We start from the raw sequence: 64,181 nt of genomic DNA, 5'->3' as shown, positions 1-64,181 counted from the left end.
GCCGACTGAAGAGGAAAGCCGATACATTTCACGACTGGTCCTACCTTTCCGCACCTCCCGTTCTCTATGGATGACCTATCATTGCCTGGGGTCTAGGACGATTTGGCACCGGGACAACTGGACGCCACGGAATTCGAAAATAAATAGACGTTAGGTACTTATAGGTACTTTATTAAAAAAATATTTGATATTATTATTTATATTTAAATGATTATAAGTACTATGATTTAATAGTTGGTGAGAATGTAAATATGCAGACGTAAATAATGATTTAATCGTGCATATGTTTAAGTTCCAACGAAAAAAGAGTTTTTTTTTTATTTATATAAAGCTGAATTAAATTGATGAATTAAAACTACTAAGTAGTAGATAGAAACTGATTAAAATACCTCGTCTACGTTCGGCGACAGTGCGGCGTCCAATTGTCCGGAGTCCAGTTGTCCCATTCCCCATTGCCTGTCATGAAAAGTTATGATCAGGCTTTATTAATCTAAAGATGGCGGTGCTACTCATAATATACTGATGATTTTCCACGAAACGTACTTCCAAATACCGATGATATAGGTACGTGGAGGCCTGTGGCGTTGATGGGTTTAGAGGCTTCCTTTTGACAATAATTTTGTAGCGCGATAAACCGGCATTGATTATGACCGTGCCCGATTCTAAGATGATCATAATGAGCCTCCACAACAGAAACGATTAATAAATAGAATTCAGATAAGCTATACCCAATACACTACATCATGGCCTCCACATCCTGAAGCGGGCCCCCACGCCAAGATCTATGGCGGGCCCCCTACCTATCGCTTAGGTTTAAGGCAGTGTGATTTTCTATAATAGTATTCCCCAAGTGGTCTCCACGGAACCCCAGAGTTAAGAGTATTTCGTATATTTTTACGATTTTAGCGATTATTATATAAATATACGAATAGTATATTTTTAGCGATTTTTAAATAAATCCAGTTGATTTATTGAATTGTTAGCACTCAGCATAATATTATGAAACACTGCCTGCGACGTCCTTTTGTGGTACCTAACCAAGTCGCATGCAACCCTTCGCCATATTGGATAAAAACCAAGGCCTGAACAAAAACGATGCATGAGTGCGAGTGAGAAAGTATTCGGCACCCTTACAATCTCTGCGACACGCGCTAGAGTAAGACAAAAGGTCTACATAAATGTGTGAGCTAGTTTCCAAAAGTATCGACATCAGATCGGGGCGAAACGCTTCACATAGCGTCGATAACTTGCGAGCTCGTGTTGTTAAAATTGATACTTTTTGTGTTAAACATAAAGTCAATGGTAAATATTTTTAGTTAATTAAGTAGAAAAGATGGTTCTGTGTGTTGTCTCAAAATGTGATAGCCGTACTGATAAGCAAGAAGATGGTATTACGTTTCATAGGTAAGTTGATACGTCATGTTCGTGATAATTTATTTGTATTTTATTATATATTTTAATATCAGTGACCTAGTGTTTCTTTAAAATAACTTAAATTACGGATATCTTTACCTAATGGTTGCATTTTGACCGCTTAAAAATACTATATAACGTAAAAAAATAGAAAATTATATTTTAATTCTGAGCGTCTAGTGCGAGCACTTTGGGCGAGCACAAGCGAAATGGTCTATGGTCTCTAACATTTGTAGACGAATGCGTTCGCTCGCCCACAAACCAAACGCAAGGCACGCGGCTTCATTTAGCAATGCAACGGGTGGCGTCTAGATGTATCTATAGTCTAAGATAAAAACCCATTTTGTAAGTCAGGAAACACACACACACGCTTAAATTAAGTAATTATAAAATAAAATTCTACACGTGAAGTATCATTTAATTATATCAATAAATAACATATCACATCAAATTACATCACAGAGCCACATATTTTTTAAATGTTAATTCTGTCATCTAGGAAAATAACGCCGCAGGCGACTTTTTTACTATTAGAGAAAAATTATGGTGTGTGTTTTTTCACTAAACTGGTCCACCCACCACGCCAGGCCCCCTCTAAGCCCGGGCCCCCAGACTAGAGCCCTGTCAGCCCCCCTTTGTGGGGGCCATGCACTACAATATTGAATCAGGGTTTTGAATGAGTGAGTGTCATATACAAATTAACCACCCATTATAGATGTGCAATAGTGTGTATTGCAACCATAAAATACACCAATATAGAATGAGTGTCAGTGCATAAGTCGAGAGCAGGACAAGGTTAGAATAACGTATTGTTGACACGGCGTGTTTAAGTTTATTTCATTTATTCTTCTACACTCGAGATCGGTTGCCTGTTACCCCATACATGTTAGGTATTTCAGTTCCCATTAATTCTGTGTTCCCTGGCCTCCACAGAGTGAAAGTTTGTATTAACAGATTTTTGTTTTTCAAGAAATGGATGCTAACCACTTGCAGTCAACGTATTAACCACACATTGACTCAAAACATACATTGATAAACAATAATATTGTGTATTTTGGATTCGAACCTGGGACCCACGACATTATAAGCCGACGCGTTAGACGCTCGGTGATCGTGGACGTGAGTCATTGATTATAACTATACGAAAATAGGATAGGTTTCCAAGACTTTTTACGCTTCCATTATTCTTTTAACTAAGATGTCAGCGCTTTCTAACGAAGCAACCGCATAGAAAACTGCCACTGCATTCAAAAGCTGTAATATTCGTGACTGACGGGAATGGTGGATGAAAATAAATCGAGAAGATGGCGACTAGCTTTTTGCTGTAGTGCCAAATATTTTAAACAAATTTTATTGAACTGTGTAACCATGACGATTATTATACATAGATACGTACTTACATATTTCCGAGTTTATTTTGCAGAACGAAAAAACAATCTATGCATATTATATACCTACCTAACCAATATTATTTTTAATTTTTTACTTTCTCTGTTTCCGAATGTAAGTAATGTATGTAAGCGCTATAAAAGCAGGGCTATGAACCAGACCGGAACAGAACCCCGGAACCATGAGAGTCGGATAATAATTTTAAAATCGGAACCGGAACTGGACTCATTTTATTAGATTCTTTGTCGGTTTGTTCCAATGATTTTGATGCTGTACGAAAATATAATAACGCAAACATTGACCCCTACAACCCAACCGCCAAGCACCACATTCTGTTTTAATCGAGCGTATCACGAGGTGTGAAACAACGCAGTTGTTTACGCTTGGGAATGTCTCAGATATCCAAAACTGAGGTCGTCACGCACTCAAGTGTGTTTTGCAGGGAACTCAGAAATAATGGGAACTGAAATACATAACGGGTAAGGCGATAGCAGGTAATCGACTGGAGTAAGGAAGAATCCGGGTTAAACTTACACACGTGTCAAGAATACGTTTTACATCGAATACTGAAAACTGGTTGGTGTATTACACACACTATTGCACGTGCATAGTGCGTGATTCATTTTCGTAGAACACTCACAAATTCAAAAGCCTGAATCAACATGCGGCGTATTGAATATAGCCCGTCGATATTCTATTTATTATCTGTTCTGTGGTGTTTTGATTGAGTTTACAGAGACTTTCTAATAAAAAGTACTCATGGGAGAGTGGATCACGATGAGCTAACAAAAATAAATGATTCTAATTACTTAATAAAAATATAATATAGTAGGTACAAAAAACAAAGTTAAAACGGTACTTAACAGTGGCGAAGGGTGGAGGTTGGCTGTTAAGATCTACCATAAATAGTGCGCACTAAACTTTGTCAGTCATACATATTTGCAAATGGTATTGGTTAGTTTTTGAAATTCAATAAAATTAAGCCATAATAGATAATAGCAAAAAATATTAGTCTATCTATAAAATATCTAAAATTATATATTATATATTTTTTATCTATTATACTTAGTTTAACAATATCATCTGCAAAGCGCAGGTGACTGAGGTGCTCTCCATTAATTGGAACACCTTTTTCCTCCCAATCAAGTTTCCTAAATAAGTCCTCAAGAGTAGTGGTGAATAGTTTAGGTGAAATCGTATCACCTTGCCGGACACCTTTGTTAATGGGGAATTTACACGACCGTTTGTGGAGTTTCACGCATGCTGTGGCATCACTGTATATACTGTTCAATATGTTTATGTAGCGTCTGGAAATTCCTTGGTTGCTAAGGGCGCCTATAATTGTAAATTTTTGATGGAATCAAACGCCTTTTCATAGTCTATAAAACCACGATATAATGGCAGTTTGTATTCCTGATAGCGCTCTATGATTTCCCTGACGACCTGTATATGATCCATAGTACTGTAGCCTCTTCTGAATCCGGCTTGCTCTCTTGGTTGGTTCTCGTCTAAAACTGTTTCGAGACGGTTTGAGAGTATTTTAGTGAAAACCTTATACAGAATTGGCAGTAGATTGGCACATCGCTCGCCGAAAGGACGGCCGCTGGACAAATGCCGTCATCCAATGGTACCCAAGGGGTTCGAAACGGCCACAGGGTCGCCCTAAAAGCCGCTGGATTGACGAACTGGTAAAGTTCGGCGGAAATACGTGGCAACGAACGACACATGACCGAGAGAGTTGGAGAAAGCTTGGGGAGGCCTTCATCCAGCAGTGGATTGACCCCGGCTGATGATGATGATGATACTTAGTTTGGCTTAGGCAGGGCTTAATGATTTTTTTTAAATGAACCATATCCATTCTTAATTCAACGAAAACAAATAAGTATGAATGAAAAAGTGTGCACAATTTTGTTTTATCGCCCAAAGTATACCAAAACTATTATTGTTTAGTTCGGCAGAGTAGTTAAATTGATTTTTTTAAACTAACCAACACCATCTGTAAATTATTGTAGGTAGTCTTAGTTCAATAAAAACATAATACGAGGGTGGGTCAATAAGTCCTTAGAAAAGCCGACAGGTGGCGCGACTAGTACTGTAAGCGGTTTGTTTTCATGCAGCGGCACTACCGATTCAGTATGCTGCGAAGTTTCAATCAGATTGGTCGGGTTGTTGTTTTTTATTTTCGTACATTTAAAAAAAAAATTGCTTGTTTACAAAAATGGAGAAAATTGAGTTTAGAGCTGTTATTAAACATTTTAATATAAAAGGGTTAACAGCAAAGGAAATAAAAAATGAGTTGGATTTAGTTCACGGCATATCTGCTCCTTCACTTGCAACTATTTATAACTGGTTAAATGAATTTAAACGTGGTCGTACATCAACAAAGGATGAACCACGCTCAGGACGTCCTGTAGAGGTGACTACACCAGAAATGATCAATAAAATCCACGATATGGTGTTAAGTGACCGAAGATTAAAGTTGAGTGAGATAATTGAGGTTACAGGGATCTCAAAAGGTAGCGTCATTTCTATTTTACATGACAAATTGGGCATGAAAAAAGTTTCTGCAAGATGGGTGCCGCGTTTGCTCATAGTCGACAATAAACGCAATAGGGTGGTGGCCTCTAAAGCCCTGTTGTCGCTCATGCAACGCAATCCGGATGAATTTTTTCGTCGCTTTGTGACTGTAGATGAAACATGGATACACCACTATACTCCCGAGACGAAAGAACAGTCAAAGCAGTGGATTGCGAAAGGCGAACCATGTCCAAAGAAGGCGAAAACCGTAAAATCAGCTGGTAAGGTTATGGCTACTGTATTTTGGGATGCACGTGGAATTATTTTCGTTGACTATTTGGAAAAAGGAAAAACAATAACAGGGGATTATTATGCATTTTTATTGGACCAGCTAAAAAACGAAATTGAAGAAAAACGGCCTCATTTAAACAGGAAAAAAATCCTCTTTCATCAGGACAATGCCCGTGTTCACACATGTTTACGATCAATGGCTAAAATTGAAGAATTGAAGTTCGAATTGGTCGACCACCCACCGTATTCGCCAGATTTAGCCCCCAGTGACTTTTTCCTTTTCCCAAACTTAAAAAAATGGCTAAGTGGACAACATTTTATTTCAAATGAAGAATGAATGATCGGACAAATGCTTATTTTGAGGACCTTCCGAAAACTTATTTTTCTGACGGTTTAAAAAAATTGAGAAACGTCTAACCAAGTGTATTGAGCTCCAAGGAGATTATGTTGAGAAATAAAAAAAAATACAAAAATAAAAACTGTTTTTATGCTTTTTTCTAAGGAATTATTGACCCACCCTCGTACCTACCTACGTGTGACTAGCAAAGTTTAATGTACACTATTTATGGCGGATCTTAACAGCCTACCTCCACCCTTCGCTACTGGTACGTACCTACACGCAATACAGACAAATTGGGCAAATAATAATATATATTTTGAAATCATTGTTGTGTGTACCTTATCTGAAACGATAAAGATAAGATGCGGATAATGCAGCCAGGGCCGAATTTACGCTTCAGGTGGCCTCTGGGCTAATAATATCAAAAACATTTCCGTTTGTTGTTTAATTATTTCATTAAAAGCCATTTTTAACTCTACTATGCAAGGGAACTTGGTTAATTTTGACCAATGAATGGTGTTAAGTGCGTAAATAAATTATATTTCGTTATAATGTGGAAAATGGCCCTTCATATTGATAATATTAACAGTAGGTACTGAAGGTATGGGCAGTGCTCGAAATGGAAGATTTTACGAAGCCGAGCGCTAGATAATTGTTCATATTATGATAATGATGATAATGATAACAGCTGTAGGTATGTATTATATGGAAAGATACTTGCCAAGCTCAGATGGGGTAACTGTCTTTAAATTTGTGACATGCAAGCTAAGGGCATAATGTTGTCAGCGCCAGGACGTTTACGTCATGCCATAAATACATTTTTTTTTGCTTTTATTCCGACAAATTTCGTATCAACTTTAAGAAATATATTTTATATAAGTAAAGTAAATTAATTTTAATAATACGTTTTAATAATAAAATTCACGAACCAGAATGCAATATTTAATTTTTCCACGAGACGGAACGATAATGACAGGGATTTCACGAACAGGAGCTGCGCTCCGGTGCGTTCCAGTCCATTTCGAGCGCTGGGTATGAGTACTGAGAAAACATGATAAGTCTGGCCCTGCGTCACGTAAGGCCTGTGTCAGTGGAGGAACAGTGACACTTGTGAATAATTTATTGGTGCACCATATGGGGAATCCAATATTTTGTTTTAATATTCTGTCTAAAAGACAAAACAGGCGCGGATGACATAAAGGGGCACTGACGATTCTAATAATAATTATAATCGTTAGGCCACGCGCATTCGATTACCACTTGTGGACGCGCATCTCACAATAACTCGTATGCGAGTACGCGTAGTTATAGTTTGAGGTTAGGTATTCATCACTAGACTCAATGTGTGGGGTGTCTGCGTAGGTATGGGGAATGTACCCGGAAAATTGCATAAAAGTAAGCGATGAGAAGCTGTACAGCTAAGGTCAATGTCACCTGCTAGATTTTGTTGACACAGCTCTTTCCCACCATATAATACCTATCAATAATAAATTAGAATGAATTTTTTTTCGAAACCGAACCCCTCATGAAAATGTTCTGTGAGCGCGCCTGATTTGACATTTTAAAATCGTAGTCACAAGAAAAGCTTTGAGACCCTGATAGTAAAAAATCTCTTTGCAAAAAAGTTAAAATTTGGTCACGTAAGTACTTAAATTTTTTTGGTCGTGATCTATTGAATATTAAATCCAGCGTTTTACCACTATCCGACCCGAACGACCGAATCTGTGATCCGAGATATCTGATAATAATAATATATCAGTGGTTGCGAACCTATGGCACGATGATGATGACGGAGATGATTTTGCATGGCACGCATATTGACGAGAAAAAAATCTATAATAATAATAATTGCAAGATATAAAGAACTTTTTATATACAACGTTTTTAATTTTTCTGTTGAATTATCGTGCTCAATATGCTCAAACTTTTACTTGATATGAAGTAAGTAAGTAAATAAAAAAACAAACAAACAAACAAATAATATAGAATACTGAAATGTCATTTTGACATTTCATTTTGATTTCCATAGTAACGCACGTATATATTAATAATTTAGTTGCTAGGACCACCGCCTTAGCAACCAATAATAGTCTTTTACTTTTTACGGATTTTTCTGAAATAACTTTCCATACAAAACAGAATTAACTGAAAATGAATTAAATTCTGCTTAAAGATGGCTAAAAGTATTAAAAGAATGCATTGGCATCGTGTTCTGATATATTCTAAAAGTTTCAAATGTCTAACTAGTCGGGAAGTTAGTTAAAAATCGATTGCAAGATTTGTACCGGACAAACAACCACCGGACAAATAAGAATACGAGCTAATAAAAACGTTGTAATAATAAATGACAGATCGCATTGTATAAAAAATAGCAAGCAAATACTCTTCAAGAATAAGCAATACGTTTAATTAAAATATACATATAATTGTATAGGTCAGTCCTTAAACTTTATTCGTCACATACCTATATTATCATCGCACTAACCTCGTCAGGCGGCGGGGAATGCCGCACCGTGAACCTCTGATTTTGATCGATTTACAATGCTTGAGACCACTGTAGCGAGAGAACGCCTTATCTGATCGGAGCAATTCTGGTACCTACTTGTGCTTAAATAACCAAACTAATTAATACATTAACAATCAATTTCTTTTCTACCCACATAAATGAGTGCACCAAATAAGAAAGAAAAACTTGGTGAAGCTAGTAGTAATAATTCTGGCACAGTTTCATAATAATTGGTGGATTGAAATGTATGGCGTATTTAAAAAAAGCGATATGGCTATATATTATTATGTGCTATGTTCTGTGAGTGGTATCTAGAACGTCATCATTTTACAACGTTTTTATTAAGTCGTATTCGTATTTGTCCGGTGGTTGTTTATCCAGTACAAATCTTGCAATCGATCTTTAACTAACTTCCCGACTAGCTCGACATTTGAAACTTTTAGAATATATCAGAACACGATGCCAATGCATTCTTTTAATACTTTTAGCCATCTTTAAGTAGAATTGAATTCATTTTCAGTTAATTCTCTTTTGTATGAAAAGTTATTTTGGAAGAAATCCGTAATTCAATCTACTATTATTGGTTGCTAGGGGTCTGGGTTCCTAGCAACTAAATTATTAATATAAACGTGCGTTACTATGGAAATCAATATGAAATATCAATATGACATTTCAGTATTATTTCTATCAAGTACAATTTTTTTTGATCGTTTAAGCTAGCCAAGTCAAGTGTATATTATGATTCAACAGAAAATTTAAAAACGTTTTAATATACTTATAAAAAGTTCATTTTATCTTGTAATTATTTTAAATATAATTTAAAACTATTTTTCCCCATAACTGCTCGGCACGTCAGACAGTTGAAAAATGATATTTGGGAAATTTTGGCACGCGTACGTAAAATGGTTCGCAAACCCTGATATAGGTATATTATGTAAATCCGAGATAACGGTCCACTGTAGCAGCCAGGTAGCAGCCATATAATAATATACCAAGCTACGGGGCTTTTCCACTCATCGTCCGTCTTTCGAGATAGTTGTGTAGAAAACGTAATCTATTTATGAAGATTGGACCGTGGAAAAATGCCATTATGATTTATTTTTACCAGAACCGAATCGTTCATAAAATAAATGCAGTGGCTCCACAGCTCTGGTATTTAATAATAAACTACAAAAAATTACTCAATTTATTATTAATTCATTCCCTGCTGGCTGGAAAAGTCTAAAACTCAATTAATTTCGTATTCAAGCTGATTTAAAATAACCAACTTGGTTAACTTTCACAATATGGTTATTTTTATGTCAATTTCATATAGGCAATTATTTATTATTTCGTAATCGCTTTGGTTATTCAATCAAAATAAAATTAGTGCCTGTCAGTACATATCTCTTTCATATTTATTTGTTATTTACAAATGAAACAATATTACTGACATCTAGCCGAAGTTTTTTAAAGCTTTATTTTGTGGTTTAAGTATCAGCTAATTTTTAAAAATTAATATACTGTTACAAAAATTACTCGTTAGATGTCACAATGCTGTAAATACTTTTTTTTTATATTTCGATCAAAAATATAGTGAAAATAGGGAACAGAAAATAATGGGAAGTGGATTGCATCCTGGACAGTGACGTCCCGTGGGGGCAGACAGGTTATGCGATGCATAGGGATGGCACATTATAAAGGCGACGAATGAAGGGACGAATACCTACAATTTGTACTGTTCACCTAGGCTGGGAGTTATTGCGAGATGTCGCATCCACGCGTGGTTATCAAATGCACGTGACCTAGAGGTCATAATTATTATTAAGATCGTTTGTGTCCGTTTGTGTCGTGTTTGCCCTTTTGTCTTTTAAACATGCTGCATCAGAATACTGAAGCAAACATTAAATTTGATGACATATATTCATTATTCACGAGTGCCACAGATTTTCCAGTGACCACAGGCCTTGCGTGTCGTAGAATGCTGAGAAAGTGAGATCAACCCATTGAAAGGGCTGTTCGACAGCCAAATTATTCGAGCCATGATCCTCAGTCATGAGGTCCTGACCAAAAAGAAAAAAACAAGTACTTAGGTACCTAGTATACCTTGCACATTCAGATTCGTGGTAGGTATCACGACCGCCTTGCTTGAAGGTCTGGGGGCGGAGGTTGGTGCCGTTGGTGGTGTCTTATTATCGCCACCTTCAGATCTTGGATCCATGGACCGGTGCGCTCGAAGAGTTATTGTGCTCGATCTGGCGTACTATGAAACCGCGCTGCGTGCATGTTAGGGCCGATGGAACACTTCTTCCAAGGGCATACAAACGCAATTGTTTTTTTCCAAAAGTGGCGCATGGAGATAACCAGATTGACTCCAGACCATTGGATTTCTCAGTTCTTAACCCGAAGCGGTGGTTTTGCCTTCAAGCTCTGTCAGCTTGGCCTAATAGAATATCCGACTTGCATATGTGGCGAATTGCAGGATGCCGATCACATCCTCTGGGAGTGTCGGTGTCCCAATATGTCGGTTGAAAGGGAAAAGCTTCTCAAGTCGGTCCGACCTTCAGTTGACACGGTCGGCCATTGCGACTTGGTATCTACGAGGGAAATTTTCTCAGCCTTTAAAAAGTTTGCGGCATTTTACGGCGAACGAGAAGGTCGAAGTAGGAATCACGCACACTCTATAGTCTATATTCTAGTGGACGCCAAACAACATCTTGGGAGAAGAGCGCGTAACGTTCGTTACGCCACGGTATACGCCTTCATAACGGGTGTGGAGATGTGGCGGGTGGTGGAGAGAAACGTGTCCGGAAAGTTGTACGTATGCAGTTCGCCGTATCACACTTCACCGTGAAATGTTATATAGGAAATATATGGCCGTATATCAAAGACCGACCAACCTCTTTAGGTCGTATAGTACCTACTGACATAAAATTCATGTCTAAATAAAACACGGTGTTTGTCGGTTTACAGTTTACAAGAAGCCAGCAGCAAACAAATGGTAAGTACTAAAAGCAACAAAAAACTAGGTAAGTACTGGATTATTTGCTAGGATAGGTACGTTAGGTTTTCATTCTTGAATTTTGCCAAAATCAGTCATCTCTTTCCGATAAGAAAGCTCACGGCGAACTGTGCCACGGTGAAATGTTTTATGTACAATTTACATGTAACCGGCGAGGCTAGAAAAGAAAAGAAAGAAGATAAGAAAAGCTTAGAAAAGCAAATAGTACCTACATATTATATAATTTACCTAACTAACTTCCATTTTTCCTTTCCAGACTCGAAAACACCCCTTGTGTTCGCGCCTGCTGGCATAAATGAGTTTTTCGACATCTTTGACGAAAACAGTTGCAAACGCACAGAGTAGTTCAGTACTATACCTAAGTAGTTGATCATCTGTCAATGGCAATCTTGAGATACAGGTTTCAAAAATTATCTGATATCTAAAAAAACATCTCGAATGGGGCGAGACAGGAAACGGTGGGGTAAATTTAGCATATTGTATCCACTACACACAATTAATGGCTAAATACTGTCTAATTTTTATTTCAACCTGTTCCCGTCGCGAAATCATTAGGTGTTTTAATTTAAAATATTTTCAAAATCGCTGCATCTCAATTTTAAATATGTAATAATAATTATTGTCGTACCTACTCGCTGTAACACGCAGGGGCGGGGTCTAGGACAATTTGGCACCGGACAACTGGACGCCACGGAATTCGAAAATAAATAGACGTTAGGTACTTATAGGTACTTTAAAAATAAATATTCAATATTATTATTTATACTTCAATAATTATATTATGATTTAATAGTTGGTATGAATGTAAATATGCAGACGTAAACAATGATTTAATCGTGCATATGTTTAAGTTTCAACGAAAAAAGAGTTTTTTATGTAATATAAAGCCTTAGGCATGGTGATTCTCAATCCGCGATAAAGAATACATTATGTTAAGAGTAAAATGAATTCAAACTACTAAGTACTAGATAGAACCTGATTAAAATACCTCGTCTACACGTGTCTACGACAGTGCGGCGTCCAATTGTCCGGAGGCCAGTCGTCCCATTCCCCAGGGGCGGCTCTACCTTACGTGTTCGTAGGGACCATTCCTACATCGTTACCATGTCAAAAATACACATCCGATATTTTTATTATTGTCATAATTTACCTACTTAATTACATGATTTTGATTTAATTTGTCTTATCCATATAAACGAGTCGCAATTGTACACAAATAAATAAAGTAATGATTTTAAAGTATGTAATAAAATAATGATGATTACACAGTTTTAAAATAATCAATTTAATTAAATACGCCCTATTTCACGGTGATACCTATGTACAAATTAAGAAAGTTATCGCGTTTATTTTTCGCTAACCGGGGTCACTCAGTCCCATCCCGTCGCCACATACAAATCTCATTCTACAAAGGATGTGAATGCATTAGCGTTAGTATACGCATACTGGGAGCGAATCAAATAACCCCTATGTAGAGTTGGGTTTCGGGAATCTCCTGACGGGGATTCTCGAGAAATTTTCGAGATTTTCCATCCCGAATCTCAAGAATTGAAATTTTTAACATTTCGAAAAATCCCGGATCTCGAAAATCTTTTCTCGGGATTCGAGATTTTTTTACTATCAAATATAATTGAAAAAACGATTTTCTATATGAAATAAGTGGACAGAAAACATAAAACGTTCAATCACTGATCGGGGCATTTAACACAATTAAGCCAACGTCGACTCAAAATGAGCGCAATTTTTGCAACATTAGGGAATTTTGTGTCTCAAAAGCGTACGCGATTGTCAGACGCAGCGGTTGACAGTGTGTTTTTTGAAATTCTATTTTAACAAGTAGTGTTTTGAATTATTTTAGTTTTCACACTGATTTTAGGATTTTTACAGGTTTTTTTTAAATTACCCGATATCTCGAGAATTCTCGAGAATTCTTTTCTGGAAATCCCGAATCTCGAGATTGAGATTTTCTCGGGAAATACTCAACTCTACCCCTAGGTGAGTGAAAGTGTTCGCTATATGTTGTCAAAACTGATAATGGTAAGTCTATAATAATTTTAATGCGTGATTAAGTTACAACTTAGGTACATAATCATATTATTTATGCTGAAAAATTACTCATTTCCTCATTAATAAAATCATAGTAGGTATTATAAGTATCTTGCTACATAATGTATAATATGACAAAGTATGTAGGTATGTATATTTAATAATTAATGGCTAAACCCCACCATCTAGAAAGTCGTCGAGCCGCCACTGCTAACACGGTAATATTTGTCGTGTCGGGTCTTCAATAGATACAATGTGTCTCTCCAGAAGTTGGCGAAGGCAACACAATTTTCCTTGGCTTGTTGAATCTCGTCGAAATTACAGCTTACTGGGCAAGCCTTGATTGAAAATAGGTGTTCCATGCTTTGTTTCACCGCACGCGCAGGTTTAGTCACCGGAGAACCCCCACTTCACCATGTTGTCTCGGGTGCGCCCTGCCATGGTTCTCAGTCTGTTTAGGGCTTTCCATGTACGGCACCTGAGACTGGTTCCGGGTGGGAGATGCTCTGATGGCTTTATCCAATATTTAGGAAATATGCTGGCAAAAATGATATTATAATAAAATATCCCTCCTTTATTTGCAGTGCATGGTTTTTCTGCTCCCGTAAGACATCGCTGTTTTGTACAGACTCGTCTCAGTGAGATCTACAAGATAAATACCTAATATGGTAAGTTTAGGTCTAATAGGTTGTGATAAATAAGTTGTGTCAAAAAGTGATTTTATGTCCATTGTTTGAATATCTTTCGAAGCTTAAAATTGCTCTCTTGAACAATTTAGAAAAAAAGAACATATCGTGTTATATTATTTCAATGAAAACAAATACGTATGACTGACAAATATTAGTGGACATTATTTTTTATGGCTGATCTTAACAGCCTACCTCCACCCTTCGCCACTGACTTATTGTAACAATTAACCTCCTCGATACCAACGTTCCCTCTAAATTTTCTATTGTGTGTGCGGATCATCAACGCATCTGAGCCGTGGCGTAACTAGGGTTGGTGCAACCCGTCAGTGACCCCACAAACACACACACATACAAGTTTTAATTACAACTTATATTTTAAGGTATTTATTAATTTCAGCCTTCCGCCTTTCAAGGAGTCGAAGAATTGTGCATGTGATGGTTTCGTGCGTTCGAGCAAAACTAAAATCTGGCAAAGGAAACTTTCTTTTACAATATTTTTGTGTGAGGACTGTGCGGGGGATGAAAACATGACGTGTGCGGACACATTTTGGTAGGTGTGCGCGCGCACACGCGCACACCTTACAGAGAACTTTGCAGTCGATACATAAATATGATAAACTACTCTCGATAGCCGCTGATAACAGCCTTGTATATCGAATAAATGCACTGATAGATAAAATATATAAAAAATATATAGTTTTTAATTAAATCATCAATATTGATGACAAATATGTAAGAGACACTGAGTTAATAGGTTAATAAGAAAGAAATAGCTTGTACAAAAAACGGTCGTAATTTTGTGCGTTTAAAAAAGCCGTAAAGGCGAAAACACGTGTAAAGTAAATTACGCACGTGGAATGTAAACAAAAACCAGATGATGACGTTCAACGCTATTTCTCTTTGTTTTTATTTTTCGTTTTATTTTTTGGGGGAATTTTGATTTTACCTACTAGGTATGGTTGGGACAATATTATAATATAGATATTTTATAAAGGTCGAAATAAATGTTTGATTTCCTTTTTATACTTGGCTCCAACTTACATCTACGATCTACATAATATTATTGTAATACGTAAATACAAAGTATGTTTGTCCAAATTAAAATTGCCAATTCCCATTTTGAATTTTCGCGACACCTGATAAAGTTTGCATAATTCGATTTTAATTTCTTTTGCTTGGCTTGGCTGTCTGAATTATTTTCATTTTAACATATTATTGTATGGCTAGCAGTGGCGAAGGATGGAGGTAGGCTGTTAAGATCTGATATAAGTGGTGCACACTAAACTTTGTCAGTCAAACGTATTTTTGTTTTCATTGAACTAAGACTACAATCATGAGTAGATTGTGTCTGTCAGTTTTTTAAAATTCAATTAAAAATTAAACCATGCATAATCCAAGTCATAGTAGATAATAGCCAAAAACATTTTATATAATTTTATATAAGATTATTTTGCTTTTTATCAATTATGGTTTGGTTTAGGCAGGGCTTAATGAAATTATAAAAACTAACCAACACCATCTGTAATATGAACATATTATTAACTCAACGAAAACAAATAAGTATCACTGACAATTGGTAGTTATACTCAGAGGTACAATATTTTTGCCGGATCGCCCATAGCATACCCAAACTATTATGGTTTGGTTTAGGCAGGGTTTAATTGAATTTTAAAACTATCCAGCAACATTTGAAAATTGCATTCTTAGTTAAATGGAAAAAATAAGTATGGCTGACAAAGTTTAGTGTGCACTATTTATGTCGTATTTTAACAGTCTATCTCCACCTCTCGCCTCTGATGCCTAGACACCAGGCGCCCACACAAGGAGGGGTTTCGAGCCGTCTTTTTCTTTCTTCTACATTCTACTACTGTATTTTTTTTTCGACCATGTCCGATCTTAATAGGATCATATGGGCCTCCACAGAGTAAAGGTTTGTATTAACAGATTTTGTTTTTTTACGAGAAATGGATGTTAGCCACTTGCTCAACCTATTAGGTCCATACCCTGACTCACACACAAATTGAAAAACAATATGTGTACTTGCCAGACTCAGGATTCGAACCTGAGACCGACGGCATGATAGTCCAACGCTTAAGCCACGCGGTCACCGTGCCCCCATAAGCAAAAAGGCAGCTTTTTGCCAAAGTCACATTTTGAGATAATGAGACATTAACCTTTTTTCAACTTTTCTTAATAAATTTTTAAATAATGTGGATGAATTATTTGATATAAATGGTATAAGCAAAAACTAGTATGTTTTCAATCGATGCTGTGTTTTTGTTTAGAATAACTACCGTTTTTGTGGAAAAAAAACGAAAAACAATGTGTCGATTAAATACTGAAATATTTTTTTACCGCTTTTGACTTTTATGTCAAATTGTTTAGAATTTCACGTAGAGCATTATCTGTACACTAACTCAATTTGTGATTTTAGTAAAAAAGCTGCCTTTTTCCTTATGAGGGCAGAATACACCAAAGCATGAAGTCAGTATGTCAAGCATGGTCCCCACATCCTGAAGCGGGCCCAGGCTACGAAGTTGTAGCCCCATCCCCCCCAACCTATCGCAAAGGTTAAGGGCAGTGTAATGTTCTACAGTAGTGTTCCCCATATGGTATTCCGCGAAACTCCGTGTAAAATAATGTGTAATCTGTCTTTTTGGCAATTTTTGATATTTTTAAATAAATCTACTTGAATTGTCGGCACTGGGAATCATAAAGTATTTTTAATTTTTATTAATCGAGAAGCACACTAAAAATCATTATAAAATAAAATTATAAACGTGAATTAGCGTAAATTTGTGGCGTGTGTTTACCTCACTTAAATGGTTAACCTGCCACACTGGGCCCCCAGGCTAGAGCCCTGTCACCCTCCCCCTGTGGAGGCCATGATGTCGAGATACAACAAGCCTCTACGATGCTAGCTATTGAGGATTAAGACATGTGGTATGTATGTAGCTATCTCGGGCTGGACTGAAATATTTACAAAAACATTGTATCAATGAATGATACTATTGTGCAATATTTCCCTAAAAAAAATTCCAACAACTTTTAAAATGTATAGGTCATGCACTCATGTCATTTTTTCACGGTGTCTTGCGAGTATTTTTGACTGAAGTCAATATTACACGCTAAGGCACACGATTATAATATTTATTTGATTTTATTAATAATTGTCATTATCAGTCGGAGTCGATCCACACCTGGATGAAGGCCTCCCCTCTCCATTCTTCTTGTTCTTTAGTAGTTCGCTGCCACGTACATCCACCGAACTATATAAGTTCGTCCATCCAGCTTGTTTTAGGGCTTCCCTTAGAACGTTTAATATTTCTTGCCCTAGGGCCTAGGCAATCCATTCAATGAAATTATTTGTATTTTTTTGTCCCTAGAGGGAGGAGTCGAATCCGAAAACCCCCCTTGTATGCACACGTGATTTGCGGGGGCATTGGTCTCACCCTCTGACATTATAATTATAATAATATCATCATCATCATTAGCCTGAATCTATCCACTGCTGGATGAAGGCCTCTTCAAACTGCTTCCACTTCTCTCGGTCCTGTGCGTTGCGTTACCACGTACTTCCGCACAACTTTATCATTTCATCGATCCAATGGCCTCTAGGTCTACTTTGCGGACGTTTTGAACCTCTTGGATAACACTGGATGACTAAATTTGTCCAACGATTGTCTTTTCTTCGAGCTATGTGTCCAGCGCATCTCCATTTAAGGCTTTTAATGAACTTGATTGCTTTCTTATCCACTCATTCCTCTTTTTTTCCTTTCGCGTTACTATTTACTATTACTTTTGATTAGTTACCTACTTTGATTTAAGAAACGAAAATCGATTGCCAAAGTAGCTTGATTTGGAAGAGTATGTCACCTCGTAGCATAGTGGTAATGCGACGGATAGGGCGTAAGCCTGGGAGATACGGAGTTCGATTCCCCGTCGGGTTGACTTACTTTTTTTCAAAAAAGATTTTTCTATTGGTTATAATATATTCTCTCAGAAAGTGTTTTTCAAAATTATATATGTTCAATAATCAGAATGATATTATATTCTTAAATCTTGTGAATTATTCGTTGAATAAAAGAAATAGTTAATTATATAATATTGTTTTCCGAGATCCCTAGCCTCTTCTACCACATTCAATACAGTAAGCCAGGCCACATTATATTTTTGTTTCCTGCTATAACATTTTTTTTAAATATTCTGTTTTGATCAAGAGTCTTTTGGGCCCCCTAATACGTTTTAACCCGGAGCGGCTTCAAGACCTTGTATGCTGGTAAGACACCCTTTAGACTGGCGAGCGACAAGGATTTATGGAAGTGCTAAAAGGTGTCTAAATGATTGAAAGTACCTAGGAATCTAGTAAGAAATTAATAAAAACTGATAAATAATTCTAGTTAAAATTTGGTCGACTCATTCAATCGTGTAATACGGTCTTTTTAAGGAGTTTAGTGTCAGGTTACAAAATATTCTTAAGGGGCGTCAGATCAATTTCACAGTCAAATTATTTGAAACCTCTCCACTCTTGTTATTTTAATAATATATCTATTTCAAAATTATTATAAATTCATTCCGAAATAATCAGTAAGTTATAAATAGGCATTGATGTGTATTTTACATCAATGGTTATAGAACTTTAGGTATATGTACATAGAGATAGACTCAGTACCGAATACTCACAACTAGGGAATCCAATCCCGAGCCAAAATTCTGATCCCGGGATTTCGGGATTACAATTTGACAATCCCGGGATTGGCATTTTTTCCATTGTAATAAAAAAATATCATATTTACAAATAAAATTGATAAAATCGGTCAAAAATAAATCCAGTATAATTTATACTATTTAAGACATGTATTGTTAATATTGTATACGTTCAATCTTGGAAATACATAAGTTTAATGGAGTAAATAATATTGTAATATAAATAATAATATGAATTTAATATGAGATTGATGTTTCTGATAGTAAAGAATTAATGAATGGGTTAGCGAGATTTAAAATAGTAAAGCAAATCATGGTGTACTTATGGCCTTTCCGCTTCATAAATCTAATTAGTCAGCCAAATATGAAACTGCCGTAAAACGTATGAGATCATGGTGGAATTACTTTGTTAATAGTGCGAAGCATTGTTTTTTTCCAATCTTTCTCATTTTTATTAATGTATGTGAAAAAATAAAATGAATCGGCAACTTACACATGGGTATAAATCAAACTTCATTCAAACTCAGTTTATTTCTAATGTAGTTATTTGTTATTAAAAGTATTTTTTCTGTTATATTTTCGTTTTTATTTTATTTTCCATAAAAATCGATATAAAAAAATCAATCCCGAAAGTTTCGGGATTATGTTTATCAATCCCGGGATTCATAGGTATCGAAAATAGCTCGGGATCCCGGGATTGGAATCCCTACTCACAACTATGCGGTTATTTAACGTAATAGTTAAATAATTACAAATGTATTATGATTTATTTATTATTAAAATGCCAGATCGATCAAGAGACCAACGCCAGCTGTGAAAATCAGGTGTGCACACATTTTTTCGATTTTTGCACACAAAGCAAAGATATCTTCGGATTTCGTTCTGGTAGAATAAGTAAATTTACTTGCAATTTTATTTTCACAAAATCTAGCGTTTTTCCTGCCAAATAGCTTGTTTTCATACCCCGTCTGGCATGTTTTTGTCAACCACAGTTGGCAACACTGGATCATAATACCTAATATGTCCATCAGAACATTAACTTACTTATATTTATTGTGTTTTGTGAATGAAAATAAAATTACATCGATAAAAATCGACGTGTTGCAGTTGAAACAGGTTTCTATATGCGACCGGGTTAAATTAAAATAATTATGTTCCGGTCTTATGGTTTTTCCCACAGACCAAATTAATAAACAAGCTATTCCCCAATACACTACATTTTGACGCAGGGATTTGAATGTGTGAGTGTTCTATGAAAATGAACTACACATTATAGACGTGCAATAGTGTGTGTTGCAACCTTCAAATACACCAATTTTTAATGAGCGTCAGTGTATAAAACGAGAGCAGTAGTCAGAATGAACGATAAGCGTATTCTTTACACGTTTTTAAGTTTATCTCAAAGTCTTCCACACTCGAGATCGGTTACCTTGCTCTCCACATCCGTTAGGTAGGTATTTCAGTTCCCTAGTTTTGGCTGATTTTCCTTCATACAATAGTTTTATTGCAATATGTTACAATATATTTTTTTTTTCGACCATGTCCGATCTTAATAGGATCATATGGGCCTCCACAGAGTAGAGGTTTGTATTAACAGATTTTTGTTTTTTACGAGAAATGGATGTCAGCCACTTGCTCAACCTATTAGGTCCATACCCTGACAAATTGAATTGACAATATTGTGTACTTACCAGACCCAGGATTCGAACCTGGGACCCACGGCGTGATAGTCCAACGTTTAAGCCGCCCAGCCACCGTGGGTGTCACAATATTACACTACATTACAATATTATTATGTACATATTATGTATTTAATGAAGTGCGTTCGTGTTATTGTACTTATATAAACAAAAAAAAACTCAGCGCCGTAGGTAATTCAATACAGTCAATTAAATCTAAATTTACCACGAAAAACCTCTCTATCAAGTTCTGGTTACTGTTTTAACACCTAAAATATATGCATTATTTTAAGAATGTAATTTTACCTGGCCGGTGACGTATTACACACGTCAGCGTGGCCATAAATTTATTAAAAAAAAAAGAAGAATAACTAGATTTCACGGTTAGTTGGGGTGTCTATGGCATGCGCTAATTGGCTGGAACAATTCGTAAAACGCGCGCTCCAATTTCAAACGATGCAATAAAACAACGTGACTGACATTAGGAAACAGAAAATGTGAGGTTAATAATAATTATTATTGGTACATAAATATATAACTGATGGAACTAGTCTCCATATTCCAATTCTTAGTTCTTTACATGTTGCAGGTCAAGGTGGTTTCCTGACAAAGGTCTGTCAGTTATACCACACACGCAAATGACCTGGTGAGTTGCAGGATGCTTTGAGCCCATTCGTAAATAATAATAGTAAATTACCAAATATTAACTATTAAATATTAACGTCACACACGTCAATAAATCAATGTTGTTTTGGGGCTTCGTATTTACATGTCTTATTATGGCCTCCATATCTCGAAGCGGATCCCCAGACCAGGATCTTTGGCGGAGCTCCTACCTATCAATGTGACCAAACTCTCACTTGAATTATAATTTAATTATATCAATCACCATACCACATGAAATTGCATCGCAAAATTTTAACATGATGATATTCCTTAAGTAAAATAGCGTTGCAAATTTGTGATTCATGTTTATCTCACTTAGCTGATCAACTCGCCACGTTGGGTCCTCCCTATGCCCAGGCCCCCAGGCTAGAGCCCTGCCAGCTCCCATTTGTGGAAACCATGCGTCTCATGGATGAGTACATTATACATAAGGACGCGGCGGCCTTGAAAACTTACTGAAGTAAAATATCAACTTGCACCATAAACTTTAGATCTAGACGCCACCCGCTGCATTGCTAAATGAAGCCGCGTGCCGTGCGTTTGGCTTGTGGGCGAGCGAACGCATTCGTCTACAAATGTTCGAGACCATAGACCAGCGATACTCAACCTGCGACCCGCGGGCCACATGCGGCCCTTTAAGCTTTATGTGCGGCCCGAAACACATTTATTATGAAGAATTTCGTATATCTTGAGATTCGTTTCGACTTTGACGCACAGATAGTGACACCCGAAGAGGATTGTCATTATGGTCCACATCAGATCTGGTATAAGAGTGTTGCTATTGCACACGATTATTTAAAAAACACGCATAATTTTTTAAATCTCAAAAATGTTTTGTTAAAAAGGGGGGGTTTCATGATTTTTTTCGTCACACCAGTAGTGATGCGGCCCGCGTTACTTTACAATTATATCTATTTGGCCCGAAGAAAAAAAGGTTGAGTATCATTGCCATAGACCATTTCGCTAGTGCTCGCCCGAACTGCTCGCACTAGACGCTCAGAATTAAAATATAATTTTCTATATTTTTACGTTATATAGTATTTTTAAGCGGTCAAAATGCAACCATTGCATTAGATAAAGATATCCATAATTTAAGTTATTTTAAAGAAACACTAGGTCACTGATATTAAAATATATAATAATATACAAATAAATTATCACGAACATGTATCAACACTTACCTATGAAACGAAATACCATCTTCTTGCTTATCAGTACGGCTACCATATTTTAAGACAACACACAGAACCATCTTTTCTACTTAATTAACTAAAAATATTTACCATTGACTTTAAGTTTAACACAAAAAATAGCAATTTTAGCAATACGAGCTCGCAGGTTATCGACGCTAAGTGAAGCGATTCGCCACGATTTTCCGGCGACACTTTTGGAAACTAACTCACACATACGTAGACCTTTTATCTTACTCTATCGCGTGTCGCAGAGATTATAAGGGTGCCGAATACTTTCTCACTCGCACTCATGCATCGTTTTTGTTCAGGCCTTGGCTTGCACCTAAAAAAATTACGGATATATAATAATATGTATTACACACATAAACATGACTTGGTGGGTGGGGTCCACTTAAAAAAATACCCCCGCCAACTACACATAGCTTCTTGTAGCGTCAACCGCGGAATAGAGTACTTTTCCAGATATATTCCTTATACTTAGACACTTTGAGTCTAGTGATACTTGGCCTGCATGTATAACTAAGCGTATTCACCTATGAGTTATTGCTAGGTGTCGCATTCACAAGTGGTTACCGAATGCACGTGGTTTAGCGATCATAATAATTACCCACGGTGGCCGCCCGGCTTAAGCGTCGGCCTATAGCATCGTGGGTCCCAGGTTCGAATCCTGGGTTTGGCAAATACACATATTGTTTTTCAATTTGTAGTCAATTTGAGTCAGAGTATGGACCTAATAGGTTGAGCAAGTGGCTGACATCCATTTCTCGTAAAAACAAAAATCTGTTGATACAAACATCCACTCCGTGGAGGCCTATATGATCCTATTAGGATCGGACATGGTCGGAGAGAGTATAATTATTTGGAGCATTGGTGTCCATTTGTGTCCATTTGTGTCTTCTATTTTAGACAAATTACGTGGCGCAGATAGTTTCTCAAATTTGTAAGTGGCACAAGGCTTTTAGTGATCAATGGTCTTGCGTGTCGTAGATTACGGTGAGGAGTGGGCCCAATCTGTTCAGAAGACTCTTCGACAGCCAAATCATCAAAGTTACGATCCTCAGATCAGATCCTGACAAAGAATAAAACGAAATAATATTCTATATTTTATACCCCCTCCACCCTTGTATGCGCGCTTGTTTCTATAACAATATAAAAATAAGTATTGTAAACAGATAGTTATTAAAATTAATTTTCTATCCAACCTGTAATAGAGTAAATAAATTTCCCGTCACGAACATAAATAAAAAAGAAAAATAATGATTCGATTATCTGCAGTGGATACATTTTACTACCGATTGCTACTTGCCAGAACACTGCGCCGACTAAACAGGGCTGGCACGACTATTTTAATAATTAAATTTTTGCGTATTTGTTTTTTCTTGTAATTCTTCTTTGATAATATCCGCTCCTCAGTTAAAGCATAATATGGACCTTTGTCCGGAAAATCATGCGTATGCAGTTCGCCGTATCGCAGTTAAAGCATTGAGCATTCGTGGAGCATTTCACATGACTCACTACCGTAAAGCAGCACTGATAGAGTGCAAGTGGCGAATAGATGGCATTTAGTTTTAACCATGTACAGTCGTCCCAGACATTCCGTGTTGGGTTGTCTATGTAGTCATCTAAATAAAAATTATACCTATATTTTTTGGCTGGTAAGGCTTTTTTATAATCTCAGTGTTGCCCTGGTAAATAAATGTATGACAAAGACATATCGGTATTTTTTTTTTAGTTTTTCTAAGCTGCCAATGGAAAGTGTCCCTATCACAACCATCTGCATATATTAATATTTAAGGGGTATCTATTGAAGAAAAGGCAGCTTTCTACCAAATCAGTGTATTGGAGAAAAAGCTAAAAAACTAATTTAAGGCCGATAAGTTTAATGCAGAACTTTTTATTTTTTTTTTCAATGTAGAAATAAAGTTAAAAAGATAATCTGTATAATAAAAATTAGTAATTTCGCTACACTTATTATGATATTTTAATTATAAAAGTCAATATTGCTACGTTTGCTTCCAAATTTATAAGAATGCTGGTTTTGCATCTAACTAATTGAAAGTTTGCAGTGTTTGCTCCCAAATTGTACCGGACGGCCTTTTTGTCACGTGACTTTTTGTATGGGAATAATATTGAATATAGAAGAATGCCTATGATTTCTTTTATTTTTTCAACTGTCAATTCATGGTGGAACTGCATTATATTGTTGTTTAATTTAATAAAACGCATTTTTTGTAGTACTTATTACACTTTTAATAATAAATTAGGACCGGTTTCGTCCGCCTCAGAGGGATATTTTCAACGTTGAAATGTTTTATTGTTTATTACTTATTATTTACTAATTTATTGATTAAAAGTGGAATAAGTAAATTAAACAACAATAGAATGCCTTTGATTCTAATGTGAGATTTTAAAGTGATTTTTGTATGAAAGAATGCTGGTTTGCGCCTCAAATATTGTTTTACCATGAGCAGCTCTATATTTCTGCATTCGTAGGATATTTTGCTAATTTATCCAAGATTGCTTCCATTGTTTCTATACCCCTCATTTGTTATATTGCCAACCCTGCTCAAGGTAAACGGAGCGCACTTGTATAATAATATCCAAAATTAGCACCGGCGTGAGCTTCTAACGTAAACTAAAGCGATTTTTATCTCCTTTCTTCCGAATTGACTGCTCAGCTAGCCGGAAAGACGCCCGCAACACGGGCAATCTGGTTTTCTTCTACCTATGTATTTACGCGCACTTGTACGGTGTCCACATGGTTAATACGAAATGTAAAAATGTTTTGAAAACATCTAGATATTACAGGGTTCCATGACAAAACAGAACACGACAAACCAGAACAACGATAAATATAACTATGACCTTTCAGGAAAAATATAAATTTAATATTGAAATTGTCCTATCTCTATTATATTAATAGATTTTTAATAGCACAGGTTTTCAATACGCCATAATAAATCAAATTATATACCTAATTTCTGCATTCCTAATCGCTAGAAAGATTCAAATAAACGGGACTTTGTCAGCAAGCTTAGGATATCTCATCTTAATCAATATAATATGATCAAAATTATTCGGTGACTAGGTACAACGAAATAATGACCTAACCTAACGTAAGCTAAATAGATTCCACAAAAATTAATGCTTCATTTTTCCCCTGGCTGTTCTGTTTTGTCCGGTTACCGTTAATAAATTAATGAGAGCTTCTATGTATAAAACTTTTTTTTTCTAACTTGAATTTGTGGGCCCCGAATTTTTTACCGCTAAGGGCCTCCACTTGACTTGATCCGCCCCTGAGTTAACCGGACAAAACAGAACATGAATAAACGGGACACGAAGAAACAGAACGGTGAAAAATCAGACCAATGATATTAAATTTCAAGAAAAATTTCATTGAAAGCCTCAATTAAACGGGACTCAACTTGGTGTTTCCGGCAAGCTGAGGTATATCTCGTATTTATAGGTATGGTTACATGTAAATTGTACGTAAAACATTTCGTCGTGGCACAGTTCGTCGTGAGCTTTATATCGGAAAGAGATGAGCGTATACTATACGGTCTGCAATTTTATTAAATTTATCGATTTTCATAGCTGGTTTTGGCAAAATTCATGAATTCAAGAATGAAAACCTAACCTAACTAATAATCCAGTATATCGGCTATTTTCAAAATTTGTTTGCTGCTGGCTTCCTGTAAAGTGTAAACATACAAGAACCGTGTTTTATTAATTTAGACATGAATTTTATGTCAGTACTAAGTATACGACCTAAAGAGGTTGGACGGTCTTTAATACACGGCCATATATTTCCGATACAATATTTCACGGTGAAGTGTGATACGGCGAACTGCATACGTACAAGTTTCCGGACACGTATAGGTATATACCTATCATTCTAGTAGAAATATTATAACATATTTTACGTATTAATAAGATATGATATAACATTCTGTAATAAGTTTTACGATAGTGGCATTACCAGGGAACACAGAATAATAATTAATGGGAACTGAAATACATACCTAACTGTTGTGGAGTAACAGGCAACCGGTCTCGAGTGTGGAAGAATATGGGATAAACTTAAACACGTGTCAATATTACGCCATTCCTTTGTTCTGACAACTGCTCTCGTTTTATGCACTGACGCTTATTCAATATGTGTGTATTTGAAAGTTGCAACACATACTATTACACGTCTATAATGTGTGTTTCATTTTCGTAGGACACTCACACATTCAAAACCCTGCTTCAAAATGTAGTGTATTGGTGTATAGCCTATCTAAATTCTATTTATTAATCTGTTCTATGATCTCCACAGAGTGAAGGTTTGTATTAACAGATTTTTGTTTTTCGATAAATGGATGTTAGCCACTTGCTCAACTTATTAACCACACATTGACTCCAAACACAACTTGATAAACAATATATTGTGTATTTGCCAGACCGAGGATCTAGTGGCAAAGGGTGGAAGTAGGCTATTAAAAATTAACAGAAATAGTGCACACGAAACTTTGTCAGTCAAACGTATATTTAGTTTAAATTAACTAAGACTACTACGTGTAGAGCGTCTGTTAGTTTTATTCAATTAAACCTTGCTTAATCTAAGCCATAATACCTATCTATGCAGTATGCAGTAGATAATATACAAATATCCTTTATCTATATCACATCTAAAACTATACCATTGAATCATACCTACATAATTTTAATATCTCATAGATAGAAGAATATTTGTTTATCGATTATGGTTTGGCATAAACAGGGCTTAATGAATTAAAAAAAAACTAACCCACACCATCTGTAATAAATAGTATGTATGTATTAATTCAACGAAAACAAATGAGTATGACTGAAAAAGTGTGCCTAAACTATTATGACTTGGTTTAGGCAGGGTTTAATTGAATTTAATAAACTAACCGGCACCATCTACAAATTGGATTCTTAGTTCAATGAAAACAAATAAGTATGACAGACAAACTTTAATGTGTGCTATTTATGTCTAATATTAACAGTCTCCCTCCCACCCCTCACCATCGCTATCATCATCATCATCATCGATACTTGAAAAACCCTAGTTGAATTAAGAATACACAATGCATGTGGTGTCGGTTAGTTTTTTAAAATTCATTAGGCCCTGCCTAACCAAATCATAAACAATAAAATATATTCTTCTATCTATAAAACATTTAAATTATGACGTATGATTAATGGCATAATTTTAGATATTTTATAGATAAACGAATATTTGTTGACAATTTTGTGTACTATAGCTTGGATTAGGCAGGGTTTAGTTGAATTTTTAAATTTACAAACACTATCTACATTCTACACAATGTATTCTTAGTTCAATGAAAATAAATACGTTTGACTGACAAAGTTTAGTGTACAATATTTATGTCGGATCTAGCCTATCTCCACCCTTCGCCACTTACCCCTCCCCCGCATTGCTGTATCTTACGAAATGTATTTTTGCAACTGCCAACTGGTATATAAGTACTGTGTTTTTATGTTTTGGAATGTGACATAATGCATAGATTTTTGCAGACAATTATTGTGAATCCGATACCCTGAAACAGACGCTTCCTTCTGCCTAGGGATACTCAGTATTAGTATTTCTGGCATTTTCTTAGAGCGGAATGCACAATCTAAGATTTCGTTCCTAAGGATAAGTCGCCGAAAAGCATGACTTAAGTATAGACAATCCTGAGTATAGAGTTAAGGAATCCTTAACCATAGACTACTTTTGTTATGAACACGCCCCCTTCTGTATTACCATTTACCACTGACAGCTGCTGTCAAAATAAATTCGCATGTCTATAAAACAGTCCATACACTCAAATTCATTTAACAATGTATCTCAATACGGATATTGATAGTGTTAATTCGTTTGGCATGTACTTGCACAATATTATTTTACTTTTATACGCCAGCCCGCAGAAATACAAAATGCCAGGTGAAGAATGACACTTGACGCTAGTGTTACCATGTTAAAAAAATATCTTGCGATGCCTGTAGAATCGCGTATAATGACTTATAACGGAAACATAAGAGTATTATAATTAAATATTAATGTGTATTTATAGTTATTGCATTTATAAAATGCAGTTTTCATATTTTTGTCATCGTTTAACGATTATAAAATAATTTACCCAAACTATAGGAAAGAGAATTTTTAAATATGGTATTATTTTCAATAGAAATGATCTTAACTAAGGACAATGTTTCTGCATAGTGTTTTCTGCTAAGGAAATTTTAGTTATGACAAATATTTCTGCATTCCGCTCTTATTTAATATATTGTGTCATCGTGTTGTAAAACCTTCAAAAATAATAATCAAAGTTTTCAGGTAAAATAACAATAAAAAACAAAAAAAAATCGAATTATTCGTTTATTTATACAGGAAATATTTTTTGCAATACTTGGAACGTAGGTATCTACTTACATAAAATAGGAAATTTTAATTTATCTCTTAATAATTAATTTATATCTACATAATAGTATTATTATAATTTTATTGTAGCGAGTCGAGAGTTAGGACGGTAAAATTCACGACGTATGTAGCGAGTCGGGAAAATTTAATTTTCACATCAGCCACTCTCACATCTAAGCTCGCCTTGTCTGCCGCACTGCCATAAATCAAACCTACTAGAAACATCGTTTCGATGTTGCATATGAAGACAGTCGTGCGCAACCTCTCGAAACGTTTATATTATTATATTTGAATACGGCGACCGGCGAACCCGTATAGGAATGAACAATTCGTAGTGTACGTCCGCGTGGCAGCGTTCAGCGCAACGCTCAACGCTGCGCCGAACGCTGGCACTGAGGCCTCACACGTAGGTGTGAGTATGCGTTCTGGCGTCTTCGACTAGCTGCCCGAGAAGCATGCGATTTGTTGATGGCAGCACTAGATTTTTTTTTTCAAACTAAAAAGTCGCAGCTACCAATCTGCGGAGCTTCATTTGGCAACGTGTGTTTTGTGAATAACGATGACGTCAGATCGATGCACTTGACACGTTGCAGACGAGACGAGTCTTCACGATTGAAACTTCAAACGACTTGGTGACCATTGTGTAAATTTCTTCATTCGCAATCTCAATGGCTTACGGTCGAAATCCTCAATTCGCTACATAACTAGGATTAACTTACAAATATCAATATTTTTGGTTTATTAGCTAGATATTGTGTATTTACATTTTATTTTTCAATAACTTTACAAATTAACTTTTGACTAACTAGTAAGCAAGAGCAAACAATACGGTTTCTTGGTAGCTAAATGCTTCACTGTTCACAGATTCTGCTCTTGTTTCAGTTCTAGTGCCCACACGTGCTGGGGCCAACCAGTCCGGCCCTTGCTTCTTTTGGACTCTTGCAGTACAGGCGATGAGGAGCGAACCTGTAACGAAAAGAAAAATAACATTTCAATAACTAATAAAGCTAAATATTTCGCTCCACAATTCAATTTTCAATTCAAATCAGTTTATTTTTTAACATATTGTGGACTTTACTAATTATAAGTTTAAGACGTTCACAACATGACATGAAACATTATTATAAAGAAGAAATACAATTATACATCAGAAGTTCAAAAAAGTACACCGAGTTTGCTAAGGAGACCCTATTTTATTAATTTATAAAATAGCGTCCACCTAAACTCACCCTCACACAAGTGGAATATATCAACACCCGAAGTTATTTGGTTGAACATAGTCATCGCCCTACCAATTGGCATTACCAGTGGCAGGTTGGTTCTGCACCTTGGGAGAATAAACAACTGATGCTCTCTAGTTCTAAAATAGTTATCAGGGACAATCATCTCTCTGCATATTACTGTGGCGTAACGAATGAGAAACGGCCTTAAAATTTGAACCATAGCATCTTCCCAATACCGTCGTTGTAAATGGCATGCACTAGAGCAGCGTTCTCCAATTAATTTTAGTCACAAAACCATTTCAAACGTTGGTATTACTTTAAAAATCGATTGTAAATTCTGCATAACTATTTTTAGTATTCTGTAAATGAGAGATAGAGAGAGAGAAACGTTTACGAACACGAATTGACAATGCCTTGAATTGTTAGATGCAATGGATATAGGGCCATCCACGTCCTAAAGCGGACCCCCCAACCTATCGCTAAGGTTAAGGGCATTGTAATGCTTTACAACACATACTCCAGGGCTCTTTGTATTTTTCGAAATTCTTGGCATTTTTAAATAAATCCATTTGATTTGTCGGCATTCGGTATCATATTATAAAGAACTGATCGCGACCCCCTTTTGTGATAGCTTAGTAACTTCTTTACCATATCGGCTAAATATTAAGTCAGCGAACACACTAAAAATGATTATAAAATAAAATTCTACACGTGAAATAGTACCACAGGCGACTTTTTTTTAACTATTAGAACAAATTTGTGGAGGGTGTGGTCGACATACCACGCCGGGACCCTACTAAGCCTGGGCCGACAGGCTAGAGCCCTGTCAGCCCCCCTTGTGAGGGCCATCCCCTGTAGGCACTCGATCCTGGGCCGCCCAGGAGGAGATGGGCTGATAACGTCAAGGTGGACATAGAGAGGCTAAGTGTGACCGACTGGAGAGAGGAATAGAGATTATTGTACGACAGTTATGAAGTCGGCCATGGCTGTAATCAGTTAACTCTGAAATAATGGAAATTGAAATACCTTTATTTCAGCAGGCAACCGATCGCCAGTGCGGAAGAATACTCGATAAACTTAAACACGTGTCGAGAATACGTCATACGTCGAATACTGACAACTGCTCACGGTTTATACAATGACGTTCATTTTATTGATTGTTGCAACACTCTACTATTGCACGTCTTTAATGCCTGGTTCATTTTTGTAGGACACCACACATTCAAAACCCTGCATCAAAGTGTACTGTATTGGGATATAGCCTATCAGAATTCTATTTGTTAATCTGTTATATGGGTGTAATAAGCTGCATCTGCAAGGTACATAAATGAAATAATGTTCGTCATTGAGCATTCTTAAGCCTATACCTCAGCTGAGGCATGGTCTAAAAAGATCGTGACTAGGCGATGCGCGGATTGCGGGTCGCGGGTGCAAATGACGCGATCCGAACGAAATATAATTTGTCATAAAAATTCAACATGCGTCCTTTTTATGTTGTGTGTATTATTATATTCGTAATAATAATAGTATATTCATTGACATGTTTTATTTTTCAAGTACATACGGAACGTTTTTAAGTCATCTTTACACGATTTAAGAATATGTTCATCCGACTCCATCACAAAAGAAATTGACGTGCGAACAGGTCGACTATCACTCTCCGAATGGCAACGCGCCTCAATACAAAATTTCGTTCCACATAGTGTTGAAAATTATTTGCCGTTTCACTTATGTACGCTCTTAATGTTTAAAAACAAAAATTGTATTTAACCAAATTAATAAAAAGAATATACCTAAGTACCAACTTAAATGTCAATTGTACTTATTTAATCCGCAGCCATCCGTGTATTTTGTATTATATATTATGAATAATAATATATCTCAAGTGACTTTAAAAGTACTGGGTGATAATAATAATATAATGGTACCTATATATTAATTTGTTTCGTTGTAAAGAATTTTTTTATCCGCCAAACAACGTTGAAGTAATTTCAAAGATATTGTTGCGATATGATATGACTAACTTAGTGTTTCAAGTATCCATTAGTCTTAAATAGAATACGGAATTACTTAACACGCTCTCGACCAGTGACAAAGGGTGACTTTTGGAAAAGGGTAGGCTGTGGAGATCGGGGAAAAAGAACATACTTGTCAGATATACTTACGGGAAATAAGAAGATAATCCGATAATAGTGCATATATAAATGTGACATAAATAGTGCACACTAAACTTTGTCAGTCATACTTATTTGTTTTTATTGAACTAAGACTACAAAATACAGACAGTGAAAATTCAAGCCGTAATAGATAATAGTCAAAAAACTATTCATCTATCTATAAAATATCTAAAACTATGCCATTAAATCATATCTATATAATTTTAGGTATTTCATAAATTATGATTTGTTTTATCCAGGGCTTAATGAATTAAAAATAAAACTAACCAACAAAATCGCTGATAATATTATGCAAATTGCTTGATTCAACGACAATAAATAAGTATGACTGAAAAAGTGTGCACTATTTTTTGTCGGATCGCTCATAGCATACCACGACTATTATGGTTTGGTAAGGCAGGGTTTAAATTGATTTTTAAAAACTAAACAATACTGTCGTCAACATTGTAGTCATAGTTCAATGAAAACAAATACATAATATGGGTTATGCCTGATCTTCATGGCTCCCACATAGGGGGGGCTGACCGGGCACTATCCTGGGGCCCCGGGCTCAGGAAGGGTCTGGCGTGGCGATTCGACCAGATAAGTGATATAAACACACATCAAAAATTCTCTCTAATAGTAAAAAAAGGTCTTATTTTACTTCGGTAATGTTGTTATTTAAAATTATGTGGTTGTACGATACAATTTTTAATTGTGTATAGATACTCGACAACTCCATAATTATTCAAATGGAAGTATTAAACTATACAAAAAAAACACTAAATATACACATTAATTTCACCGCGTACAGCATTTGGAAAACTCTACTGTAGAGCGCCACACTACCTTTAGGGATATGTAGGGGGGCACGCCAATAATCCAAGCCTGGAGGCCCGCTTCAGGATGTGGGGGCCATGCTGATCTTAACAGCGTACCTCCACCCTTCGCCACCGAATTATGCATAATATTTAACAGACATTTAGAGGCCAGCCATGGACTGAAACCGTATGCGGTTTAGATCCGTGTGCCATACTAAACTTATGATTTTTGTTCATGAAAATATATTTTCACTAAATTTGTAAGTGTAAGTGTATGGTATAAACGAATACGATCAGATGCTTATAATAATCTTTGTGGAAATATTATTTCCATGACCAGAAAAGATAAGCTTAGTATAGCACACGGTTTGAAACCGCATACGGTTTCAATCCATGGATGGCCTATTAGATATTCTTTTGTAGATCGTTGGCTGGGCTTTCTATAAAATATGATTGGTTTTATTTAATTTATACATGTAGCTACAATAATATTATTATATTCAACGACTGGTAGAGAATGTGTTTTCTCTTTTCATGGGAAATTAAAAACGTTCGATTTCAAGTGTTCGGCTTTTTGAGTGCAAACATAATCTTGATATTTTAACCCTTCACATTCATGCGGTAGAAATGTAAAAAAATAATATAATATAATTTTGTAAGTTTCTGATAAGAGGAAGTGACATTTTCTCTAAGCTAAGTTAGGCAGTGGGGGTAGGCAGGCCATGCGTTACGCAGGGGCGACGAATGAAGAAACGAATACAAATAATAGTGGCAGTTTTCCTCCCTGAAAACCTGCAACCCCTATAAAATAATAGAACCCTAAGGAATCGTGACAGCATAACTATAATTATTGTTGTATTGTAATACCCTTTGAAATACATATTGCTATGGCGGTCTATCGCATGGGACTTTTCACAAGGGTGCCTCAAAACAACTACTATTTTAGAGTAGGTTGGGTGGAAATGCCACAGATCCTGCATGCCTCTGAATCAGTGACGTCACTCAATGACAATATTAATGGACGACGCACCAATACAGTAGCTAGCAAGTAAATTCGCGCATTCGCATGTATAGGTAGACGTCACACAATTTCCATTATGCGATATCACGTATCAGGAATTTATAGCAATATGACCTTTATTGTAATGGCGTTAGATCAGTGTTTCTAATGTCAATGTTCATTTGAGCGAACCCGTTCGAACCGAACCATTCGGCAGACCCAACAAAAAGCATCAGCAATTTATAGCAATATCACCTTTATTGTAATGGCGTTAGAACAGATTATGCCATTCGGCAGACCCGACAATAAAGTGAGTGTCATTTTCTTTTCCATATGATTCGTATATATATATATTAATGTCATTGACGTCACTAGACAAAATTCTGCCCCTAGGCAGCGCCAAAATGCCGCCCATTTTTATTATTATTACAACGTTTTTCTTAGCTGGTATTCTTATTTGTCCGGTAGTTGTTTGTCCGGAAAAAATCTTGCAATCGATTTTTAACTAACTTTCCGACTAGCTAGACATGTGAAACTTTTAGAATATATCAGAACACGATGTCAATGCATTCTTTTAATACTTTTAGCCATCTTTAAGTAAAATTGAATTCATTTTCAGTTAATTCTGTTTTGTATGAAAAGTTATTTCGGAAGAAATCCGTAATCCAATCCACTATTATTGGTTGCTAAGGGGGTGGTCCTAGCAACTAAATTATTAATATATACGTGCGTTACTATGAAAATCAAAATTACATTTCAGTATTCTATATTTGTTTGTTTGTTTGTTTGTTTTTTATTTACTACATATCAAGTACAAGTTTGAGCATATTGAGTTTAATAATTTAACAGAAAATTTAAAAACGTTTATATAAAAAGTTCTTTTTATCTTGTAATTATTTAGAGTAGGTTTCGTGGAAATGACACAGATCCTGCATGCCTCTTAATGCTTATAGCGATGGAACCACGCCGTGCTTTTCCCTCCACCACCCGCAACGTCTCCACACCCTACCCAATGCAGGCGTATACACTGGCGTAACGATCGTTCAAAGTTGTGCTGAGAGTGACCCAGTAACAACTTCACAAGATCTTGGCTGGCGAGCACTAGAGTGTGCATGATTCCTACTTTTGGAGAAAGCTATCGGACAGCCAGATTACCCAGGTCACAATCCTCAGTCAAATATGTGAGATGATTATGGATAGCAGTGGCGAAGACTCCATACTAGGCGATTATTAAAAGCTTTTTAAGAAAAATATTTTTAATTGTATTTTACATAAGTAAGTATTTAAATAATAACTTTATTATTTTATGCTCTACAAAAATATTTAATTTGCCAATGACAACTGTTGTATATAATGTAAGAATGTATTATAAATATATACAGACCCACCTGTCAAAGGTGAAAAAAATATGTGCATAGCACTATCTTTATTCAACAATTAATTGTATGTATCGGATTATTGAGCGATGAATGTTAGGTTTTATGTATGGACATCTTACGTGACCTCAGTCCCGTCTACCGTTATGTATGTAATACGGTATGCTCGAAAGGCGAAGCCTGAAACCATTGCACATACTATTATAATTGTCCATGATTGCAGCTTTGTCCAATATAATCAATAATAAGATAATTAAAAAAATCTATGGCATTAAATCACAATATATAAATCGGTGGCGTTTGGGCATAACCTGATAACTGCTTTTTTGGTCATTTTATGTTATGAATAAAAATTGGGTCACTATAGTATTATCTTACATTTGGTAATAACCCGATATCTATATTTCACTTAAAATGCTCGAAACGCTATTGTAATAATATGATGATATATGAACAAACACAGCGGTTAGTTTGGTCAAAACATGACCAAAGACCTTAGAATAGTTTGATCACTGATAAGTGACCTTATTTTCCTAATTATTTAAATAATTGACAATCTAAGTATTGTCATATTCTTCTTCAGTTATTTATTTTAAAATGTTTTTTTCAATTTAATCAAAAAAATTAACTGAAATTTATTTGGGCAATTCAATACTTAAAATGGCTCTCCTGTAAATTCAACATTGCAGTTAACAGGTTATGCCCAAACGACACCGAAATATAGATTCTTTTTAAAAATAAACTCTATACATTGTAGTCTTAGTTCAATGAAAACAAATACGTTTGACTGACAAACTTTATTATGCACTATTTAGATAATAATTATGTCGGATCTTAACAGCCTACATCCACCCTTCGCCACTGATGGATAGACCATCAAAATTAATAATACGAAAACGTGTTATTAAACATTGTAACATAAAAGGTGGTAAAAAAACATCACCTCAATTTGTCGCTCAATTTTGTCGACAAATTGGTGATTTATTTAATGCTCGAATTTTATTTTATGTTTCAACATTCACTTTGCTTTGAGTAAAACAGATGTTCGGTCACGACACTAAAAATGAAATCGTTTAGTTTATCGTTCCATACAAAATATATAAAATATTAAAGAGTTTAAAAACATCTAAATTAAACAGTAGGTAACTATTTGGGTTACGTGTAAATTGTACGTATAACATTTCACCGTAGCACAGTTCGCCGTGAACTTTCTTATCGGAACCTATTGCACCGAAATGAAAAAATTACGCGTTGCTCTGTTTTACCACGTTTTTCTTAGGTCGTATTCTTGTTTGTCCGGTGGTTGTTTAACCAGTACAAATCTTGCAATCGATTTTTAATTAACTTCCCGACTGGCTAGACATTTGAAACTTTTAGAATATATCAGAACACGATGCCAATGCATTCCTTTAATACTTTTAGCCATCTTTAAGCAGAATTGAATTCATTTTCAGCTAATTCTGTTTTGTGTGAAAAGTTATTTCGGAAGAAATCCGTAATCCAATCCGCTATTATTGGTTGCTAAGAGGTGGTCCAAGCAACTAAACTATTAATATATACGTGCGTTACTATGAAAATCAAAATGACATTTCAGTATTCTATATTTATTTTGTTTGTTTGTTGCAAAAAAATGATTTGTTGACAATTGTCTTATTTTTTGTCCTAAATTATTAATACATAGAATTGTCAAGTTTATATGATTCAACAGAAAATTTAAAAATGTGGTAAGTATATAAAAAGTTCTTTTTGTCTTGTAATTATCTAATTTAATTACATACCTATTTTCGACTGTCTTTCCCTTGTTTTTCGTTAGTTTTTATTTCGTATTATGTAAGTGTTATAGGTATAAGTCGATTTACAGTAAGCCAGGCGGGAACCGCGCCAATTTTCATAGCCAATTTTTGCAAAATTCATGATGATGGCCGTATATGAAAGACCGTCCAACCTCTTTGGATCGTATAGTACCGATATAAAATTCATGTATAAATAAAACACGGTTCTTGTCGGTTTACACTTTACAGGAAGCCAGCAACAAACAAATTTTGAAAATAGCCGATATAAAGGATTATTTGTTAGGTTAGGTTAGGTTACAAGAAATGAAAATATAATTAATATTAAATTCTACAGGTTTTTAAAAGGTTTTGTCGATAACTATTTCGGTTGTAACACCATTATCAAGACTCTGTCTATATTATCAAGATAATCTTGATAATGGTGTTACAACCGAAATACCTGAAATGTAGTAATGTTAAAAAATGAGTAAATGTTAACTCAATTGATAGGTTAGGTTAGGTTTTCGTTATTGAATATTCATAAATTTTGCCAAAATCGGCTGTGAAAATTAAATTAATGTTCATATTAAATCTAATAAAATTGGAAACCGTATAGCAGGGATGGCCAGTGCGTCGATCGCGAAGGTATTTTTGGTCAATCGTGGACATAATAATTATATTTTAGGTAGGTAGGTATCATGAGTTTTTATTCGATTGGTTTTTGAAGATATGTCTGCTTCAGAAGAATTATTAACAGTTTTACCAATGGAGGAACGATCCAAAAGAGACGATATAATATTTAATGCATTAAGTCGTATATTAATCATACTCGATTTCCTATTCATAAACTAGTATCGGTAACGACTGGTGGAGCTCCTGCTATGGTTGGGAATCATATTGGGTTTATTATTTTATGTAATAATGATTAGGCAACCCACTTTATCAGTTATCATACAGGGCTCGAAATGGACCGGAACGCACCGGAGCCTGCCGAACATTTCCTGTTTGTGAAATCGGTAAAATTGTCGCTCCGTCTCGTGGAATAAATAATTTGACCGTCTGATCTGGATAGGCCATATAATAGAAAATCTAACACATTTATTTTTATGAAAAAAAAACATATACTTTGATAACTTTACTATGTAAAAATCTTCAGAAAACTGTCGAGTGCTTTGGTTCGTAAATTTATCCATTTCGAGCGCTGATTATACACCTGCAGGCGTTATGTTCAAAAGTGTTAAGCCTGAATCACGTGATGGATGTTACTTTTAAAATTGTGAATTCAATAATTTATGGTAAAGCTTTACAAAGAAGGCAATTTCGATCATTATTAGAAGAAAGTGAATCGGAAAATGGCTGGGCTAAGTTTTTGAAAACATTAAAATATATTTTACCTGAAATTAAACAGTATTTGACAAATAAGGGAACAGAATATCATCAGTCGATCGCCATTAATAATTTTATCAACTAGTCGATGCTAGAAAAAAAAGTGTGGTCACCCCTGCCTTATATTATAATATGGTCATCTCTTTTCGATAGAAAGCTCACGGCGAACTGTGCTACGGTGAAAATATATTTTACATAAATACAATTTACATGTAACCTCTACTCCACGGGATGTCACCGTTTTCAATGTGTGAAATTCTTTCCTGCGCGCCCGATGCAAAACATCAAACACACGAAAGACGCCGTTTATCAAAAAACACTTAATCTAATTAGATTGTAGCGTAACCGTTCGCACGCCCCTCGTACTAAGTTAATATAAATTTAATTTGTCTAAATGCGGCTAGGCGTCGATTCGTATCAGACGCGAGGGCCATGTGGTCGGTTCGGCGGTCGATCTTTCACTTCTGTTTATTTGTTTCCTTAATAATATTGCATGGGTGCTGTTTTCTCCTCTGATGTCTGTATTTATAATAGCACTGAATTGCTTGTTTTAGATGTTATAAATTATATTATGAGAGAAGGTATATTAAAAATATGTTAATTCTCAAAATAATTCAAAACGATTGGAAACAACGTTACGTTAAATATTGTTTTAGACTTTCTCAGTATTTTAAAGCGTGTACACTAGAGGTGGGAAAACTGGTTGATTTTGAAGACTAAGTATACTTACTGTCAGTATAAAAAAATACTTAATATCGAAACTTGTTCCAAAATACTACAAATAGTATTTGAAATATCGGCTTTAATAGAATCGCTAAAAATACACTGAGCCGATACCATCGCTTTTCAAAATGTCCCATTTAGTCCCAGTTGTTTTTATGTTAGGTTATAATATTCTTGTTAACATAAAATGAATATACTTACAATGATTTTTTTTAAATTTAAAACATGTTTTGAGCTGTCATAACAAGCCTCTGCTGTCACCCGAGGCAATGTGCTGCCAATTACACAAAAATTATTACCTATTTTTTTCATACATTAGATTATGTCATTCGAGTGCATAGACTAATAAATTAAAATATACTTGAAAGTCTACCAAATAGCGAGCGACTAGCATGATCTCATCGTATGCGTTCGAACAAGTTTATTGGGCCACACGTACTGAGTATGGGTAGTTTGCATCTGAGACTTGAGTACACAAACTGGTGACAGTATTTCCAACTCATCTCTAGTGTACACAATGAAGTGTACACTAGGTCTACAACTAACAGGCCTGGTCAAACTACGGCCCGTCAAGTACCTACGTCTGTGGGGCCCGCGAGCTTTAATCGTATTTCTGTTTATTAATCATTTTTAACACCTGGTAATTTCTCAGGAGCAGATACCCTAGACTGAGGTCGCCACGCTCTCAAGTGAGCTTTGACTGAGTTTATCTACTGATTGAAGTAATTTAATAAAAAAAGTCCCATGGGAGATAAAATCACGGAAAATTAACATAAAATAAATTATTTATGGTATTCAGTAGCGAAGAGCAGAGGTAGGCTGTTAAGATCCGCCATAAATAGTGCACATAAAATTTTGTTAGTCATACGTATTTGTATGTATTGACCTAAGACCACAATTTACAGATGGTGTTGGTTAGTTTTTAAAAATCAATTAAACAATGTCAATATATATGGCTTGGTTTCGCAGGGTTTAATTGAATTTTAAAAACTAACTAACACTATCTGTAATAATTTTAGTCTTATTTATTGAAAACAAATACGTATGACTGACAAAGTTTAGTATGCACTGTTTATGGCGGTTCTTAACAGCCTACCTCCACCTTTCGCCACAGTGGTATATAATATTATTTTGCGACAATACGACATAATAACAATTGCCACTATTACACAATATGTCAACGATTTTATAAGATTTCTCATACATATTTGCATTATAACCACATTGGTACTTAGGGACTTTTTATCAGATCTCTATTTCATCGGGGTATTCCCATGAGATAATTATAATAGCGCACTTATCAGATTAGGGAAACACCCCTTTTATAATGTCATATTTATCGCCATAATACACCGCTAACGCCCCCGTAGCTCAGCGGTAGTGTTGCCTCTTATATTAACCATTGCCACTACAAATGCATAGAAGGAGTTATTCAAATTATAAAATTAAGACGTTCGCAACATGACATTTAAAAAACAAAGAAATAATATTAAAACAATATTATAAAACAAATAAATACACGCACTATTAGAAACACAATATAAAGAGTAAATAGGTACAAAAATTATAAAGAAGATACATGGAAGTTCGCAGGTTGAGCTAAGTAGGCCTATTTTAATAATTTATAAAACAACGCCCACCCAGCGTTCGAAATGGAAAATTTTACGAACCGGAGCGCTCGATAATATTACGAAAATATTAACATTATTAAGTATCTAATTTTATGTGTATTTTTCAAAAAAGTGTGTTAGCTTTTTAGTTTTAATATAGCATCGCTAACTCAAGCGGTCAAATTATTTTTTCCACGAGGCGGAACGGTAATTTGAGATAATATGGGATAATTTGGGGTTATGAACCGGAACGGCGCTCCGGTGCGCTCTGGTCCATTTCGAGCCCTGCGCCCACCTATTACCCATTCTCACGTAGGTGGAATATATCAACATCGGAAGCGATTTGGTTGAACACAGCTATTGCCCTCTCAATTGGCATCATCAATGGCAGGTTAGTTCTGCACCTTGGGAGAACAAACAACTGATGCTCCCGATTCCTAAGATAGTTATCAGGGACACGGGTCAATACTACCAACAATGGCAGAGTTCTCGTTTATCCGGGAAAACATAACAGATAATAAATATGTACATTAAAGAAATAGAATATAATAGAAGATAGGCTATATACCAACACAGTAAATTTTGACACAGGGTTTTGAATATGTGAGTGTCATACGAAAATGAACCACGCCATTATAGACGTCCAATAGTTTGTGTAATACACCAATATTAAATGAGCGTCAATATATAAACCGAGAGCAGTTGTCAGTATTCGTATTCTTGACACGTGTTTAAATTTATCCCGTTTTCTACCTTACTCGAGATCGGTTGCCTGCTTCTCCTTACCCGTTAGGTATTTAAGTTCCCATTATTTCTGAGTTCCCTGCCCGGGAAATAGGTACAACCCCACGTATGCTAGCCTGCTGTATACATTTATATAATATCCTGAATGACTCAAGAGTAACTAAGCATGTCATATAATATCTGATAATAGTGATAATAATGAATGAGTGTTTTTCTTATTTCTTAATTGACACCTGTAACTACCTAGATACGTGTCTGGAAACATGTAGGTACATATGCAGTTCGCAGTATCACATTTCACCGTGTTGTATCGGAAATATATGGCCATATATTAAAGACCATTAAAATTAATCCCTCCAAACCAAAACCCGCCACGCACCACACCCGGTCTTAATCGAGCGTATCACGTGGGCCCACATTGGCGATGTGAAGCATCTAGTTAAGTTTTAGGCCGGGAATGCCCTAGGAGAAGATACCCAGGACTAAGGTTGCTACGCTCAAAGTGAGCTCTGACTGAGTTTAAAGATACTTTCTAATGCAAAGTGCCGGGGAGAGAAGAGCACAGGGGAATTATGAAAATAAAAATGATTCTAGTGTATATAAAATAAAATAATGAAGCTAATCATACAGACAGAAAAAAATATGTGAAGAGATCTTCACGCCCACAGTAAGACGCCGCAAATTTTTTAAAAGACCGTCCAACGTCTATGGGTCGCATAGTAGGTACTGACATAAAATTCATGTCTAAATAAAACACGGTTCTTATCGGTTTACACTTTACAGGAAGCCAGCAGCAAATAAATTTTGAGAATATGCGAAATACTGGACTATTTGTTAGGTTAGGTTAGGTTTTCATTCTTGAATATTCATGAGTTTTGTCAAAATCAGCTATTAAAATTGAATTAATGTACAAGATAGCTTACGGCGATCTGTGCCACGGTGAAATGTTTCACGTACAATTTACATAAAACCACATAATGTCACTCCATGATACAAAAAATGTCAACCACAGTTAGTAAAACAGATAATGTTAACCCCTAATGCAGTCCTCAAATAATTAACATGTAATTTGATTATTTCACCCTATTATAAAAACCACAGTTATTCACCCAAGTGATTAAAGCAGGCACGCACACATAGGGGGTGTTTCTTCTTCCTCTTCGACAGGACTTCATGATTGAGGATCATGATCCGAATGATTTAGCTTTACACAGACACTCCACAGTCTACACTATGAGTATATGTATATATAGATACATGCTCTGTAGATATACATTGAAGATAATGGCCCCACCAAACCACACTCGGTCTTAATCGGGCGTATCACGGGACCCTACGTTTGGTTGTGAATTTTTTATGACTGGGAATATCTCAGGAGCAGTTACACAAGACTAAGGTCACCATTCACTCGATATTTACTAGTATTACAACACAATCACTGCTGACATGTTAATTAATATTTAATTACCACATTTAAATAGCATGTTAATTATATCTAATGGTTAACTTACGCAAACGCGCCAGTCGCGGTGTTAGCACCAAATGAGTTAAGATAATAATCGATACCTCAGTTCAATAGGGGAACAACTCAAATTTTAAAGGTTTTGAGATAAGAATGCCATTCGATTTAGGAAGGTCTTCTCTTTATAATTCAGCAAAAAAAATAATCAAAAATTTCTTCAATGTGTCATTAAATCGAATAACCCTTTCTGAGATTAATCAGTAACTCCGTTATATAATTAAATTTACTGGTTAACTCCTTATTAAAATGTATAATTTCATTGTGCATTGATGAATTTCACTAAATTAAATATAAAAAAACATACACTTTTAACGAAATCTAGGCTTTAAAATTAAAATGAGAATTACTGCAAAATTTCAAACACCATTATCTTGGAACAAGGTTTTATGAGTTGTTCCCCTATTGAACTGGGACTGGAACTATTACCTAATAAATACATAAATAGATAATACCTATAAGAATGTAAAAAAATATTTAAAAAATATATTACATCTTTTTCATCCTAGAGCCAGAGTGCAAAGTTATGAAGCATATAGGTACTCTATCCATGGGAGAGATGAACATGATAATATATAGGTTTTCCATAACAAGCAGATATACAACAAAAAGGTGTTCACCTACGAGTTATTGCTATCTATCACATCAGTGGTTGTCTAATTTTCTAATTATTGTCTGTTGTATAGCTGTGTCGTCCGCGCTGTCTTGTCGTTTAAAGATGCCTCATCGGATTATTACAACAAACAATGTAGGTATGCCCCATATATATTATAACGACCGTGCTTAGGAAAAAGGACGTAACCCTCACAGAACAAATTTTACAGGAGGGGCAAAAAACGTTTTTTGAATGATTTTGGTTCAATATTAAAAAAAAAAATAGCACACCAATAGGCACAGACATTGGGTGCATGATAACAATTAATGATTTTTGGTGTACCTAATATCTTTTCGATCTAATAATATTTAAAGAAATTATTGCAGAAAAATCAATAAAATTGAGGGTACCTAAATGCTTTTTTCCGTAAATTAAAACTTAATTAAAACTCAATTTAAACCTGAATTTAGATTTTAATTCGGCATTTGCGGTTTACTTCCTTTTTACAGAACGTGTATTTAGTTGTATAAATTGTTAATATCTAATAAAAGCACTTTTCGAAAAATCGAGGGTTACGCCCTTTTTCCTAAATACAGTCGATAAGTTATAATCAATTTACGTAAATAATTTTCATTTTTTTCCGCTTCTGGGATGGTGTCTTGACTCGAAACCCCCCTCTTTGTACTTTTGTGTCCCCCCTTGTTTTTTCTTATCCTACTAATGGCGCGCACGGTTATATATTATTATGTTAAAACGCCCTCTTATGATTCAATTATATTTTCACCACTTCCAAAATAATATACCTAAATACTATTATTTATTTTCAACCCCTTGTAAGAGACACACTTTCCGGATAACATTGGTTCTTAATGATATAATTAGATTAGAGTAATATGTTTTGACACTTCTAAATTGAAATAATGCATTCAATGATCATAAAATAACATAATATTATGTTTTATTATAATGTGTCGACATTCTACGACACGTAGGGCTTGTATCAGTGGAAGAGCCATGGAATTGGTGCAATAATATGCTTTAATATTCTCACGCGGCAAATATAAAACACAAGATAGTGCGGAAAACACAAACGGATACTAACAATCCTAATTATTATGACCGTTGCCACACGCATTCACGATATCCACTTATGAATGTGACAAGTCGCATGAACTCGTCGGTGAGCACGCTTAGTTATAGGTACTTGCAGGCCAGGTGTTTATCGCTAGACTCAAAGTGTGGAGTGTTTTGATATGGGGAATGTACCCGGATAATTTTATGTTTCTGCGGTTGAAACGATACAAGATATAGGCACGTTGGTTGAGTTTAGAGGAAGTCTTAAAAATCTTTAATAAATTATTATGGATATAGGTATACCTATATCATCCAGTGGCGAATGGTGGAGGTAGGCTGTTAATATCCGCCATAAATAATGCACATTAAGTACACTAGTCAGTCATGCGTATTTGTTTTCAGTGAAATAAGACTACGATTTACAGATGATGGTGTTGATTAGTTTTTAAATTCAATTGAACCCTGCGAAAACCAAGCCATAATTCAATTCAATTCATTTATTTTTTTAACATATTGTGGACATTACAAATTATAAGTTTAAGACGTTCACAACATGACAGTATTACAATATAACAGTATTACATAAAAAAAGAGATATATCAGTAGATGAATTAGATAGGTACAAGGAAGTACACCGGATGAGTTAAGCAGACCCTATTTTGAGAATTTATAAAACAACATCCACCTAAACTCATTCTCACGTAGGTGGAATATATCAACACCCGAAGCAATTTCGTTGAACAAAGTTATCACTCTCCCAATTGGCATTACCAGTGGCAGGTTGGTTCTGCGCCTTGGGAGAATAAACAACTGATGGTCTCTATTTCTAAGATAGTTATCAGGGACACACAGGTCAACACTGCCCAGAATGGCAGAGTTCTCATTTATACCTTGTATAAGTCGAAAAAAATACGTAGCTAAATAAAGATTTCTTCTAAATTGCAGACTGCAGTATGTAAGCATGCCTAAGAGAAAGTCAGTTGGATAAAGCCACGGATAGTATCCATACAACCTCAAGTAAAGGAGTCTCAAGAATTTCTTCTGTACCCTCTCCACCATAAGGCCATACTTCAACTGGTGCGGTGCCCAAACAATAGACCCACTCTCAAGTCTGCTTCGAACTAAAGAATTAAATAAAAGTTTTAATACCGTAACATCTGAAAAGACCCGGGAAGTACGCATGACGAAGCCCAACATTTTAAGCGCTTTGTTACAAATGGTAACTATATGGCTAATAAAAATGTCAGTTTACTCTCAAACGTAATGCCAAGATCCCTTACAGATGATATTCGTGACAGAACTCTGCCATGCATCGAGTATTGGAAAAACAACACTTTTGAGGCTATGGTAAACGATAAAAGATTGCATTTATCAATATTGAATTCTAGTTTGTTACGCCTGCCCCAATTTAATACATTATCTATATCAAGTTGGAGCTGACGACAATCGTCCAAGGTGACAACTTCCAAAAAGAGTTTCAAGTCATCAGCGAACAACAAAAACATAGCATTTTTTATTACCAATGCTATGTCATTTATAAAAATCGTGAACAGCAACGGCCCTAAGTTAATATACTCATATATCTATAAAATATCTAAAATTGTGCGATTACATCATACATATCTTTGAATATTTTATTGATTGAATAATAATTTTAATCTATTATAGTTTGGTTAGACAGGTCTTAACGAATTTAAAAAAATTAACTGACTATAATGTGTAATATGTATTCTTAATCCAACGAAACAAATAAGTATGAATAAAAACCTGTGCACAATTTTTTCATATCGCCCAATATATACCAAACCTATTATGGTTTGGTTTAGGCAGTGTGATTTTTAAAAACTAACCAATACCACGAGTGCTTAAAGTCAGACAACGTTATCTACAAAAGTGTTTTTTTTTTTTTTTTGAGATAACGTTATTTTACATTTACGGCTACATAATAGTCAAACAACGTTATGTCAATCTTTTCTAATTTCTTATTAAATCGTCAGTAAAATTTAACGCTAACTACATAAGTTACCCTTGTTTTCATATTTTTTAAAAACTATCCCTATAAATTTTAACATCATCATAAGCAAGATAAATGTACAATACACAATAAATTATAAAATATTAACATTAGGTTTTAAATAAACATTTCCCTTGTTGAGTTACAAGAATCTAAAATAACGATGTTTGGCTCTCCTGTAAAGTTGCACTTTTGTAGATAGTGTTGTTTGACACTAAGCCCTCGACCATCTGTAAATTATTGTAGTCTTACTTCAATAATAACAAATACGTATGACTAAAAAAGTTTAATGTGCACTATTTATGTCGGATCTTAACAGCCTACCTCCACTCTTCGCTGCTGATATAATATCATTTTTCTGTGTGAGCATTAAGTGGACTTAGGCGTGAAACCCACTTAACGCAGCGAGTGGGGCACTCGCACAAAATTTCACAAGTGGCGCGTAAATCATCGAAAATACAACGTAATCAAATACGCGAGCGCACACTGGATTTGACGACGCATTATGCCCGCCCGCCCCATGATTCACCGTTGTGTGGCTTCTCAGCGGCACGAATTAACGAAAATACAACGTAGTCCATTCATTGAACACGGCAAGCAAAATCACGCTTCTGGAAGCGTCGTCGATAGACGGGCGAGAAGGCATTATTTAATAACAGTGAACTCATTGTTTAGTTATTGCGTGTCCGATATTTCGCTGTTAGAATGATGTCATCGTGAATATTAATTACAAGCCACGAGAAATTTAATAATACTTTTATTGCTTTGTTATGAGAGACGCTGATAATAATAATTATGTTGTGCTTATTGTGCCCCTAATTACAAAGGTGAAGGGTAATGCGCGGGTGGGAGGGGGCTTACTTCGTAGTGAGCGCACCGAGCGCCGCTTTGGTGGGCTTTATGCCTTAGTCTAAGGTTAGAAAAATAAAATAATTGTCGCCTTCCTTACCTCGCATCCCATTTTGGCATCACTCCGTCCCAGACAGTCCTTCGAGTCGATTACATTATTGTTGATGTTGATGCTATTGTTGTTCCCGCCGCGGGGCCTTCCCCCGCTGTGACCGGGGCGCGAGTTCCTCCGGGAAGCCCCGCCAGGAAGCTCAGCTCTGAACCCGCCAGCGGGCTCCGCATCAGACTCTAGCACGGCCATCAGATAGGATATATATGACGTCGCCAGACGGAGGGTTTTTATCTGTGGATGGAGAACAGAATTAGTTTTGCTGATGAAGACACGCACCACCCCTGAAAACGATTGGTCTTCGGTTTTACAGGGATAGTTCAGACCAAGTCTCCAAGACGGACATCTAAAAACGAAAATGAAAATGGTAACATTATTTCTCGAATTGGAGAATTTTTCCGAAAAAAGTGTCCTTGATTTCTTTGTTATTAGCCTATCGTGGACGGTTTTTAAGCTTATAACATACATCTACTTAACATCGGGTCAAGCAAAGTAAATTATTATCAGCACCGCAGGTGAACTTTGTATTATTCTCTTTTCCCCTTTACCTGCTATCCATAAGCAAAGCATGATATGTCTACATCCAGGAGACGTAACTGTTGTGTTCTTATAATTAATAATGTTAATTTAGTAATAATATTAAATATATTGAACAGACTCCAAAGATGTCTGAAGACGAAACCTAGGACGCTAAACCAGCTATATTAATCATAACAACTAATATTTAGGTACACGATGTTATGTATATTTATATCAGTCATAGTTAACCGATAATTTTTTATGTTATTATTTTTTTAGTAATAATTACGTCCTTAATACTTCACGAACTAGAGTGCAATTTTTATTATTTATACAAACCGGAGCTGCCATTTCGAGCGCTGACTTTAAATAAAATAATAAATAAGTATTTAAAATAATATACCTACTAATCACTAACCTCCAAAAGCACATTCATATTTCAATGTTTTGGTACTGAAAACCCCTGCAAGCCCTGATTGTTAGTCTGTTTTAACTTTTAACTACTTCTAAGCTCAATTTACTCTTCTCGATTCCTATTTTTAATTTGACGGACACGAACCAGATTCAATTTTCCATTTGAACCGGGTTCGGAACCAAATCTTTAAAAATATGACCAGCCCTGCTGGTGAAACGTCAGCTACAGGGAACATAAAATTAACGGTAACTAGCTTATCATACCGGGTGTGGTATAACAGACTACGGATATCGAGTGTGGAGAAATATGGGATAAACGTAAACACGTGTTTAAAGAATATGTTATTTTCATTATATACCTGCGTCGTAATATTTGCATTATCCTGGTCGCACATACGCATCTCGACTGCGACTGCCGAATTCACAAAACACATGTAACTTAATGTGCTGCTGCATACAGCGTCGATGCATCATTTTTGGTGGAAGATAAACATCTGCGCGTGGAACTAATTTCACTCGACATGGACTGCATGTACCTATAATACTCCCGACTGTGTGCGCAATTCGATGTGTGACCAGGTCGCAGTCGAGACGATTTTGTATGTGCGACCGGGATAAAAGTTTGTCCCGTTAACAAAACGCGCGTTCAATATTTGGGGAAACTCGGCGCGTTTTATATTCTTTGGGTGCGTGTCCGGAAACTTATACGTATGCAGTTCACCATGTCACACTTCATCGTGAAATGTTGTATCGGAAATAAATGGCCGTATATTAAAGACTGTCCAACCTCTTTGGGTTGTATAGTACCGACATAAAATTTATGTCTAAATAAAACACGGCTCTTGTCGGTTTACACTTTACACGAAGCCAGCAGCAAACATTTTTTAATATTTTTTTTTTTAAATAGGCGATATAGTGGATTATTTGTTAGGTTAGGTTAGGTTTTCATTCTTGAATTCATGAATTGTGCCAAAATCAGCTATGAAAATTGAATTAATGTTCATATTAAATCTGATAAAATTGGAGACGGTATAGTATACGGTCATCTCTTTGCGATAAGAAAGCTCACGGCGAATTGTGCCACGGTGAAATGTTTTACGTACAACTTACATGTAACCATTCAAATTCACTTCATCAAATGAAAATCAGAGAGCTCCAATGAACAAGCAGTATCAGTATAAATTAAATAAATAATATATTCACAAATAAAAACAAGTCAGTTACCGCTGGAAAACATAAAACGTGGCGGTTAACTAAAATACGCATGCCTTCCAGTTTAAAAAAATATATTTAACCCTTTGGGTGGGGTTATAAAATAATAAAAATAGCCCGGCTTTAAAACCTTGGTCCATGGCAACTGGTTTTCACATTTCTAGCTTATTAATCTGTTCTGTGGTCAGCTGCCACTCCTATCACAAGAGAATCATCATCAGCCACACGCGTCCACGCACCTTTGACAGCTTGGTATCTGCGGGCACGTTGGGTATCCTCAACTTTAGATGAGAGAATGCCTCATTGATACATTCATTCCGACGTTTGGCCTTCTTTTCACTGACCTTACTAAGTTTTGTATCAGCTGGGACATTCGGAATACACTCCCTCAGGTCTGCAAAAGCCGTGTTAATCGACTGAGTTCTTCTTCTTTCCTTTTTATTGGCCGTGTTCCTCCTCTTCACGACGCGCACGAAGGGTATTCCTGTCTGCCCGTTCGTGTTCTGCGGATTGTTATAGTTCATGACAACGCCGTTGTTGAGATTTGTGTTGTCGATGTTTTCCTGTCTTTGGTTGTGGTGCATGAGCGGCCTGTCGCAGTCCATTGATAGCGTGGGGGTGGACGCTGATATGTAGTGATTGTTGAAATGGTACAGCTGGTTTTGGTGGTAGTGGTTGTCGGCGGAGGGTGACGACGATGACATCAAGTGGTGTGAAGGGTCGTCATAACCTACAAGAAAAAAATGCATGTTAATAACAACCATATTGGACGAGTTTAGTTTATAGGGTTACATGGCATTGTAAAGTGTACGTAAAACATTTCACCGTGGCACAGTTTGCCGCGAGCTTTCTTATCGGAAAGAGATGACTGTATACTATACAGTCTCCAATTTTATTAAATTCAATATGAACATTAATTCAATTTTCATAGCTGATTTTGGCAAAATTCATATGATAATACAAATGATTACTGTATGCGCGTAGGTAGTTCATGCAGGTAGAGCATGCAAATATTGATTCGTCAATCGTCTGCGATACTAACTATTGAAGATTTAATCAGAGCGTTGGAGAGGAGTTCGGAGCAGGAACACGGAGGAGTGGAGCAATGGGATTTTACCCGGTGCAGGAGTGGAGCCGGAGCACCGAAAATTTGTAGTGCTCCACTGGTTCGGATGTTTTTTTATTATTCAATATTCGTGATAAAATCCAATATTATATTGTTTGACACAGTTATTGGAATTTGAACAATTATTGGAAACACTGGAATTATTTTAAATACAGCAACACTGCCAAGAGATAAATAACTTCACCTTTTTTCATAGAAGAGGCAAATAATGAAAGACGATTTACTGTCGGTAATTTTGTTTAATAGAATCAATAATGAAAATGATGATTATTTTAAAACTAATTACTATTTTCTTTAATTTTTTAACATTAAATTTGTATACATACATAATTATAATATTACATATTATTACATATTAAAATTATTAGATCCCGGAGCGGAGCAACTCAAAAAAGGGTCCACCCCAGCCCTCTGGATTTAATCATTGCATTATGTAAAATCTCACTGGGAAGACTACACGATCGTATAATTTTAGTGTTTTTTTTCCTCACCATATTGAGCCGGCGTATAGTTTCCGTTCAGGTTCGTGGTGCCGAATCCGTTGAAAGGCCCCATGGCTACAGGTGTTGAGGCTCCGTTCTGGGGCCTCCAGTAGGCTTCGTTGGGTCCTGAAAGGTCGTCTTCAGACAGGGCTGGATGACAGGCTGGACTGTGGAGTCCGTCTGCTGAAGAAACTGGACGAAAGGGAAGGAACAATAGATATAGGTATAACATAATTTTGAAAAACCTCTGAAACATACATATTACCAAGAAAGTAGTCCTAGTGAGTGCTTTCACCTTTAAACTACCTATCGATCTTTCTGTGATTCATGCGAATTATCTCTATTCCACCAATCAGGGGGTAATCAACTTTGTGATCAATTAAGATAAATGACATTACTAACTTATTCGTAACAGATGTCCGGCGCGAGCCGAGATTATTGTTGACGTTCATGTACTTACAAATAAATTTTTTTTTTATTATTCAATACTGAATAAAACTAGGCATACTAACTAACTAACTTTAACTGCACCTCACCTCACATCACAATCTAAAAAAATGTCATATTGTAAATGTCTTGAAACAATAATTTGCCAATTTAATCAATACGTCTGTCACAGATTTCATTTGTATTTTTTAAGTCAGTGAGATATACAATCTACCTTTACCCGCACCTCACCTCACCTAACAATCTAAATTTCATATTGTAACAATAGTTTGTCAACACAAACATAGACCCCTCCCAACCAACCGCCCCGCACTATACTCCCGTCTTAATCGAGCGAATTACGAGGCTCTACGTTTTGGCTGTGAAGCAACAACAGTTTAACGCCTGGGAATGTCTCAGGAGCAGATGCGCAAGACTGAGATCACCACGCTCTCAAATGAGTTTACTGAAAGACGAAATTTAATGGTAAAAAAAGTGCAATGGGAGAGAAAGGCACGGAGACTTAACAGAAACAAATGAATTTAATGATATAGGTAAAAGATACAAAAAACAAAGCTAAAACAATACGGACAAACAAAATTATGACGTGAAGAGGTCTTCACGTCTTCAATAAGACGCCGCAAATTTTATTAAATGCAATATAATTGGCCTTTGTGGCGACCAGGTCGGACGGCCCGATGTGCCCAACAGCTGCACAACAAAAGGAAATTAGTTAGTATGTCAATTATATAAATACTTTTGTCGAAAAAAATATATAAAATGACTTACTTTGACAATGTAATTCCTGCATACTGTGATACTGCGGCCGGCCAGAGCAGTAAAACTGTGGCTCGTAGCAGTCCATGTCGCCCTCTCTGGGGGACCCCGACCCGTAGCTTGACATTATCTGGTATCCTCGAATTCACCGCATACCTGCCGACAAAGTAACACAATATTTTAGTATCTACATTAGTATACACATATATAATATAGACACCTATCGATTTTATAGATGTCTACCTAATTTATAATCTTCCCAATATAGAATAATAATATATTACAAAATATTGTCACTCATCATGTTTTAAGTTTCAACGTGTAATGGCCTGAGGCAGTGACGTCCCTAGATAAATGCCGCCCCTAGGCAGCGCCAAAATGCCACCTCATTTTTTTTCATCATCTCATCACTTCATGAGTTCAATATATATATCTAAGAAATGTTTTGTATGGATACATTACCAACAAAATATCAGACCAATTATTCGCAAATCTGCACGTGTCGTTTCTGGTCACCAAGAAGTCGTCGAAGGGCAACGGAAGTAAACTAGATATCGCGAACCCGATAAAACCAGTGAGCTGATTTTTTTTAAATGGAGTTCGTTATTTTTTTTTCCTCGCATACCTCGCATTTACTATCGAGGTTTCTTAAGGACTTTGGCACGCAAACTACTCTACTTGATGCTAGTCAAATGAAAATTGTGCCGGCTAAGAGAATATGCCTTATTGAAAACTGTTCTTCTACCCGCATCGGGTATTGCTAATTTGAATTCGGCCAGGGCCTGTGAACCGCCTTGCAAATACCCTGGAAAATTCTTAGTAGCGCAAGGCGGATGTGTGAGTTTATGTAGCTATTTCTATATTTTCCAAATGATTCTCCTCGATTTGCCGCCCTTCAAGTAACTACCGCCCCCAAGCGACGCTCAATCTGCCTACCCCCACGGGCCTGGCCTGAGGACTGGCGACGCTTGTCGAAACTCTAAAACGACAAAATCGCTAGGCGTATGACACCCAAGTAGAATGAAAGAATGTAACAAAAATGCGGCGTATGTTCGCTCGTGATATATTTATATTTATTGGATATGTGTAAGGGCCTTAAGGGATCGTCCATATATGACGTCACGCTTTAATCTTCCAAGATTTTTACGATTATATTCCACAAAAAACTCCACACGAATTTCAGATTTTAAATGTAGGTACTACAATCAAATATTTGATTCAAATCGAAAACCAACTTCATTATTTTTCTTGGGATGCCCATAGAACGAGCTGACAGGTGACGCTGCTACCTGATATTTTTCCTATTAAGATAAAGTACGTAAGACCACCATGCTGCAATTAGTCGGAATGCGTTTAATTTTACCTCAGGAACCCTGGGGTCCTGCGTAATACCATTTGAGGAAAACTACAGTAGAAAATCACAATGCCCTTAACCTTAGCGATAGGCCCCGCCAAACACTTGTCCGGGGGCCATGATTTGTCTACTATTTATTTCTGTATTTCACGCAGACGAAGATGCGGGTTATTACTAGTTAACTGTATTTTAATATCACAAGTATGAGAATTTATTTTTTATGCAGTTTTAACGTAAATATTTTCACACAAAGCTTTGTGGAAAATAACAATATGTAGACAGTAAAATTGTAATGATGTTTAGTGTAAATAAACACGTTTCCCAAACTGTGAAACTGTGTACCTACTACCTAATAATATAGTTTATTAAACTATCTGTTTACGATTTCGAAATATTTGTGTTTTCATTATTTCCAAGATATTTTATTGTTGTCTGTCAGAGTGAAGAGGCAACGTTGGAGGTAGCTCGGACACATGATGCGGACTCCCCAAGAGAATGACAACCTGGCTTGCCTGATCATCATCAGGCCAACCGTATTCCGGTATACTCTAGCTAGAGTCTAGAAGACCGTTAAATACTATCCACATTGAAGTTAATGTCCTGACCGCGCATTAATCGGCCGTATGTATCACGGGACCCGACGTTTGAGGATGTCTCAGGAGCAGTTACCCAAAACTGAGGTCACCATGCACTCATGCTTTGACTGAATTTATATAACCTTAAGTTAAGAGTAAACATTGTAGAGAGGAGCACGCAGAGGCAAAATTAAATATTGTAGTAAGTAACAAAATTGCCGAACATTATAAGTGAAAAGATCTTCACGTTAGACGTGGACGAAGAAAGAAGAAGAAAGTATTATTCCGGTCACGTAAGTACCTAAGTAGGTAGATAATAGTCAAAGTAAATATTAAAGGTTAAGTCATTGATTCACCACTGTGAGGACATTACAATGAGTGAATGTATATTGACCATTTGATTTCGCTAAAACATTGATTTAAATTTATTTATTTTACATATAATGAACATAACAAATTATAATTTTAAAGCGTTCACGACAAGATATAAATAAGTGTTAACAATTTTGAAAATAAAAATACAGAGAAATGTGAGTTAATAATACAATAAGTAATAAAATAAGAAACAAAATAAGAAAAGGAATAAAATAAAAGTAGATGGAAGCACAAAGAGTGAACTTTGATAGACCCTATCTTAAAACTTATAAAACAACGTCCATCTAAATTCACGCTCACGTAAGTGGAGTATATCAATATCAGAAGTGATTTCATTAAACATGGTTATTGCCCTCCCAATTGGCATTAGAGTGAGGTGATTGAGGTGAATACTTTAGAATTTTGATAACTCAATATTATAGTAAAATTAAGATGGGTAAAAATCCTGGAATCAAAATTATTTTTGATACAAGTCGGTTATGGGGAAGCCAGGCGGGAACCGAGCTAATTATAATAGCCGATTTTGGGAAAAATTCATGAATTCAAGAATGAAAACCCAACCTAACAAATAATCCAGTATATCGGCTATTTTCAAAATGTGTTTGCTGCTGGCTTCCGCAAAACCGAGTTGTACCTTATTTTTTTTCAAATTTAAATTATTTATTTTAGATTTATTATAATATTTATAATGAACATAACACGTCATAATAAACTCAAAACGTTGAACTCAGGGAACTCAGAAATAATGGGAACTGTAACACCTAACGGGTGTGGAGAATCAGGCTACCGATCTCGAGTGTGGAAGAATACGGGATAAACACGTGTCAAGAATACGTCATACGCCGAATACTGACAACTGCTCCCGGTTTATTCAATAACGCTCATTAAAGATTGGTGTTGTATTTTAAGGTTGCAACACATACTATTGTACGTATATAATGCGTGGTTGATTTTCGTAGGGCACTCACACATTTAAAACCTTACATCAAAATGTAGTGTATTGGGATATAGCCTATCTGAATTCTATGTATTAATCTGTTCTGTGGTTGAACTCAATTTTTCGTTTACACATTTCGGTTGACATTATTAAGAGTTATTCATTTCTAAATGGACGCTGGTGTGGGTAAACTTTTAGAACCACTGACAAAAGACACGACATAAACAATGTTCTCACGAGAGAAAAGAGACAATATGATTTTGTTTATAATGTCAACTAACTAGAAATGATTAAATTTTCAATTGACATCTGTTTGACAGATTCGACTTTGTTTTACAAAACTTTTTTTTTCACAAAAGACACTTTTTAAGACAAATGAATCTCCTCGTGCCATCCCATCCACCACCAATCGTTATTAGATCTACACATCGTGAGTCCCAGGACTCCCAGGTTCCAATCCTAGGTCTGGCAAAAACACGTATTGATTTACAATTTGTGTTTGGAGTCAGAGTATGGACCTAATAGGTTGAGTTAGGAATTGCTCCGGTATTCCAGTATTTATCAATACCGAAATACCTATTTAAAAAATCCAAAATACCGGATTTTTTGGTATTAAGAAAGCACACTCGTTAACGTTTTTGAAAATGAATAATTATAAGTTATTTGCTGCTAAAATGCAAATATATTGAGTGAATCCAATAGAGGTGAAAAAATAATAAAACAAATTTCATCAAATATATTTATATAAGTGATGTCGCGATGAATTATCATAATATTATTTCGCAATAGAAAATATCCGTGACAAAAATGTTCAATCATTCTATAAGCATTGAATTTAAGAAGCTTTTCATACAGCCGGACTTATTTGCACATAAAAATTATCAATACATTCAAATTATTTGTAAAAAATAACTAGTTCTACAATTATGATCAATACATATTTTTAAATGTCAACATAATAAATGTAGGTAATAGTATGTAGGTTTGTCCTATAAAATAATATTTTAAAAAGATTTTAATAACTATATTTATTGATAAGCACCTACTTCTGTTTTTTTAATGTTTAAGAAATACCGGTATTTATATTTTCATTCGGTATTGCAATCCCTAGTGGATTTGAGGTGTTAATACAAAACTTCCACTCTGTGGAGGCCCATATGATCATATTAGGATCCGAAATGGTCAAAATAAAAAGAAACCAAATTATAATACATAGATAAAAAATATTCTTGCATCTATAAAATATTTAAAAATTATGTTTGCTTTACATCGGCGATAGACTAATATTGTTTGACTATTAATTATCCATTGTGGCTTCATTTCTTTTCTTCTTTCGACCATCTCCGATCCTAATAGGATCATATAGGCCTCCACAGAGTAGAGGTTTGTATTGACAGATTTTGTTTTTTACGAGAAATGGATGTCAGCCACTTGCTCAACCTATTAGGTCCATACCCTGACACACACAAATTGAAAAAACAATATGTGTACTTGCCAGACCCAGGATTCGAACCTGGGACCCACGGCGTTATAGTCGAACGCTTAAGCCGCGCGGGCACCGTGGGTGTAATTACTTCATTTACGCAGAGTTTAATTGATTTTTTTTTAAAACTAACCAACACCATCTACAATGTATACCTACCCTTAACTTAATGAAAACAAATAATTATTAGTATCACAAACAGAGTTTAGTGTACACTATTTATGTCGAATCTTAACAGCCTACCTCCACCCTTCGTTAGTACTGTTGAATACTCACATATAGTTAAGCTTTAACAAATTAAAGTTTGATTCCAAAATATGCAAACTTTACCATAATTTCTGGATAAAAATCAAAATTTGAAGGAACAAACCACAGAACAGATTAATAAATAGAATTCAGATAGGCTATACCTACACTACATATTGAAGCAGTGTTTTGAATGTGTGAGTGTCCTACGAAAATGAAACATACATTAGAGACGTGCAATAGTGTGTGCTGCAACCATCAAATACACCAATATTGAACGAGCGTCAGTGCATAAACCGAGAGCAGTTGTCCCGTATTCGTCCACACTCGAGATCCACACCAGTTAGGTATTTCCAGGGCACTCAGAAATAATGGGAACTGAAATACCTAACGGGTAAGGAGAAGCAGGCAACCGATCTCGAGTAAGGAAGAATGCGGGATAAACTTAAACACGTGTCAAGAATACGTCATACGTCGAATACTGACAACTGCTCTCGGCTTATGCAATGGCGTTCATTTATTATTGGTGTATTACACACACTATTGCACGTCTATAATGCGTGGTTCATTTTCGTAGGACTGACACATTCAAAACCCTGCGTCAAAATTTACTGTATTGGTATATAGCCTATCGGAATTCTATTTATTATCTGTTTTGTGAGTAGGTATCTGGAACGGACAAACATAAGTACCTACCTACTTTATATTACCTATACATGTCAAAATAGAAGTAGAGCCTAATATGTAATAATTTACTCACCAACTTTATTTCGGCAAGACACAAAATTTTCCATGTGAACTTTTCACTGATCCTGTCTTATTGTAGTTACAATTTTTTAGTAATTAACAATAAATTTTATCTCCCTATCTATTTTTCACAAATTTATTTTTACATTTACACTTTCATACAATCGGTAAATATTTTTTACGCATGCATATTTTGATGACGATTTTATGATCTATCGTGGTATCTATTATACAAGCATTTATATATTTAACAAATTTCACTACCAAATAGTTCCCTCCAAACCAACCACCCCGCACCACACTCGGTCTTAATCGAGCCCATCACGAGGCCTTACTTTTGGGTGTAAAGAAGATTTTATGACCTAGATGCAAACATTTATACATTTCATCAATTGCACTACCTAATGGTTCCCTTCAAACCAATCCGCCCCGCATCACACTCGGTTTTAATCGAGACTATCACGAGGCCCCACTTTTGGATGTAAAGCATCGGTAGTTGTTTACGCCTGGGAATGTCTCAGCTCATCTATTCCATAGTAGTTACACAATACTGCTATCGGCGGCTATCGAGGGTAGTTTTTCATATTTTACAACGTTTTTCTTAACTAGTATTCTTATTTGTCCGATGGTTCTTTGTCCGGTACAAATCTTGTAATCAATTTTTAACTAACTTTCCGACTAGCTAGACATTTGAAACTTTTAGAATATATCAGAACACGATGCCAATACTTTTAGCCATTTTTAAGTAGAATTGAATTCATTTTCAGTTAATTCTGTTTTGTATGAAAAGTTATTTCGACACCATTATTGGTTGCTAGGGGTCTGGAGTCCTAGCAACTAAATTATTAATATATACGCGCGTTACTATGGAAATCAATATGGCATGTCAAGTACAAATTTAATTTTTTTGATCGTTTAAGCTAGTCAAGTCAAGTTTATATGGTTCAACAGAAAATTTAAAAACGTTGATAATATAAAAAGTCCTTTTTATCTTGTAATTATTTATATTGAAGTATTATAATTTTTACAATAAGTGATATGCTTTAAAAGCACCTCTTTTGACTGCGCTGACTTTTAGAGTGAGATAGGCAGTTTTGACTGTTTAGACGCCTAATTTATTGTAACAATAATTATAATACCTCAATACAAACATATGATAAACTACCCTCGATAACCGCAGATAGCAGCCGATGGAAGTCTTGTATATAGAATAGAAATCTTGAGAAGATCACTCAAGTGTGCTATGACTAAGTTTGCAGAGACCATCTAAGAAAGTGCCCATGGGAGAGAGGACCACGTAGAAGTAACAAAAATAAATGATTCTAATTAATAATTTACTTATAAGCACTAGGTATGTAAAAACAAAACTAAAACAATACGGACATACTAAAGTACGCCGCAAATTTTGTAAAAGCATTATAGTTGGCCTTTGCGGCGACCAGTTCGGACGCCCCAATGGATGCATGAGCATTTCTTCCCTTTCAGAGTACATTCTCGGACATTTCCAGAGTATGTGGTTTGTGTCATGTAGTTCACCGTCACATGGATATATTGGTCGGGTGATAAGGCCAAACTCAAAGAGCTTGGCAGCGAATCCACCGTGCATAGTCAAGAATTGACTGGTGTCAAACTGATTATCTCCAATTGGACATTAGGAGAGATCAAATATGTGTAGGTACCTACATTATAGATAGATGATTAAATAGACGGGACGGTTCTGCAAGTGTGTATTGTTAATCTTTTCGTGTCACGCCATCTAACAGGTAATATTCGTCACTGATTTATACTTCAAACTAGCAATTAGGTATTCACAATTTGAATATTTAAATTTTATTTGGTGATGGTGCAATATTTCGCACAATTTCTAAACAGAAAAATGACCAGTTTTCTGAGAAAAGGTTATAGACATACTTCAAAAATCTGTAAGTATCATCCGTATTGCAATGTAGGTAGAGTTCAATTTTAAATACATGCAATATGTCCGAGTCAAATATCCGACAACATTTAATTATCTTCAGCAGTTTGAAAATTAACAATTATTTATACAATATCTACATGTAGAGTTAATTAATTGCATTACTTTAATCTGTATTAAATACTTATGTTTATTTTGAAAGAATACAATATTTAAGTAGGTATATGGAATGATTTTGGCAGCCAAAAACTTTGTACCTGATCACTTTATTACAACGTTTTTATAAGCTCGTATTCTTGTTTGTCCGGTGGTTGCTTGTCCAGTACAAATCTTGCAATCGATCGAATTTTGAATCTTGCAATTCATGAATCGATGCCAATGCATTCTTTTAATACTTTTAGCGATCTTTAAGCAGAATTGAATTAATTTTCAGTTAATTCTGTTTTGTATGGAAAGTTATTTCAGAAAAATCAGTAAAAAGTAAAAGACTATTATTGGTTGCTAAGGGGGTGGTCCTAGCAACTAAATTATTAATATATACGTGTGTTACTATGGAAATTAAAATGACATTTCAGTATTCCATATTTGTTTGTTTGTTTTTTATTTAAGTACTTCATATCAAGTACAAGTTTGAGTACATTGAGCGTAAAAATTCAACAGAAAATTTAAAAACGTTGTATATAAAAAGTTCTTTTTATCTTGTAATTATTTTTCACACACTTCACAGAATCGATTACTAATAACTTAATGATGATCAGGCCATAAAACGCAAGAAATACAAAACCCATTGAGCGACCTCAAATATTACCAATATTGAATACGCGTTTTGCTTAATTACGTGAGACACACTTATGATATAGACGTTTCTATTAAAAATGATATTTGTTTAAGTTTATTGTGTATTTCTCCACACTCATCGAGAATAGTAGCTAACTTTTTACAGCCACACCCAGAAGGCGACTCACTTTAATAATTAATACGTCAATGATTTAATGTATTTAAATATTGTCTAACTAACTCGCAACACTAAATTTTAGCCACAGATTAAAAAAAAATTAAAACTTTGTTACTACTTAATTAAAATGACACTTGGTAATTTTTAGATATTTTGTCAGAGCGAGATTTGAAATAATTAGAAATTTATCGTTATTATTTTTAACAAAATAAATAACAAATTGACTTGTAACCGACATCCAATGACCCGTGACACTGTCTACGTTAAACTAAACTAAGCCGCGTTGAATTTTGACATAAATTATTATTACTATCCCCATGTAAAGCCAGACCCCAAAAATTATACGCTCTGTGAAATAAGTATCCCAATATATTTAATTCTAATGGGGCGGGTTTATGGAGCAATATTGTGACCGGATGCTGGGGCAATATTGCGTAAAGAATGAATTGACTTCCATAAGCCTTAAGACGATACATCAGTGAAACGGCAAATAATTTTCAACTATAGGCGCGACGAAATTTTTACTCGCTGGCATTCGGAGAGAGAACGTCGAGCTGGGAACACGTCAATTTGTTTCGTGATGGCGACGGGGGTATTAATTCTTAAATCGTGTAAATATTGCTAAAAACGCTACCCAATTACATGAAAAAGGAAACATGTCAATGAATATATTATTATTGTTACTAATAGAACAATAAACAGAACATTAAATGGACGCATGTTGGATTTATATGACAAATTATATTTCGTTTGGCATGCGTCATTTGCACCCGCGACCCGCAATCCGCGCATCGCCTAGCCACGATCTTTTTAGACCGTGCCTCAACTGAGGTATAGCCTTAACTTAAGTTATGCATATTTTTCTGCAATTATGTTAACTGTTTATTTTTGGTAGATATTATTTTTTAATGCGGTGGATAGGGGCGTAGTTCACAAAAATATAGCAACTGGTGTTGTATAGCTTCTCGTCGCTTCAACCACATTCCCTATACCCAGATACCAGTGGCGGAGGGTGGAGGTAGGCTGTTAAGATCCGATATAAATAGTGCACACCAAACTTTGTCAGTTAAACGTACTTATTTATTTTCATTGAGCTAAGACTACAGTGTGTACTTTGATAGTGTTTGTTAGTTTTTAAATTCGATTAAACTCAACCTTGCCTAATCGAATCCATAGTAGATGAGAGTTAAAAAAATCATTTACAAAAAATTATGTCATTAAACCATACATAATTGTAGATATTTTTTTATTGATCATGGTTTGATACTGTTCAAGTCAATAGTACCTATTCTGAATTCAACGAAATAAATAAGTTTGACTGTAAAAGTTTGCACAAGTTTGTTGAATTACCCATATTATACTAAACTTATAAGTACTATTATTGTTTAGTTTAAGCAGGGCTTAATTGCATTTTAAAAACTAACCAGCGCCATCTACAAAATGTACATATTCTTAGTTCAATGAAAACAAATAAGTATGACTGACAAAGTTTAGTGTGTACTATTTATGTCGAATCTTAACAGCCTACCTCCACCCCTCCCCACTGCCATAATACTCCACACATACAGTTATAACACTACGGGTGCACTAATTCATGAGTGCCACGACTCTTTCACTGTCAGAGGTTTTGCGTGCCGTTGAATGCTGAGAGAAAAAGGTTTCAAGCCGTTTAGAATGCCATTCATTAACTAAATAATCTGGCTCACGATCCTCGATCATGAGGGCTTTCCAATGATGAAAATTATGTAATATTCTATTCACCTAAATATTTTGTATTTTTTTCTTTTTTGGAAGGGGGTCCAGACCAAACCCAAAAGCAGGCTACATGTTTTCAGAAAATGTAATCAAATTTTTGGAATTAATTGCTTTTATTAATAATAACCAGTAATATACCTATTAACATACAATATGGTACCTAATTTAAAATTGTACCCAATACATGTTTATTAGCTTATTACCATACCAATTGTAACTCTTTAATCCTCATCATCAAAATTATTGCTAGGTTATGTGAAACTATTTATATGAATTTTACTGTAAATTCTACAGTTTAAAATGAGGTAGGTACATTTACAGCTGTTTCGCAATAAAATTCCATTATCAGAGTACTGTAATACAAACTCGCTGGGCAAATGTTGTCCATCAAAGTGGGGAGAACTTTCGTAATGTAAGGCCTACTGCGCATGGACGATTACATAACCGGCCGGTAGCATTCGGACAATCGTTGGTTTGCTCGCGCATGATCCAAATTATTACCGACCTGTATGTTTGAGCGCGCATGGCGTGATATAGATCGGAGGCAATGCGCGCGCACTGAAGATATGCTTCCGCACCGAAAAATGGCGGACGCAATATAAGAAATATCAAAATGGATTTTGTAGAGCTTATATTATATAATATATAGAGGTTTTGTATAGATTATCAAACTGTTTTAAAATGTGGGTGTATATATTATTAATTTATGAAGAAAGAAACTGAAAAAATGGGACTGGTACGCGCATGCAAAGCCAATAGGTACGCATCGATGAACTGTCAAGTCAAATGTGGCAGTTCGATGTATGCGTGCGCTACATACGACCGCGTCACTTGTGCGTGCATGTATGAGTGCACTCTCGGCCGGCCATGACCTGTCATGTGCGGACTCTCATTTAAAAGCATTGCCAATGGGACCCCGGCCGGTTCGAATCGGTGTAAAATTTTGTGTCTGAACACAGATTTTAAATTCGGCCGTTCGCTCGATCGTCCATGCGCGGGGTTGCATTGCAATACGATGGTTACAACTCCTCGATTGTTGACCGTA

At 35.7% G+C, this 64,181-nt stretch overlaps 1 protein-coding gene across 1 annotated transcript; it reads right to left on the bottom strand.

Moving 5' to 3' along the window:
- Positions 1-29,258: 29,258 nt before the first annotated feature.
- LOC147076469 (uncharacterized) lies at positions 29,259-58,735 on the bottom strand. Its single transcript, XM_085941142.1, has 6 exons — positions 58,525-58,735; positions 52,807-52,950; positions 51,601-51,783; positions 50,223-50,713; positions 47,830-48,072; positions 29,259-29,833 (listed from the first exon to the last, which is right to left on the bottom strand). The coding sequence occupies exons 2-6, from the start codon at positions 52,919-52,921 to the stop codon at positions 29,726-29,728; spliced, it is 1,140 nt and encodes a 379-aa protein (XP_085797268.1). The 5' UTR covers positions 52,922-52,950; positions 58,525-58,735; the 3' UTR covers positions 29,259-29,725.
- Between the last annotated feature and the right edge of the window lie 5,446 nt (positions 58,736-64,181).

The sequence above is a fragment of the Rhyacophila brunnea genome, unplaced genomic scaffold (assembly GCF_057557595.1).
Source record: "Rhyacophila brunnea isolate RB1 unplaced genomic scaffold, BYU_Rbru_1.0 scaffold_13, whole genome shotgun sequence".
NCBI classification, from domain to species: domain Eukaryota; kingdom Metazoa; phylum Arthropoda; class Insecta; order Trichoptera; family Rhyacophilidae; genus Rhyacophila; species Rhyacophila brunnea.
This window is presented reverse-complemented; position numbering and strand designations above follow the sequence as displayed.

Coding starts and splice junctions, on each gene's coding strand:
- LOC147076469 (XM_085941142.1), bottom strand. CDS start 52,921: ATGTCAAGCTACGGGTCGGGGTCCCCCAGAGAGGGCGACATGGACTGC. Junction 51,784..52,806: donor GCAGGAATTACATTGTCAAA/GTAAGTCATTTT, acceptor CCTTTCGTCCAG/TTTCTTCAGCAGACGGACTC. Junction 29,834..47,829: donor ATGCCAAAATGGGATGCGAG/GTAAGGAAGGCG, acceptor TTTTCGTTACAG/GTTCGCTCCTCATCGCCTGT.